The sequence below is a fragment of the Pipistrellus kuhlii genome, unplaced genomic scaffold (assembly GCF_014108245.1).
Source record: "Pipistrellus kuhlii isolate mPipKuh1 unplaced genomic scaffold, mPipKuh1.p scaffold_m20_p_2, whole genome shotgun sequence".
NCBI classification, from domain to species: Eukaryota; Metazoa; Chordata; class Mammalia; order Chiroptera; family Vespertilionidae; genus Pipistrellus; species Pipistrellus kuhlii.
Genome location: NW_023425515.1, coordinates 39,858,234 through 39,930,322, shown reverse-complemented (window position 1 = coordinate 39,930,322; position 72,089 = coordinate 39,858,234). Strand labels below are relative to the sequence as shown.

Here is a 72,089-nt window from a genome sequence, read left to right as displayed (position 1 = left end):
ATAAAGGTAAGATGTTAACATATCTTTGTGAAATATATATTTGAATCCTTTGTACTATTTTTGCAACTCTTCTGTAAGTTTGAAATGACTTCAGAATAAAATGTTTTTTTTACAAAATGCCACATCCTTTGTAATTACATCCTTTCATCCAGCCAGGTTCATAATGAGACAGGCATACTTCTATGAACAGGAAGGAAAGGTCTCTGTCCTTGTAGAGCTTACATCCTAGCAGGCAGAGACAAATATTTATCAACACAGGAAATGCGAATTGCATCTGTTGTATTAGAATGTGTTATGAAAGTCTTATGGGGGAAAATGTAGAGCAGAATAAAAGAGAACAAAAGTCCCAGATTTGGGATGCTGGGGACTTGCTGGTTGAGGTAACAATGGTCAAGGTGGCTTTGATTAAGAAGGTGAGAGGTGAGCAGACTTAAAGGAGAGGAGGGAGTTAACCAGAAAGATATCTGCAGGAAAGCATGCCAGGGAAGAACAAAGGCCAACCCAGAAGCATATTCTAAGCAGGAGCATGGGTGGGGCAGCATGATGGGATGGAGCCTGGATGGTCATAGGAGATCAGGTTAGAGGAGCTCTGTGGAATCAGGTACTCCAGGGCTTTGAAAGCTATTTGAGGACTTTGGATTTCTCTGAGAGAAATGGACAACAAGGCAGGGATTCTAGCAGAGTATTGAAACAAGCCAATGGCATTTTGAGAGGGTCATTTTGACTTCTGAGTTGAGAATATACTAAAGTAGAAGTCAAGAAACCAAATAGAAGGTGGCAGCAACAATCAGGAAAGGATAGTGCAAAGTGATTAGATTCTGGATGTATATTTTAGAGGTGGAGTCAACACAATTTTCTTGACCCAAATTCAATCTCTAAGGCTTCTTCTAGTCCTAAACCTCTTTGACACTCTACAATCTCATCATTACATCCACAAACTCCCCTGCCTAAGTGTGCTATTTTTAAAAATAGATCCAAATTCCCTCAAGAGTCCTGCTTGACATGAATATGAAGCCCACATGGAAGCTGTAAGTCCCATTCCACAGTCCAAGGTTCCTAGAATGATGTTTACTTAATCTTATTCCATGCCCAAGTCTAAATACAGCATGAAAGAAAAGCCTCTCTTTCCCTCAGTCAGAGGAACTGCCAAGCCCAAAGGACACCACAGAGGCAACAGAGAGACTGGATGTGTCAACACAAGAAGATCAAGTCTAATGTTATACCCTGTGATAATGCAGGATAGAGGAAGTTCTGAGTACTGAAGGGATATGGACTAGGAAAGCCTAGGCAAACTTAGGTCTGGGCTGAATCTTGAAGTGAAAGAGTTTTCCAAGTGAAGAATGGAGTAAAAAAGGGGCAAATTTTATTGAGAGAACGTAGGAATCCAAAAAATGTTTCAGATATAAATCCCTTTGTATGAAAACCTGGATAGAAGAAAGCATGTAGTGAGGATTTATGAAATAATGAGATAGTATATGTAAAAAAATGTATCACATAGTAGGTGCTCAGGAAATGTCACTTGTCCCGCACTGTTGTTGTTGTGTGTGTGTGTGTGTGTGTGTGTGTGTGTGTGTTTTAACTCATATCCTATAGATTTTATTTTCTCAAATCTTAGACCAGATATGTAGGCATAATATTGAAAAGTATAGCTCTAAATTTACTGAAGTCCATGTTCTCATTTATTATCTTCTAAACAAGGCATAGTTATTTATTGGGAAGGCATGAATTTAATTTTTCAAATATATGGAAAAAATTATTATAAATATATTTATGTGCATGCGTTTTTTTTTAATTTTCTTGAACAAAACATGATCTTTTGTCTACAAGAAGAATTTATTACTTTCTAACTTCAGATTTTAGTGAATACAAATGTCAGTGTTTATTCTATAACTTCTAATTATCTCCACACACCTTTTACTCTTTGGTTGTTGTAGGCTTTTCACATCAGAATTTTTGGTTCACCTGGAAACTAGACTTCAGAAGCTTTAATAAGCAGCAGTTGCAGGAAACTTGCTTAGGTTATTCTGTTAAAAACAAGAATGAGAGCAACAACCTCCAATGCATGTGCTTTTATTTTTCTTGGAGTTTTCAAAATTATACATGTACCAACAACAACCAAAAAAATCCCTTCTTTTTTTAAGCCATGGTGGCTTATACAGTCTATTGCATATCTTAACTAATTCATTGTCTGGTAACAGGATACTGGTGTAAACAAAGATAAGAGGGTGTAGAAAATTTTAAAAAATGTAATTGTTATTTAATATTTTTTCAAGACATACATGTCTGCACTAAATACATTCCTCCTTTCTTTCCTTTCTTGAAATATAACATCTTCCTGATAATAACTTTGATTTGTCCAATATTTTGCCAGTTAAAATGGCCATCCTTATTTTTTCTTCACAGCATACTATAAGGACAGTAGTTCTTATTTTTATCATCATTTTCATTTTGCAGTGACACAGACTCATCCAAGGTTGTGACACAGACTCATCCAAGGTTGTATAGGTTGTGAGTGACTAACTAAATCAATACTCCATTCTGGCTTTAATTTGTCACTCCATGTTCCCTTTCCCATTATCTTCACCCCCACATGTGTCAAACACAAGGCCCGCGGGCCAAATCCGTCCCACCAGGCCTTGCAATGTGGCCTGCACCGCGCTGTCATCACTGCACTCCGCTGCGTTTCCATCACAATGACAGTTTATGACTGTTCAGTAAACCATTCGGCCCGCGATTTAGGCTGGATTTTAGATTTTGGCCCCTTCTCTGATTGAGTTCGACACCCCTAGCGCAGTCTCTAAGGTATGAGGAGACAGAAAGCCCCTTTGTTCAGCATTCTATCCCCATGATCATGCTCATGTCTGCAAAGTCCAAGGTGCTTGGTTTTTGTTGTTTTTCATTTTCAATAACATGGATGAGTCTTGAGAGTATTATGTTAAGTGAAATAAATCAGATGGAAAATGACAAAAACATGACATTTATCACTCATGTATGTATAAAACAAAAAACAACAAACAAATAAATAAAACAAATTCATAGATACAAACTACAGATTGGTGGTTACCAAGGGGGAAGGAAGTAGGGAAAGATGAACTGGGTAAAGGGGGTCAAATATACTTGGAAGAAGACTAGGACTCAGGTGGTTTTGGGACCTTGTTTATTATTAAATTGAAGTTTATGTCATAAATTTCTTTTATAGCCTCAGTGTGTGCTGAAGTGATTACTTATTGAGTGGTACTAAGCAAGTGCTACATTATGAGACCCAAGGATATACTATGATGTATAGCTGTGCCACTGCCACAAATAGCACTCATGATAGGGAGCAGATTATATCACATGCAAATGTCACCATTGCTGGTGTTGGGAGTAGAGGGAAGAAGGCAAGTGGGATATCCCCTAACTTCCATTTGTGTATCTTCCTTTTCCTAAAAGCATCACTACCGGATGCTGGAACTCTGAAGGTTTCCTATAATTTGGTCTGAAAAATTCACTGGGTTTTTCCAATCTGTTAGTACTTCCTCTTTTAAGCTTAGTTTCTCAAATTGGTAAGCATTTAATTTCAAAATTACTTATTGGTATGACATATTAAACTGATAATTTACCAATGAACAGCCAGTTATAATTTGCACAACATTTTCACAAGACAACAACAACTATTTTTATAGAGGAGGAAGGAAGATCAAGATAGCTAAGTGTTTTGCCTTAGATCACATAGCTAATAATGTAGAAAGTTAAATTCAGGCCTTCTAACTCAAGATGTTCAAATCATTCCATTATGACACTTCCAATGTAACACAGATACTATTTACTAAACAATGAATTAGAAAATCCTCTCTAATAAAAGAGTAATATACAAATTGACTATACCTTTGCTACATCCACAAGTCATGCCCACCAGCCAATCAAGAGCAAGTATACAAATTAACCCAATAAAGATGGCTGTGGCCACAAGGAGAGCAGGAGACTTGGGTTTCCCCGGCAATGAAGGAAGTTTCCCTTTAGACTCCACTAAAGACTACAAAGTTTCAATTATAGAAGATAAATCCCAACAAAAATGGCTGTAGCCACGGAGTTGGAGAGAGCAGAAGGCTTTAGTTTCCCCCAACAATGGAGGAAGCCAAGCTTTCTGCCCAACCTAGGCCTGCGCTCAAGGCTACAAAGTTTCAATTATAGAAGATAGACAAATCCCAGATACCAGAGCCTCCAAGTGGGTCACCGGGGGGCTTGGAGGCCAATAAACCACAGGCTCCTCACCCAGGCCACCCCGAGCCCCAAAGGAACCCCCACCCTGATTGGGGACAACTTTCAGGGCAAATCAGCCGGCCCCCACCTGTGCACTAGGCCTCTATCCTATCTAATAAAAAAAATAATATACAAATTGACCATCACTCCAAGACACAATGTGGTCAAAGATGACTGCCCCCATGTGAACACAAGATGGCCACCACAAGATGGCCAGCAGGGGAGGGCAGCTTGGAGGGACCAGGTCTGCAAGGGAAGGCTGCTGTGGGAGATTAGGCCAGCAGGGGAAGGCAGTTGGTAGGGACTAGGCCTGCAAGAGAAGGCAGTTGGAGGTAATCAAGCCTGCAGGGAGGGCAGTTAGGGGTGACTAGGCCTGCAGGGAAGGGCAGTTAGGGGTGACCAGGCAGGCAGGGGAGCAGTTAGGCATCAGGAAGGCAGGGGAGTGGTTAGAGGGTGATCAGGGTAGCAGGCCAAAGTGGTTAGGGACAATTAGGAAGGCAGATAGATGAGCAGTTGGGAGTCAGCAGTCCTGGATTGTGAGAGGGATGTCCAAGATTGGAGAGGGTACAGGCTGGGCTGAGGAACACACACTCTTGTGCACAAATTTTGTGCAGTGGGCCTCTAGTGGGTTATAAAAAAAGCAGGGAAGCCTATTTGCTCCTACTCAAAATCCTTCCTTTATTCATGATGAATTTCATCAACATGACCCACCTTTTCCCTTTGTGCTTTCAGGAATCCTCCTTTCTAAGTCTGCAGTAGCCAGTGGTGGTTGTAGCAATATCTGTAATTCTCAGGGTGGAGTCAGAAGACCTCTCTTTTGAGAATTTTGCTTCTTGTCATCTTCATGAGAATGTTCTCTAGACATGTACCCTCAGTACATAAAAAATTCAGCTCATGGTATTCTCCTTAAACTTTTCTTTTTCTATGTCAGCTCTGTTTTGTCATGCTCATCCACTTAGATGCCTACATTAGTAATCCAGGCATCCTAAGCTTCTTTCTCTACTTTCTTTTTTCACCATGCATTCCCTAAGATTGTTGATTTTCTTTTCCCTCTGAAGTCTTTCTTCAGTCTGCATCTACTTTATGACCCACTTTTAAGACCACATCATATCCCATTTGAGTGTCTGCAATGATCTAACTGGTCTCCCACTGTTACCTCTATAAAGTGAAAAGTTTAATGTTTGACTCTGATCCACAGAGAGTGGAAGGAACAGGCCAAGGCCTATGTAAAATGCTCTACCACCCTTTCAAGAACCAGCAAGTAGACAATGCCAGTGTGTCTATTTGTTCTCACTTGCCAACTTCCTCCCCACCCTGCTCTGTTCACATTTTTCTTCAGAGAAACCACACTGCTGAACAACAGATGAACATTACAAACTAGGACTCTGTGCCTAATCAATAGGTAATGGCATTCTGGCCTAGACCAGAGGAAAGATCACAGAAGGCAGCACCTAACAGGAAGTTGACATGACCTTAAAACACACATTGCACCCCCCTGATCAGCAGAGGCTGGGACTCTCCCTGGGCAGTTCTCAGAAGATATGCCAAAAACATTTGCCTGCAGCTCTCTTAGGGAGCTCACAGTCTGTTCTGATTCTTTGCTTTTCTTGCTCTGTTCACAGTCTCCTGCTTTTTGGGAGCCAGTACATAGCAGATACAAGGCAACAGCCAGAAGACTCCTGATTACCATGGCTAACTGTGTTCGCTTCTTGTTTTCCCACCTGTTAAATGAGGATGGTGACCCACACCAAACTTACCTTTTGGGTCACAGTGAGAAATGAGAATCCCACAACATACTGAGGTTGATACTTGAGAAGGCTAAGGACATTGGTTTTGGAGTCAGAAAAATAGGGGTTAGATCCAAGCTGAGCTACTCGCTGCCTAATCCAAGCTCAGCCAGTAAGTGTCTCTGAACATTAGTATCTTCATCTTGGCTCACGCAGGCAGGACAAACTCTATGAATTATAAAGCACAATGTATATATAGTATGATAATATTTTATAGTGTATATGGAGCACTTTCTGGAGTTCTATGACACTCCAGGGATCCCTCCTTGTCTATTCAGGAATACTCACTGGAGTCTGCTATTTGGGACTCATCACACTGAGTCGTTTGACCCTACCTGCTAGGGAAGAGCTTGTGCCTGGGATGTATTTTATGCAGGGATGAAAACTCCCAGTGAAAGGATCCTGGCTTGTGTGGAGATGGTCTCTTGCAATAGGTAGTCTGATCCAAATAACAGTTAAGTATAAATCATGCAGGGATCACAAGATAAAACAGATCCTTCTGGGGTAGAATCACTTATAGTATACCTGGGATTGCCTGTTTTCATGTGAGTATCCTCACATGTATGTTTCAGTGAATGTGTGTGTATGTGTGTGTGTTTCAGGGTGTGTGTGTGTGTGTGTGTGTGTGTGTGTGTGTGTGTGTTTGAAGAGCAGAAGGTAATGACCTACCTTTGAGACATTTAGGCTCTTCAGCCAAGTCAACTGTGTCTTCAATGTAGGCAGGGGTGAGCAGAAAGAATACTGTGCTGCCATCATAAGTTCTGTGCTTCATCCTGACCCTACTAGTCTGGGCCCAGTCACATCACTTATTTTTCTGAGCCTCATTTTCCCCTTCTGGAGAGCTCAACCCACCTCACAGAAGTCTGCATGGGTCATAATGGGTGTTAAGGAACAGATAGACCCTCTGTAAAAATGGGAGAGTTCCCTCTTGCTACACAGATGCTGCAGCACAAGGAAGACAGTCTTCCCAAAAACCAGGATCAATTTCTACTTGTGGTACCCCTGGCAGCATCTACTATGGGAAAGATATGCTTCCACAACTTTCAGCAAGTGTGCCACACAGAGGCTCACTGAATATAGGAAGTAGTATGGCTAAGACTCTTGAGTGTTTATGGATCAAAACTAAAGACACGTTTAAGAAAACTGTGGTTTAAAATTGTTGATATTGTAACAAACAAAAACAAACAAACAAAAAGACAAAAATGAATGCCAAGGAGTCAAGCTTTACCTAGTCATGAGGATAAACCAGAAGAAAGATTGCTAGACCTGGACTTAGAAACCTGTGATCTCTCCCACTCTCCCCAGTTTGGCTTGTAAACTCCCTGAGAACCAGGTCATGTTTTGCTCATAATTGTATCTCAGTGTGCCTGGCACATACAAGGGTGCTGTTTGAAGTATGCGCTTGTTGGCGTATTGGCATAATAACATCTTCACAATATATCATATTGGGTTACAAAAACATTATGAACAATATGTATATATTTCCATGGTAAAAAGGTTGGAAAGATATTAGTATTATTATATTAATAGCTTTATCTTTGCATATATTGCATTGTACTTTAATTTTCTTTTTTAAAAATTTTATTCATATATATGTGTATATATTAGTTGTATACTAAAAAAGCTTATAATGTATATATAAATAAATATATAACTATATTTTAAATATCTCTAGTTTTACAGCAAACTATAAAATAGAGATTTGAGGTTTGAGAAAAAAATAAAGTGTTAATTCATATAAAAATAAAAATGATTACAAAAATTGCATCCAGAAGCAATAATGGTGGCTCTTTTTGTTCCCAGTAGTGCACAAAGCTCAGTTCAGTGTGAGATACTAACACACAGCAGGAACTAGGAAAGCCTTCATACTTTCTACCTGTTCATTGCAATCAAATTGAAAACAACTCAAATTCTTGAAAATAGAGACCTGGATCACCAAACCACAGGATATCTTCACTTTGAATCATTAAAGTGCTTTAAAGATATTTTGTAGTTTTAAAAGTTCAAGTATGCACATTATGGCATTTTATAGAAATATTTATGTAAAAGAATGCTAACTTGCCTGTAAATATTTATAATTCTGAGAAAACTCATGTTTATTAAGACTAAAATCCAGACAATGTAAAATAGAACTGTCAGTCCCTTATTTTTTTGTAGTTTTATAATTTTTATAAATACAAAGTAGAAAATAACGAATACCTACACAACATTAATTAAAATGATTTCTAAAGGTCTTTGGAATTCCAGAAAATTATAAGCAAGGTGTAATAGATTAACAAGTGCCCATACACTACCCTGTGGCTAGGAGTGTAAATAGACCTAAGTTTTCTGAAGCATGACTTGAAAATATATGTCAAATTTTAAAAGTGCTGTTTCCTTAGTTCTACCAGTTCCATTTTAAGAATTTCATCCAGTAATAATCAGAGACCCAGAAACATTCATCTTACTATTATTTGTGTTTGGGGGGTGGGGGGTTAACAAAATGTCCAACAGTAACAATTGGGTTGAATGGATATACCAATGAATGTAATAATTAGGGAGACATTATAAACATCCCATGGAAGAGTATTTAGTATTACCAAAAAAGTTTATTAGAACATGCAATTATGAGATTACCAAATAGAACATGCCATATAATAACATTTTTAAAAAGACAGTGAAAAACATAAACTAAAACATTGACAAAGATTGCTTCTGTGGCACATTTACTCTGGGTCTCTTTTCAAGTTGGCTAGTATCAGGGGAGAATTGGAGGATGTATTTTCTCAGTACCTCACTTTCCTCATCTGTAAAATGAAAAGTTGGACTAGATCAATTCAGAGGTCCTCTCTAAATCTGGTCCTGAATGTAAGCCCTGAATTCAAATATTATAAACGTGTCTTGTGGTTTGGTTCATGCAGAACATGTACATTATATCAATATGGAAATTCATGATGCATTGGATGTCATGAGATTTTTTCCCTCTTGTGTGGGTAGTGGAACTCTTCAAGTTGCACAGATTATAGACCTTTACCTCCCTCCTTCCCATGTCCTAGAAGAGCAATAAAGGCAATTGAACTGTGTAGCAATTAATTTTTGTTTCTTTGCATTTTTCTACATATTTTAATTTCTTTTTCAAATTTTCTTTATTTTGTGTGTGTGTGTGTGTGTGTGTGTGTGTGTGTGTGTGTGTGTGTGTGATACCCAAGATAGAAGCCATAAATTCCCCTATATCCTTCTGGATAGGGAAATAATAAACACCCAACTTCATATTGAAAAAGACTCTACTGCCCAAGATACTCTGGTTGGATATCCAAATCTGAATTTTATTCTAGTTTGATATCTAAAAATTGGCAACCAAATTAAAAATTAAATGAGTTCAAGTTTATATTTATGACACATAAAAGGAAAGTTTTGAGATCGCATTTCATTGTTACATATAAAAAGTGAAATGTTAAACACTAATTGCATGCCTGGCACCTTTGTGAGAATTCAGCCCTCCAGCCAGGCTCAACTTCTCCACTCAGAGAGACTCATGGGATAGAGAGGACTCCACCCAGGGTGGGGTGTCGACTGGGCTAGGGAGAAAAGCAGGCTCATCCTGTGGTGTGCTGAATCATAGTGTTTACTAGTATTACTCTCAGAGAGGATGCTGATGGCTTTCAGGTATGCATACTTGGTGAGCAAGCAAGTCTCTTGTCCACTGTCAAGACCTTAACTATGGACTATTTATAATTTACCTTGCAGTCCTGGAAGGATGGCATGCAAGGGACAATAGGATCCTAGGTACCAAAGCTTCATCAACCCTTCATCAACTTTGTAGAAAACTCATTTTCTTCTCAGATGAAACAGATGAATCATTCATTCATTCATTCATTCATTCTAGTGCCAGGATTTGGTCACAGATGAGACCTGCTCTTTGGAGAGCTCACTGCAGCGAGGATCAGAGTCTGGCTCTGGACCAGGCTGCCTGGTTTTGAATCCTGGTCTTTCCCTTCCTAGTTGTGAAAGCATGGACAAAACCAGTTAACCTTTATGGTCCCCAGTTGCCTTGTTTATAAAATGGAAATAATGACAACACAAATGAGCACTGCTGGCCCAAAGTAAGCATGCACATTAATCATTAAAATATAGCACAGGTGTGTTGCATGCTTTAATAGAACTGTTTTACCACAATTGACTAATGCTGGGGATTTACAAAGGATTCCTGATCAGTTAGGTTTCCATCAAAGAAGCAGCACTACTACATAGGATATAAAATCAGAGATTCATCATTGGTGGCTCAGTCCTCACAGGCATTAGCTAATTAGTCTATGTGAAACTATTGCCTCAGCGTTTGGTGCTAGACTTGGAGTCAGAGGGACAGGGAATTGGGAAGGAAATAGGCATGAAGCAGTGCCTGGACCCTACAAGGCCAAACTGAAGCCCATTTCTGATGCTCACTGCTCCCAAGTGAGAGTATTAGTGACCTGCAGGCATTCCCCCTGGGAACTCTAGGTGCTGGTCAAGGATTCAGAGGAAACACAAGGGGAGATCTGATAGAAACTAGAGGAGCCAAGGGCTCTAAAACAGGTAAGCCAGCAGATCAGGAACAACAAAGATAAGACAGCACAGCACACTATGTGCCACACTAATCTCTAAATCTTAAAACATAGTGGCTTTATTTCCATATTCCAAATATTGTGCAAAATATCTCTTGTGGCCAACACTACTGCAGGGAAGGGGAGTCTGGGAAACATAGTTTCAGCTTACCTAAACTGACCTGGAACAAATCCACTATAGTTCTACAGAGGAAATGATGCAATTGGTTCTGAAAGAGTATTTGCCATGAGAAGAAAGAGAAAGAATATTCCAGACCCAGTGAATATAATATGCAGAAAATAAGGTGTTTTCATTACAAAGCTACAGAATCAGTTCAATATAATTCTGAGCCACTGTAGTTTGAAGAAGTACAGATCTGTCTACTTATTGGAATTTTTCACTTTAGAAAAAAGAGACTTCTTTTTCTAATGTTTTTACCACTATCTAGGCAATTAGACAACAGCATTGAAAGGAAGTGAACCTGGGTTTTGTCTCAGCCTTGCCCCACACTCTATGAGTGACCTTGGACAATCCTTTCACCCTCTAACCTCAGTAACCTCATCTCTGGGGATTTGAACTGAAGTGATAGCCAAGTCTCTAGAGTCACTTTAAACTTTAACGTTTTCTGGTGTGTTTTTGTTTTGTTTTGCTTTGTTTGGTTTTTTGGCAATTACTGGAAACTAAAAGGGCACAGCAATTTTCACTGTGGTTAAAGTCCGACCAGAAAATGTAGGGCCCTTTGCCATATCACTTGACTTTTAGCTCTAGGTTCTGGAGGCAGGCAGCCTCTTGTGATTGTTCCCGGGGTCAAAACCTGGCCCTATGTTGTGTGACCAAGACCACTTCAAGGCTAAATTACATTTTTCTTAGTAGCACTAGACTTGCAGTGTGCTGGAAGCATCTAAAGCTATCAACTATGAACTTGTGGTACCAGGTCCCAAATGATCCATAGGTTTGAGGACAATGTATGCACCACCTTGAGGAGACCCTCTACAAACTTTTATGTTAAGGGAGACTCTGAATTAGAAACAGGTTCTTCACATTCACTGTAATCTTGCCCTGTGTCCCTGGGAGGATTACAGGATTGAATAACTATGGAGGGAGCGAGGACAAAAGCCGGGTACATGTTTAAAATAACATGAATTCTAAACAAAGAAACAGCCAGCTTTCCTTTACACCTGTGTATGTATTAATAAAACGCTGTTGTTGGAGCTGAAACTGGTTTGGCTCAGTAGATAGAGTGTTGGCCTGTGAACTGAAAGGTCCCAGGTTCGATTTCAGTCAAGGGCATGCACATCCCTAGTAGGAGTTGTGTGCATGAGGCAGCTGATCAGTGTTTCTCTCTCATCGATGTTTCTAACTCTCTATCCCTCTCTCTCCCTTCCTCTCTGTAAAAAAATCAATAAAATATATAGTTTTTAAAAGCTCTGATTGGAATATTTCTAGATGTAGGTATACCATCTCTCAAAATTATTGGGGAAAGTCAGATATTGCCTCACATTCTTTGCCTGTTTTCAGAAATGTTCAAATGATGCCCAAGGAAAACACAGTGCTGTTCTTTGTGGAGCCAAATAAAATGCTGATATATTTCATTTCCCTCCCTTACAGAAAAACAATGTTGCTAAAATACAGTAGGTCTGTATTCTATGGATGCAACTTGAAACTGTGGAAAATGTGGACTTTGGATCCAGGAAAGCTAGCTTCAAATCTGGGCATTCCTGCTTAACAGTTGCATGTACTAAGCAAATGATTTCATCTCTGAGCCTCAATGCTTTATTCTGATGAAAGGGAATGAAGATACTAATTTATTAAAGATCTCAAGTAAAAATAATATATATAACCAGTGGTGAGTGTTCAATAAATATTTATTTTCCTTATATACTTCATCAAGTAAAAATATCTTATTTTTTAGTTTTCCTAATGCTATTTGTCTGTTATTAGTTTGTTTGTTGGGTTACATGCTTGTCCTTGCAAACAGACAAGTGATAACAGACACAATTGCTTAACAGAAACTATGGAAAAAAATAAAACTGAATATATATATATTGCACAGCAGTCAATTTCTGGCTTTATACAATCACATTCTATGCAGAAAAGAGATCTGAGCCTTGTTTTATAGACCCACAGGTCATGAAAGCTGAAAGGTTCTTAGAGGTTGGAAAAACCATTTCATGGATAGGGAAACTGAGACTCAGAAAGGGAAGTGAATTGCCCAAGATCTCCTTCATGGCTAGAGATAGTATGAGAAAGAGAATTGAAGTCTTCTGATTCCTCATCCAGTAATAGCATATTGCCTCAGAGTCTTCTCTGATTCATCACTGGAATCTTGGAAAATTTCCTATTCTCTGTTTACCAGTCTTTCCAGAAAACAAAAGATGGCAAAGATACCTCACAGTCCATACCTCACAGAGAAGTCTGAGGATTAGTCAGGCCCAGGCTGCAATGCGTTCAATTTCCTAGAGTTGGGCACGACCATTAATTATTCATAAAAGACACCTAAATACTACAAAGGAGACTGCTTTGTAGTTGTCAGATGGAAGGACCCTTTTTCCATGTTGGTGGGATAATTGATGCTTGAATTCACTGATGTGTTGAATAACCTGGAATAAATCACTTACCCTCTTTCAGCTCCATCACACATAAACTAAGGAATATGGTCTGAAGTCTAACTAAAATTCTTTCTAACCCTACTAGTCTAACTTTCTATCAGTTACTTCCTATAAAGATCCAATCATAGGATGACTAACTTATACTTCCCAATGCAGGGACCTAGAGAAACTTAGAATCACCACTAGAAAATCAAAAAAGCTAAGAAGAATTAAATTAGAAGTAGGAAACGAATATACATTTCTTTTTAAGCACTGTTTACCTTTTTTTTTTTTTTTTAATCCTAATCATGCAAGGGCATACTAAGACCTCTTAACCTTAAATAAGATTTCTAAGTAATGTATCAGAAGTATTTCTTCTTTCTCTGGGCAAACATGGACTTAATCTAAAGACATATCTTGATAGACAGTGATAAAATTAAAAATAAAAACCAAAAACAGGATAAGTGGATTCAGACAAGGACTTGGGACCAGGTTTTTACTTTATTTAATTCCCTCTCACAGTAGGAAAGAATGGGGGGAGCCACCAGCCCTGTTCAAGAAATTTGGTGTGGGGTGGGTGGGTTGTCACTGCCAACTAAGTAAGCCTTGGCCTTGCTTATTCCACTCTGAGCCTTGGTTTCCTTCTGTGTAAGAAAAGGGGGTTGAGAAAGATGCTCTCTAAACTTCACTAAACTAAAATATTTGGCTGGCCTGGGTTTTCAGGGCAGCATTGCCAAATTAGGCATCTCTTTGTTTTACAGCCCAAAGATCCAATTTCTTCTCCCTAAAGGCCCTAGTATAGGGATTCTGTTTAATTCATTTACAACTGAAATCTGTTTCCTTAAAGTTAGTATGTGTATTTTTATAGTTTTATAAAAACTTTCAATCCATAATGCCAAAGGTATTCCTCAAGGAGCTGCAATTAAAGAAACAATAATGGTAGGGATTGGTGATGAAAAGGAAGTTGGGGGAAGAGGACTGGGGTTTCCCCTGAAATCCTACCAAGCACAAGCAGCCTTGGCTCTGGTACCTTGAAACTGCTGAGTTGACAATGCCTTAAGGACACCTGCTCTTTCTAGCCTCAGTTTAATATGAAGTCAGGCATAAATTGATATATCAATATAGACTTCTTTTAAATATAAGTCTAATGAGTTCACTCTCATTTTAGAAGGCTTGGGAAGTAATCTGCTTGAGCTGTGTATCAGGCAAACCTCCCCTGAACGTTTGAGGAGTGAACATGCAGACAGAGATGGGCAAAGTTCTTCAGGTTCAAAGGCTTGTTTGGGAAAAGAACCCAAAAAATTCAGATGCTTTTGCTGAAGCTTATCTGACTTATTTGGGCTGGAGGTGAGAGAAGGCAGAGACATTCATGGAGACCACTGAACATGATATATGTTCTCACTTCACCGTTATTGCCTTTGCTTTAATGCTTATGTGTTATTTGAAGGGAAAAGTAATCCACATATTTTGAATCCTTTGCACTTGAACCTATGGAAGTGCTGCTCGGTGAGAGTGGTCCAGATGGCCATGTGGTTTCTAAAGAGTTGTAAATCCTCGAAGCAGAATTTCATCAAAGCATGGAGATCAGTCCTCTCCCCCAAGTGCAGGCAGAGAATGAGACAAAAAAAAAAAAAAAAAAAAAAAAAGAGGGTATCAGGGAGGCAAGCAAAATTACCTGGCGAAATATGGTCTATGACCCCTATAGAGGTTGGAGGACTATACAGGAAACCCTGAAGTTGGGATTAGAAAACTAGGGCTTGAATTTCTTTAGCAACCATAGTTTCCTCCCTTATAAAGTGGACATGTTGATCAACAATTCTCACTCACTTGTAGTTATGAAGATTAAATGAAACAATGCTTATGAAAATTCATGTTCTGCCTTTGGCACAAAATAGGCGCTGGATAAATATTTTATTATTGCTTTTAATGTTTAAGGTTTACCCTGTCTCCCACCCACAAACCCTGGTGTCACCCTGAAAGCGGCAAGAATTGCGCTCTCTCTCTGGAAAACAATATAAATTGGCTCACATATATATATTTTTTTTCACACAAAACAGCATGATTTCAAAACACTTGAAAAAATCAGAGCCAAAGCAAATTCCTTCTCCACGCCAACCCCACACAAACTTTTTAAACCTTGGAAATCAGACAAGAGAGAGAGAGCAAAGAGAAAAAAAAGCCCAGCCTTCCATTGCTTCACATCATATAGATCGAATTCATTTCACAAACACAAGGTGCACAGTCAGAAATGCCGTGGGCAAAGTTTGTACCTTCTTAAATTCTGACTTTTGTTTACCAAGGTAATAAACCAGTCCTTTGCTGCCCCAGGTGTAAAGCTATTATGAAAAGGCATATTTGTATTTCACCCCGCCTCACAGGTACGGTATGTGGGACATCCTGCACTGTAAGAGCAGCTGGGTTTTAATATTTACAGAGAGAGGCACCCGAGCACGGAGGGCAGTGTCCTCAAGCTGGGAAAGGCTGAGCCTCAGCAGACCTGGCCATGTCACCTTCCTCTTCCTCTTCATCTACCTGCCCCTTAAACACCAGCACTCACCCTCTTTGCCTTGGCAAATAGCCCAGCCTGCAGGCGACCCTCTGGGCGGACTTTCCTGCTTCTATTTAGACAAGTTACATTGCCTTCTCTGGCTTTTTGTCCCAAGTTTTCCTACCAACCCAATTCTGATACACTTTGTACAGCCAGAATAGAGAGGATAAATACTGCAGCTGCAGAAACTCTTGCTCCAGTCCCGGGTCTGGAAATCTTCATGGCCTTTCTTCCCCCTCCTTCACGCGGGCTGTCATACCCGGATGGGTTATCTGAGGCCTGGGATGGGTGGGAGGAAACTTTCACCCAAATTTCTGACTGAGCTAAATGGCCTGGAACCCACTCTGAATCATCTACTGACATCTTGGCATGGGAAGGAGGAAAGAATGTATGGAAAAGGGCAGAAGGAGAACGCCAGGGTCGTTAGCCTGAGCCAGTGAGAGAACTGCTGGGGGTGATTATGCTGTTGCTGCCTCCCGGACAAGTCTGGCAGACCACCCAGAAACTTGCACTAAGTCACAGGCAATTCTTTCAGTCATCAGACCTTGGCTAGAACTGGCACCTCCCTTTTATTTTCTGGAAGGCGATTCTAGTTTCTGCAGAACTTTGGGTTCTCATATTTCCTGAGCCCTACTACGTGCAGCAGCTTGAGCCACTGGCTAAGGCAGCATAGGCATTCCATAGATACTTTTGAACAATCAATTAATTCCAGCTTTGTTGCTTGACAAAATAAGATCTTGAGCAAAATAATTAACCTCTATGAGCTCAGATTCATCATCTGTAAAATGGGAATCAATAGTAATTTCCTTTCAGAGTTTTTATAAGGATCAGGCAAAGAACCCTGTGTAAACTCTAAATTGTTGCACAAACATTGATACTTATAGCAATGTCGAACTCCTCCTTAGACTTACACTTCTAGACCATGCTTTGTCAATCATTGTGTCCCTCATGCTGCCTGCAAACTCAGTGTGAAACACACCGATTGAATCTACAAAGGTTTAAGGTCAATGGAAGACAATGAGAGCACAGAAATTAATATAACACTTCCCTTTCCTTCGGGAGCTTCGTAGGAGGAGAATGAGGATAAGAAACAAGTATCCCATCACTGAATGCATAATTACTGAGAGTTTAATATTTAATTATTCAATAACTATTGAGAACCAATCATGGACAAGACATTGGGAATTGTTTTAGTTAGGGTAGGCCAGTGGTCAGCAAACAGTAGCTCCTGAGCCACATGTGGTTCTTTGGCCCCTTGAGTGTGGTTCAGTGTTAGAATCACTTCTTCAAAATAAACTCGCCCAGGCCGAAAACCAACTTCTACGCATGGGCCACTAAGTTTCAATCACATGTGGACGCCCGCACATGGTATTTTGTGGAAGAACCACACTCAAGGGGCCAAAGAGCCACATGTGGCTCTTGGACCACGGTTTGCCAATCACTGGGGTAGGCTAATGTTATGACTCATCACAAAACATATTTATTTCTCATTCACATAACAGTCCAAGATATGTATGTAGGTTGCTGGGGCAACTCTCCTTCACGTAGTCATTGAAGAGCCCAGGTTCCTTTTGTCTTGTGCCTCTATCATCCCCAAGGGCCTTGTCATTATCTGGCAAGAAAGAAAAAGAATGTAGCAATGTATATGGGAGGTGTTCACAGTCAGACCTGGAAGCAACACTAGATATTTCCACTCATGTGCCATTATGCGAAGCTCTGTCACACCCAACTACAAAGGAATATGGAATGAGCCTTATTGTATTTCCAAGAAAAAGAAACATATTTTGGTGGACATCTAGCCAACTTTATAATAATATAACAACTAACAAGACAGGATTTCTACCTTCAAGGCACTTATAGTTCCAGAAAGGTTATGATAAACAAACATACAATGAAGGTAATTTCAGATAATAGCAGGTTCTCTGAAGAAAATAAAACAAGGGAATGTGATAGTGGTTCTGGATGAGAAGGTCTGTTTTAAATGGGGGATGGGGTTATCTATGCGAATGATAGTTGAGCTGAGACTGGAATGAAAAAGAAAAAAAAAAAGTGACTAGTGAGGGGAGAGGCAAGGGATGGGAGTCCAGTAGCGTATACAAAATACAAGTGCCCCAAGATGAAACTTGCCTGTCAAGCTGAGATCAGAGCAAAGGCCAGAGTGGTGGGGGTGCTGTGAATAATGAGGAACACTCTATGAAAAAGGGTAGAAAAGTTGGGAAAGGGCTTCAAAGCCCTGGTAAAAAAAAAACAATTGGGTAATCAAGTTTCAAGATTCATGGTGATCGGTGCAAAAAGGAGGGATCTGCTGATCTTTGGCTTATACTTCCTCAAATCCGCTCACTGCTTTTTCCCAGCTCTGTTCTGTACTGTAGGAGGGCTGACACTGTGTATCCCAAGATCCTATGCCAGCTGCCTTTCATCTGGGAACAGGCATTGGGAGGCACTGGCAGAAGATTAAAGGTAGAAGAAATGGAGAAGCAGCGTATCTCTCTCTCTTTCCCTTTCTTCCTCAGGCATCTTCTATAGCAGGGCTCTGTCCCCTCATGGCTCTAGCTCCTGCTAGACAGGCCCTTCATGGTCCAGGTTTCACTTGGTGACCTTCTCTCTTTGTCCCTCTAGTGCAGCCTGGTAGCAACTCTTGTTATTGCTAATGGTTGGACTGGCTTCCCAACTTTAATCACCTGTGTAGCCAATAACCTGAATTAGATTTCCTGTGTTTAGACAGAGTGGCTTCCATTTCCCTGGTTGGACCCTGATGATGATGGATAGGTATAAGAAGGTACAAATTACATGCCATGGAAATGTTCCCTCAGTACCTGGTACCAGGCCTGGCATATGGCAAGTCCACAGTGTCTGTCTTGTTTTTGTTTTTAGAGAGAGAGTGGAAGGCAAAGGGAGAGATAGAGAGAGAAACAGGAACAGAGAAACATTGATGTTAGAGAGACACATCGATTGGTTGCCTCCTGCACACACCCTGACCAGGGTTTGGGATTGAGCCTGCAATCAAGGTTCATGCCCTTGATTGGAATCAAACCTGGAACCCTTCAGTCCACAGGTTGATGCTCCATCTGCTGAGCCAAACCAGCTAGTTATGGAGGTCAGAGTTCAAATGACTCCTACTGGCCTAAAACCAAGGAATCTCTAGGGCAGAATCTGTTTTCATGCCTTTTCCAAATTGTAGAGACTGCCCACGTTCCTTGGTTCATGCCCTCTTCCTCTATCTTCAAAGCCAACAATGGCAGATTGAGTTTCTCAGGATACCACCACTCTGGTTATGACTCTTCTGCTTCTCTTTTCCCTATTTAAGACATTTGTGACTACACTGGGGCCACAGGGTAACCTTGATAGCTAATCTATTTTTTTAAGGTCAGCTGATTAGCCAGCTTAATTCCATCTGCAATCTTAACACCCCCTCCCCATAGGATATAATTTACTCACAGGTTCTGAGGATTAGCATGTGGACATCTTTGGGGAGTCATTATTCTGCCTGCAGCAGCTACTAACAGAGCACATAAGTCAAAATGGGGAGAGTGAAGTTATAGAGACTTGCTACAGGAGACAATAGCTTGGGGCACACAGTAAGAACTCAATGCCTGTGAACTGAGATGACCACAGAGGCTATCATACTCTGAGGAGAACTTTTCCTCTGGTTCAAAGAGTCTTTCCACAGAAGCTTGAAGCACAATTTGTTGTTGGAAACCCCTCTCAGTGTGCTCTTGATGCCATGCGTGGATGCGATGCTGGGACACAGTTCCTGTTAGTCTCTCACCCAGGATGGCACGTAGGTTTCTTGTTTTCTCAGAGAATGGTTCATTTCAGAGAGGGGAGTGGGTGAAAGCAAATTGTTGGCTGCAACACGTGAGGCCCATCAGTTCCAATTCAGAGACAACTGGAGTTGATGCAGGAGTGCCATCCAAATATAATCAAACGCCTCCTGTTGCCAGATGACATGCTATTCAGTGGGGGGCTGGTGAGGGTGTTGTGAATCTGAGATGCCTTCTGTAACTATATATCAGATGGGTACTGGGATGAAAGAGAGAGAAATTCACTTCACTGTATATAAACTTCCAAACTGTAGCAGATTCTTTAAAAACTCTTGAAACTGTGGGAGAGGAAGGGAATGGGGGCACAGTGCATGCTCAGAATGGCAGGATTTGTGACAGTGTAAGCCAATGGGCAGCACACAGCACCAAATCTCAAGGAAAATATTGGGATCCACTCCCCCACTTGTATGGGTGTGGAGCCCACTTGTATGTGTATGGAGGGGATGGGGTAGAGAAGTGAGTCTGAAGAGGATAGAGTTTAGGTAAGTAGAGAATAGCTTTCTCTCTCTTTTTATTTTTAATAAATCTTTATTGTTCAGATTATTACAGTTGTTCCTCCCCCCCCCCATAGCACCCTTACACTGGTTCCCACCTCATCCCCCTGCCCTTACCCCCCACTTTCCTCGTCCATAGGTGTATGATTTTTGTCCAGACTCTTCCAGCACCCCCAAACCCCCTTCTCCCCAAGAATTGTCACTCCACTCCCTTTCTATGCCCCTGATTCTATTATATTCATCAGTTTATCTGTTCATCAGATTTTTTTATTCATTTGATTTTTAGTTTCACTTGTTGATAAATATGTATTTGATGTCATTTTGTTGATCATAATTTTTATCTTTACTTTTTTCTTCTTCTTCTTCTCTTCTTAAAGAATACCCTTCAGCATTTCATTTAATACGGTTTGGTGATGAACTCCTTTAGCTTTTTCTTATCTGTGAAGCTCTTTCTCTGACCTTCAATTCTGAATGATAGCTTTGCTATGTAAGGTAATCTTAGATGTAGGTTCTTGCTATTCATCACTTTGAATATTTCTTGCCACTCTCTTCTGGCCTCCGTAGTTTCTGTTAAGAAATCAGCTGCAGTCATATGGGTATTCCCTTGTAGGTAACTAACTGTTTTTCTCTTGCTGCTTTTAATATTCTCTCTTTGTCTTTTGCTCTTGGCATTTTAATTATGATGTGTCTTGGTGTGGTCCTCTTTGAATTCCTTTTGTTTGGGGTTCTCTGTACTTCCTGGACTTATAAGTCTATTTCTTTCACCAGGTAGGGAAAGTATTATGTCATTATTTCTTCAAGTAGGTTTTCAGTATCTTGCTCTCTCTTCTGGCATCCCTATAATTTGGATGTTGGTATGTTGTCCCAGAGGCTCCTTACACTATCTTTATATTTTTGGATTTTTTTTTTCTTTTTTCTTTTCCATTTGGATGTTTTTTGCTTCTTCATATTTCAAATCTTTAACTTGATTCTTGGGATCCTCTGGTCTGCTGTTAGATCTCTGTATATTATTCTTTATGTCAGTCAGTGTATGCTTAATTTCTAATTGTCCTTTTTCATATCTTTGAGGGTTTCACTATATTTCTCTGAGGTTTCTAGAAGATTCTTGAGTAACCTTATAACCATGGTTTTGAACTCTATATCCAGTAGTTTGCTTTTCTCCATTTCTTTCATTTGGGACCTGTTTCTTTGTCTCTATATTTTGGTTGCTTCCTTTTGTTGATAGAGTGGCTTTGTGTGCTAGGCATCCTATAGGGCCAGTAGCTCAGCCTCCCTAATTACCTGAGGTTGACTTTCTTAGTGCACCCCTTTGTGAGCTGTGTGCACAGTCTTGTAATAGTTAAGCCTTGATTGCTGTTGGTATCTCTGGGAGGAATTTACCTCCAGGCCAATTGGCTGTGAGGATTAGTTGTATCTACAATGGGAGAACTTCTGTGCTGGAAACACCCTTATGGAGCAGGACTTGCTTCAGTAGGGCTTTGGTGCTCACTAAGTTTGCCCCCTGAGTATGTCTCTCATGGATGTAAAGAGTTGTAATCTGGATGGTCTCACTTTGACCACTGACTCTTGCATCTTCAAGGAAGTGCAAAGTCAGCCACTGCCTGAAGCCACCCAGCAGGAGCTACAGATATCTACAGATTCCTCCTCTTTGTTGGGGTTTGGAGGTGCCCAGATGAGGCCCACTGTGAAGCAATGCAAGATGCTGTGGAGCCTTGGGCCTTCTTTTGGTGGCTCTGGAGCTCTCTGACCTAGCTTCAGTTTTTTAGGTTCCCATTGCAAAAGGCCAGGCTATTCATATTCAAAAGCCTCTGTGCACAGCTTGGGTGGGGTTGTAAATTGGATGGGGCGGGATCTCAGGGAATCACCAGGGTGGAGCAAACAACAATGGCTGCCAATCAGTCCTGCTCCAAAGAGGCCCCTGAGTCTCTGTGCCCCAGGTACCATACTGGAACAATGATTGCTGGAAGTACCTCTGAGCGAATGCTGCCCTGCGTTTTAGCCCAATGCCAGACAGTCTAGTTTCTCTCCATATGAGTTCGGGTCTCCAGAGTCTTACCTGGAACTGGAGTTCAGAGCAGTTGGGAGCTTGTCTCTCCTACATGATTGAAAAAGAGAACAGTGTACTCCTTTCACATGCCTCCGTACCTCCACACTTCACTTCCACACCTCCTATTGGACTCAATACACTTTCTTCTTTCCTTCTAGTTGTAGAATTTTCACTCAGCCAGCCTTTCAGTGGTTCTAGATGATATTCATTTTGACTTTTAGTTGTAGTTTTGATATGGTTGTGCTCAGTAGCAAGTTTAGGTGTTTACCTATGCCGCCATCTTGGTTGTTCAGCTTTCTCTCTTTTAACTACATTTTATGGAAATTACATTCTTTAAACTGCTTCATTGGAACTGGAATTCCACCACCCACTCTTCCCACGTCCTAGACCAGCACCCAAGGGCAGAATAAGGTGAGGAAAACTGCCAGACCTAATCTGGGAAGAAGGAGGGACCTACCTTTAGGGACATTGGTCTGGGGTTAATGTCTTAGTCCCTATAAGCCAGAGGCATACAGACTCTGATTTCAAGTTCTGAGCTTCTTGCACCACTGTGGGATACTGAGAATATCTCAGGGAAATTTTTTGGACAATGACCTGTTAAGGGATTGCATCTTAGTTGAGTCCCTCCAATTACCTTTGTCATTTGTGAATGCTGTGTCATTATGGTTATGTAACTGAGATAAAGGTAGTATAATTGTATATTCTATCAGCACAGAGATGTTATATTAGGGACATGTTTCATTCTTGTAGATAACTTTTGGTTCCTGAGAACCTTGAAGGATTAATGGCTATTAACTCACTCAAAAAATGTTCAGTGGTAGAAACAGGACTCCTCTTCAAGGATATATGGGAGGCAAGAGCTGGAGAGAAACTGACTTTGATGCTTCCAAACTTTGTACTTTATGTATCTGTTATTTATTAATAAAATGAATATATTATAAAATATATAGAATCATTATGATCTCAACTGCAAAAATCACAGGTAGAAGAAAGGAACTATAATGAAATTTAATAGCACTCAACTTGCTCAGATGAGATTGTTTGCCTTGCCTATGATACCTTTGCATGAGTAATATAAAAGACTAGAGGCCCAGTGCATGAAATTCATGCATGGTAAGGGGGGAGGGGGGGGGCGGGTGTCCCTCAGCCTAATCAGCACCCTCTCCAATCTGGGATCCCTCTCACAATCCAGGACTGCCAGTCTACCTGCCTGCCTGATTGCCCCTCATTACTTCTGCCTGCCAGTCTAATCACCCCCTAACCAAGCCCCTGCCTGTCTGATCAATGCCTAACTGCTCCCCAAGTGGTCTAAGTACCCCTAACTGCCCTCCCTTGCAGGCCTGGTCACCCCCAACTGTCCTTCCCTACTGGCCCAGTCACCCCTAACTGCTCTCCCTTGCCATCCTGGTTGCTCCTAACTGCCCTACCCTGCTGGCCTAATCACCTATAACTGCCATCCCCTGCTGGTCATCTTGTGACAGCCATTTTGTGTCCACATGGGGGCAGCCATCTTTGACCACATGGGGGCAGCCATCTTGTGTGTTAGAGTGATGGTCAATTTGCATATTACCTTTTTATTATATAGGGCATTTTTCTGGGAGCGTGTCCATGCAACATCCACTTACTCCACTGCCATCTTATTACTTAAAGATATTTTCAATGATTTAAAAAGTTGCATTTTTTAAATAGTCAGAGGAAGCAGTATTTCTTCTGCCACTAATCTGTAGATCAGGCTCAAGCTGTTAAGATAGTCCCCACCCCTATGCTTTTTCCAGTTTCTTTTCAGTTTGCCAGTGAGTGGGCTGCATCTCTAGGTCTGATTTGTGGATCTCCTGTTGCTCACTCAGTCATAGTGAAACGTTGTGTGTATATCACCCTTCGTGACTGCTTGGTTTTGTTCAGTTAACTTCCCTGTTATCACTGTCATCTCCACCGTCATTCAGCACTGTCTCATACTGTCAGCCAGCAAGCTTTTCTCAGTTCAGTGCCATGCGAGTTTTTAAGTACTTGCAACCTTTGGCCATGTGCTGTGGAGGGTGTGGAGGTGAATCCAAACTGTCCTGCCACCTGTGATACTCTCTGAAGGGAGAGTGCATATATGGAGTTAGCTTTGACTAGAGCTAGAAAGCTGTGAGGGTTGTAAAAGCTATCATGACATATTATGACTGTCAGAATGGAGAAACAGGGAATGAATGCTTCAAGGAGGAAAACTTCCTTCCTTCGATCCTCCTGAGTTCTTCGCCTCTGCTTCCTTTCTGGTCTTTATCACAGTCTGCAGTGTGTCATGTCCTTATCTCGGTCTTTTTTATTGCATACTGTTGCCCGGGTGAGTGCCATAGTGCAACAGAGATACCAACAAAATGCTACAGAGCTTGGAGGAAGCTGAGATTAATTTCATTCTGGAAGCAGAATTTGTAGAGGAGCTAACCTTTGATCAGACTTAAGGGATTGATGACATTTAGATAGCAGAGATAGAAGACAGAATGATTTAGAGGAAGAGCAGGGCAACAGGGAAGAGGTTGCTGTGTAGGGATGCACTTATCTAAACTTTAGAGGCCTCATCTGTAATGTGAAAAGAACTCTGAGGCTCAGAGAGGTTAAGCAGTATGATGAAGGTCACACAGCTTGTCAGAGGTTGCTGCCAGCATTAAGTAGCACATGGAATAGTAGAGCTAATGTTTATATAGCACCCACTGGATGCCAACACTCACAGAGCTATTAAGGAGCAGTGCCCGGGTACATGCTCAGAGCTCAGAAGTGAAGGCCATAGCCACTATTCCATATCACCCTCAAAGGATAAAAAAATAAAAATTAAAAAATGTCTCTTATACCAAAGCATTCACATGTGTAAATTCTATTATTCCTTATAACTTGAACCTGTTCCTTGAACCCCAAACGTTGCTGATCTTAAATTCTAGGTTGTTTCTGAGCTAATTAAGCTTCCCAGATAATCACCAGTCAGTTGACCTGGTACCTAGATTGCTTGCTAAGATGTTACTCTAAGGGTAAACTTTCCCACAACTGGAGAGTTTAGTTCAAACTCTGGATCCAGCTTGATTTGGCTTAGCCTGAGGCATTGGGAGACCTGCCTACTCTAGGCCTGACTAGGGCTGTAAGCAGAGCTCCCTGATGGTACCTATTCTTGCTAAGATGTTACTCTAGAGGTGAACTTTCCCACAGCTGGAGAGTTTAGTTCAAACCCTAGACCCAGCTTGATTTGGCTTGGCCTGAGGCATTGGGAGACCTGCCTACTCTAGTGGCTATAAGCAGAGCTCTTTGATTCCAAGCAGCATTCAAAAGCCTCTCTTGGTTCTGAAGTTCTCCTATGGGTAAGACATGAGCCACATAGGTATCTTCCAGGTTGATAACCTTGTTGAAGAAAGAATCAGCACAGGGAAAAGTTACTGCCATATGTGAACAGCCAAATGGGACATTCTTGCCATTTCTCAATACCATGATACTTTTTTTTTTTCCAGGAGACCTTTAATCTTTGCTGGAAAAATGCTAACTCATGGCCTAATAGAAATCAAGTCTTAGAACTGGCACTGTGGCAGTGTTCTCTAAGAATGGTCTCTATTATTTGTTTTCATTACTGCCATGGTGGTACCTTCAATGTCACTATTACTGCTATTGACAAAAAAAATGATCTAGGAATAAAGTCCCTTTCTATGTTCTCTCAGGGGGGAAAAACAAACAAACACTTTAGAGTGATAACACGCTATTTGTCTTGTGTGTGCTTTAGCTCACAGTGCTTTCATATATTGCACTTTCAGTCTTCCTAACAAACTTTTCGTTGTGTGTGTGGAGGTGGGAGGATGGGAGGAAGGTTCATAGGGGAGAAGTATTACTTTCTTTGGATTCATGGGGACTCTGAGGCTCAGAGAATTTAAGCAGTATGATAAACTTCACCCAGCTTGTCGGTGATAATATAGGGATACAGATACCAGTTTTCTGCCTCCAGAGCCTATGCATGTCCACATTTCTGAACTCCCAGAAACATGGTCCTTAGAATTGGATGGAAGCCTCTTAGCCTGATTTCCACACTCTCCCAAGTTCACCCTTAGCTACATTATTCTAAGCAAATATGTCAAACTCATGGCCCACAGGCAGCATGTGGCCCACAATGAGTATTTTTGCAGCCCAGCCAACATAACAGTGTGTGTGAAATATTTAATTAACAAAAAATTTTGTAACTTAATTTTTATAATATCCTGTTATACATAATCCTATATATTAAAGAGGCAATATACAAATTGACTGTCACATCCACACAAATGGTGCCTACGACCAAGCCGACAGGGGGGTTAGTAAGGGATGACCAAACAACTGAACAAGCAGGCTACATGGGGCGACCAGGCCAGTGGGGGGGCATTTGAGAGTGACCAGGCTGGTAGAGCAGGCAGCAGTTGGAGGTGACCAGGCTGGCTGGCAGGGGGGGCTGTTGGGAGTGATTAGTCTGGCAGGGGGGCAGTCAGGAATGACCAAGCTGGCGGGGAGGCAGCTGGGAGTGGCCAGGCTGGCAGAGGAGGGCAGTTTGGGGGGACCAGGTTGACAGGAGGGGCAGTTGGGGAGGACCACACCAGTGAGGGGTGGGGGTGGGGAGGGACAGTAGGGTGACCAGGCCAGCCGGGGGGGAGGAGGGGGAAGTTAGGAGAGAACAGGCTTGCAAGGAGGGGGAAGTTGGTGGCGATCTGACCAGCAGGGGGGAGCAGTTAGGGGCAGTCAGGCCAACACTCATAAGCTGGCAGAGGGGGATGGGAGCAGTTAGAGGCTACCAGGCAGGCAGGCAAGTGAGTGATTAGGAGCCAGTGGTCCAAGATGGTGAGAGGGATGTTCCACTGCAGGAATAGGGTCTAAACTGACAGTCGGATATACCCCAATGGGTCCCAGATTGGAGAGGGTACAGGCTGGGCTGAGGGAACCTCCCCCCATGCACGAATTTCATGCACCAGGCCTCTAGTTATTAATAACATATTATAATGTTTGCTAATGACTGATTACTATAATCATGTTGCATTCATTTCCCTTAAGGCCTTACACATAGGCACAACATTTCTCTTCACTAATACAAGCAGCGAATATTTTAGCAGTCAATTGCCACATCATTAGTCTTAGACTGACTTGTTTGGTGTGCGCAACAGGAAATATTTTGCTTTCAGAGAAGAAAAATAGGTTTATTTGTGTTACACTTATACTTTGTGCAGTTATTCAGCCTCTGGTAAATTAAAGTTCAAGAAAGAATGCTAATTTTTATTAAAATGTTCTATAATTTTATGTTTTAATGATTACTCATTTATTTCAACCCTTGTATTCAGCATGTCTCTATCAAAATAAACCTATGTCTCTATGAAAATTGAAACTTTTGTGTGGTTTTTTTGTAGCCCACATAAACTTAAAACTTTGTTTATTTGGCCCCTTTTAGCCTTTGAGTTTGACATGGTTATTCTAAAAAATTTGTCAGTTTCTGTTGGGAATGTAACTCAGGGCTCAGGGCTCCACAGGGGGTAGATTTTGTTCCCAGAGAACAAACAATTAGCACTGTCTGGAGACATTTTAGTTTGTTACAGCTAGGGAGAGGGAAGTGGATGGTACCTGCATCTAGTCTGTAGAAATCAGAGATGGTGGAAAACATCCTATAATGCACAAGAGAGCCCACAATAACCAAGAATTATCCAGCCTGAAACATTAACTATGCCGAGGGTGGGAAGCCCTGGATTTGATTAAAGGAGGAAACAACAAAACCCTTCAATTCCCAGATTCCCATGAACCTAGAGGGTTTTCCACAAATGTCTTCTTTTTTTAAAAACAATTATAGACAAACTGTGTGCATTTTCCTCCTCCGACCATAATAATAATCTGCCAAATATGTCAGAACTCAAAGGAGAAAATGAGGACCAAAAAATAATCTCACGATCACCCAGCTCCTGCCCCACATTGAAAGCATTTTCTACTTCATCATGCTACGTTCCCCTGCTCACTAGCTCTGCTTTGAGCCATTTTCTGACTCACTGACTTAATAAATGTTGTGATCTGATTATGCTCACTGACACAGACATGCTTAGTGCTTATTCTAATCCAGAATGAGGAGGCCTGAAACAATCTAACGGATCTAAGAAGAATCTCCTTGATTCTGCCTCATTTCCCTTTCAGTCCTCAGGGTCCTCAGACCCAGGCACTTAGCACAGATGCAGGGTAGAGAGGCTTTTCTTCTCTGTTTAGGGGACAGAAGCTCAAAGATCTCTCCTGGAAATGAAACTGATAACACCTATGCCCTCAGATTTCCTTGCAGGAGATATATTACTGAAAATACCTAAGTTTCTTGGAACTGATAGATGTTTTTTTCTTTTGATTTTTCATAGCTGGTTCTGTTGGTTTAATGTTTGTTTTTTACTCAGCCAGTCAGTGAAACTGGGTTGGTCAGTGAAACTTTCTAAGGACTGTAGGTTTCACTTTCAGGGTTTGAAAGTTTAGGTTTGGGCTTTCAAAGCCTTCACAAAGACAATTAAATGTTCAGCATTCTAGGCCAAGAGTGAATTTAAAACTACAGGAACACACAAAAGGCTTAGCTTTTATTGAGTAGATTGACTTATACAAAATGTTTATTTAACACATGCTTTGTATTAGATTCTGAAAGCGCAATAGAGACACAGCCCTGAGCAAGAACAAGATGTTTCCTTCCCTCAGTTCCCTGGCTAGGGAAGTTAGTCAGTAAATAGCTTCCTTCTCACCCCTCTCCCACTACTCACCCCATCCGCAAAAAAAAAAACAAAACAAAACAAACAAACAAAAACCTCAGCCTTTATTTATTCTTTTATGAAAATTCAGTTGTTGTTTTTTTGTCAAATTTATTTTCAGTCTCTAAGGGTAAGACCAAATGCCAATTCATTCAGAAAAACTTCTAGAAATCTCCCTAGGTAATCAGGAAATGTTCGTTAAGTATATCTTCAACCTCTTCTCCAAATGGCTACAAAACCATCAGCATTTATTGTGACTTGTAGGGAAGCAATGTAGTCTGGTTGTTAAGAGATACCTGTGTTCAAATTAAATTGTATTAAGTACTTGCTGGTGCCCTGGGCAGATTACTTAGCCTCTCTCTGAGCCCGGTTTCCTGTCTGCCATGAGGACATCATAAAGCCTCCACAGTTTCTGTCATGTGGCAAGTGCCTCAGTATGGGTGAGCCTAAGTGCCAGACACTAAGCTCTGTAAGAGGGAGGATCCAAAAACCCAAGTGACATGGGCACTTTTTCCCAGGAGGTCATAATATAAGGAGTAGACAGGAAGATCACAAAATGTTACAAAAGAGAGTTCACACATTTACTATAAGAAGTTTTTGAGAGCAGGCAAAAATTAATTCTGAATAAGTGAATCTTTATTCTCTGCAAAGTTCTTGGAATGCACAGAATTTAAAATAGACTTTGAAGAGAGGACAGGGTCCTCCAGGCTAATCCTGGCAGACAGGGGAGAAGGGGAAAATGTGTATTGGGTGTGCTCAAAAGAGGACATGGCTTACTCAAAAGCAGTGAGTGTGAGAGTACTGGGTGTGGTCAGGCCTAAAAACGGGGTTCTGGAGGTTGAGGGATAAGAGGAAGAAGGCTTGCAATTGAAATGAGATAGAATATAGGATGATTAGCAGAGTTAATTGGAAAAATAGAGCCAAATTCTTAAAGGCTTTATATGCCCAATATAAAGATTTGGACTTCCCCTTGAGGGCAAAAGGCTCCCAAGGTTTCTTTCCTACTTAGAGGGATGGTGCAAGCCAATCAGATTCCTGCCATCAATAAGCTCACATCTAGTCAAGGAGAGACAAGTGGAGAATAATTGCTAAAAAGATGTAATGAATGAGATGCATGAAAAAAATAGTGCTATGAGGTTCAGAAGAAAACCTCTAAGGAGGAAACCTTTGTTAGAAGAAAGGAAGACATTTAACACTGAGTGTTCCCCTACCATTATAGTCCCACACTGTATTATACTTAACCTTTAGTTTTGTATCTCTTCCTCTTTGGACTGTTAGTTCCGAAAGATCCAGATACAGTGAGTGTCTACATTCAACAAACCTTCAAAAATGTTGGTTAAAATGAAATGTTGGCAATAACTCTGGGCATAGCATGTACAGTGGATTGGGAAAGAAGACTATTGAGGTTAGAAAACCACTTGGGGAGTATCTACATTAGCTAAACTGAGTTGGTGAGGCTGGAAAAAGAGCAGTGGAGTGGGCATGGAAGGGGTGAGATGGACCAGAGACAGACACGGAGAAAAAATAAACTGGTTGCAAGATATCAGGGACTGGTTGAAGATAAAGTGGATGAGAGAGGAGGTGGGGTCAGAATGTATATAAGAAATGGAATCAAGATTCTCAGAAGAATAATGATGCCATCAACCTATCAATCTGAAGCAGAAGGGTTCAAATCACAAGGACACAACACAAGGAGTAATTCAATGAATACTTGTGGAAAGAATGGATGGATGGATGGATGGATGGATGGATGGATGGATAGATGGGTGGATGGATCTTCAACATTAATCCGGGAATCATGGACTTGTTTGTTATTAAAGCTGAAGGGGAGTTTATTTATCATCAATCTTCTCATTCTATATATGAGTGAAATAAGGTAAGATGGGAGAACCAAGTGCTTTTGATCCCACAGCTCCTAAGTGATAAATTTAGGGCATGAAATTAAATCTCTGGATGCCTAGGCTAGTGTTCTTTCCAGTATGTTATATTTTCTTCAATTCTTAAAAAGAATTTTAGAGGAAATGGTATGCATGAATATCATATCCCACTTGTAATTTTTTAAAACTAAAAGCTACATTGGAATTTCATTTCAGTTTCACTGATTAAAATAGGAATTCCGAAAGTCATGAATATTGATCGAGGAGTTCTTGTCTTTGGGGCCAAATTCTTTCAGTGGCTGTTACCCTCTATAACCCCATCTCCCCAGATATTCCTCTCTGGCCCACCCAGATCCACAACTTGCAGCTGAAAAATATGGGGTGTTCCCTGGTGAACATGTGCGGTAAAAAGGCTAGCACCATTCTGAAGGCACTTCCAAGAGTATGTTTATCACTTTGTAAATGTGATAATAACTTTTAGATAGCTCCCTGATAATTTAATCAATCCATATCTATGAGGCACAACTCTAAAACAAAGCTACAGGTTTCCTTAAAACACAACAACAAATCCTATTTGTTTTCTCCATTTTTTATGTATTGAGTGCCTCTGATGTGCTCCTCAACACACTAATTGTCATGATGGAAGAGATGATAAAATAAGTTTAAGATATGATCTCTTTTTTAACAAGTGTGTGTTCTAAATGAGGATAGGTGACTCATATGGAAGGAAAAAATCACAATAATTTATGCTGTAATAACTGTCTCTTTGATAACTTTCAGTCATTAAACAACTAATAGAGAGAGAATTTCAAACTCAAAAGCTCAACACTTCATATTTCTTTAGGGAATTTAAGGATGATTACAGCATCCTAGCCTATATAGGTATTCAGTTTCTGATTTCAGAGACTACCTTACACTTTCTTATCTCTAAGGGACAGTATTATGGTGGATTAATGAATCAACTAATTAAATGTAATGTTGTGAAGTTGAGTGCTAAGAGAAGGGACATTACACCTAGCTTGGGAAGGGCTACCCAGAGCCTCTTTACCTCTGTTCTCTCTTCTCTCCAATTCCTCTCCCACACTGAACCAGTTATTCAAAGCTACACTCACATTGTACCAGGCATTGTCCTTAATATTTTCTGTGTGTTACCTCATTCTCTAGTGACAAGAGATTTGGAATCTTGGTGCTAGCATTGCCAACATTGAGGTGTGTGTTACTAGACAACTGAGCATTCTCTCTATGCCCTTTCTTCATCTCTGCAAACGATGGGGCAGTTCCAGAGGGAGAACAAGTATGGAAGAGTCACTCCTATGTCAATGGCCTGATACAATGTGAATTAACCTTTATAAAAGAAGTAATGTATCCCTATCCAGGTTTGCTCAGTGGGTAAAGCATCGGCCTGGGAGCTGAAAGATCCCAGGTTCGATTCTGGTCAAGGGCACATGCCAGGTTTCAGGCTTAATCCCTAGAAGAGGCCATTCTGGGGGCTGCCAATCAATGATTCTCTCTCATCATTGATATCTCTATCTTCCTCTCCCTCTCCCTTCCTCTCTAAAATCAATAAAAATATTTTTTAAAAGAAGTTATGTAATTCCCAGGAAGATTTAGAATGTGTATATCTTTGATTTAACAACCTAACTTCTAGGAAGCTAGTTTATAGAAATAATAACTAGAGTACAGAACGATGCATGTGCAAGGATGTCTGTGACAGCATCATTTGTAAAAGCACACAGATTAAATAATCATAAATGGATATCAACAGAAAAATAGTTAGAAACTTATGTTATATCTGGTCTATGGACTAGAATGCATATGAGGTATGAATTTGGAAGTTTTTTCACAATATATTTTAAAATAAAAAACAAATCAGTATCTAAGGCATACTTTCTTTTCCATAAATATGTGTGTAAGTGTACAATTTATATCTATGTAGAGAGATATATATTTGATTTAACTTGGGAAACTAAGTTGACTGATAAATGCTAACAGACTGAATGAATAAAATGTATCTTCATTGTGTAATTTTTAAAAAACTTCATAAGGGCAATTTTTACCTTTTTGTTCTTTTAGAACTTTTTAAATACAAACTCACATCTGCCTTCTAAGAATGAGGATTTGGGTAAACAGGAGGTCCTTTTCTTCTTGGATTGCTTACCATCACCAAGAGGAGACCTAACAACAAATCTACTGTGCCTGGGGCAGTCAGTCTGGAGGGATGGATGAAGATGGGAGGAAAGACACAGAAAACCCACTGAGAAGGTAGGAGGCTTGGGCCACCACAGCTGGTAAATCAGTCAGTGAAACTATCCTAGTAGGTCTCTTAAGAGAAAAGCTCTAACATATTTAGTTCAAAATTACTGGAGTTGCTGTCATGTCCTTTCCTCTGTATCCAACCCCAGGCATCCTCCAACAAAGTCTACTTCATACACATACACTCACATGCAAAATTTAAAAACATAAAATAATGATAAAGATGGCTTTTATAATCTCTAAGTTCCCTTCTGACTAAAATGTTAGTGACTTTGTACCCTTATAAGTGCCTGTCCTCACCTGGCTCTCATTTCTCCCAGGCTGCCTGTCCCACCATTCCTCCTCCAGATGACCCCTGCATTCCTACACCTTCCAGCTCTTTGTGCCTCTCTTGGTTTAGGATCCCTCCGCTTTCTCTGCCTCAAGGACTCTACACAACCATTAAGGTTGTGCTCAGATGTGCCCTTCCTAAAATTTTGCTTGTCCCCAAAGCTGAATCACTTACATTCTCCCCTGAGCTCCTTCTGTTACACTGGTTAGAGGAAATAGTGTTGCCATCACTCTCCTCCCATGGCCAAAATGTGTTTGCTTATCTCTGTGTCCTCAGCCTCTAACACAGTGCCCCACACATTGTGGATGCTCAAAAATTATCGGTAAATACTAAATGATGAATGAATGAATCCAGATTTTGTCTAGCTTTGATTTCAAAGTCCTTCCTGGTGCTGAAGCTGAAATCTTTCTTCCTATAAAGTGGATTCAGTGGTCCAAGATCTATGGGAACATTCTGCTCTAGATGCCCTTGCTCTACCCACAAACATGTCTCAGGGTCATTCCATCAGTTATATATATCAGGCTGCGCTGGCCCCTGGAGTGTTCTGGAAGCCTGTTCAGATTTCCAAGGTCCAGTTTCCCCAGGCTGAGGGGTGCCATCTAACTGATTTGGGCCAAGGCCTGCCAGAGAAGTAATATCTGGGCCAGGGGAGGTAATGCTGGCATAGAAAAAGGGTTTTTCTCTGGGTAAAAGGCTGATTTTTCCCTGCTGCTAATGGCCCTTTAATACCATAAGGATCTTGTGAAAGTCCTTGGCCTGGCCTGGCTGGGCACTGAGAACTGGCAGTGCCAGTCCTGGCATAGAAAAGCCCCACCCAGGTTAATTGATCTGTTTCTATCCTCCGACAGACCCTGGGCAGGAGTCAGCACATTTCCTCTGTGTACAGATTTTCCCTGTGCCAGGTTCACAAAGACAGTTATCTGAGCTGAGCAGTTCAGGTGAACTTTGAGTTTTTCAGGTCTTGTGTGTGTACATACACGTCTTCATTGCTGCCCCACTTCTCTTTTTTCTCTCCAAATGTTTCTTGTATTTTCTCTCTAGTTCTGATTATCTTTCTTGATGTCTGTGCCTTTCTCTCTGTATCATTGCAACTTTCTTACCTCCTTCTCTCCCCTTCTTCCTCTTTTCCTCTCTCCCTCCCTTCCTTCCTTCTTTCCTCTCTTGCTTCCTATGTTTATTTCTTCTCAGTCTTTCTTAAACTCTGTCTCTCATTCTTACACCTTGAGTTCAGACTCTTACTCATTGTCCTGTCCACAAGGACTTCCTCTCCCTCCACATCCTCATGTCATCTCCCCTTCACCACAAAGCCTCCCCTTTGCTCTCCTGCCTGCACTGTTGGACAGAAGTCAGATGACTTTTTGTATTATCTCCCCCTCCTTTTGAGCAAAGAGGCCCTACAATCTCCTATTCTATTAAAAAATTGTTTCATGTACCACCCCTTGTGCCTGACTCTTACCAGGATTCTCTCCCAAAGGTCAGGTTGACCAATACTGATACACAAAGAACAAACCCGGGCCTCTGGCTAAGACAAAGGAGGGATGGCTCTAGGATGCCCTCAAGCTGAGAGCAGCAACCCAAAGAGCACTTCTTGCTCTTTCCCCCATTTTCTCTGTTTGAGAAAGGTATCTCTGGGTACTCTAGCCACCTCTGGGAGATCATGAATAAGTGCTATGAATTTATGGCCATGAAGATGTAAGTAAGGAGATCTGCCCATTCTATGACCTTTCCTGATTCATCATAAAAGTTTAAATGAAGGCCATTACTAAGCTTATCATCACTCTGAGGGGCTTCTAGGACATGGTGTCTAGACAGATAAAGTGTCTCTTTCTTCCATTAATTTATTCAATTAACATAATTGAGCAGAAGCATCTCTGGGTTTGGAAACTGAGATACAAAATATTTCCAGTTTTCAAAGACATTATTACTTAACAGAAGACGTGGATCAGTACACAGGCAAACTAGAAAAGCTTTGGTAATTGCTAAGCACAGTATGAATAAGGTGTTGGAATATAAACAGACTAGCATATGTGAAGATACAGAATAAGACATTTGAGTCCTTAATTTTTGCATAAAACAACAACAAAAGAACATTTGTGTACAGCCTCCCCCCTTATCTGTAGGAGTTACATTCCAAAACCCCCAATGACAGAACTGAACCAATATATACCATGGTTTTCCATATATATATATATATATATATATATATATATATATATATATATGTAAAGTTTAATTTATAAATTAAAGTAGATGGATTTGTTCTTACAATAAATTTTGGACATCACATTTTTTTTCTTTCTTTATTAACTTGAGAACTTCACCTTTTCATTGAAAGGAAGCACTTTACATCTTTGGCATATCTGACTTGCCAGCATCATTACTATATTGCTTTGGGGCCATTATTAAGTAAAATAGGGGTTACCTAAACACAAGCACTGGGATACCACAAGAGTCGATCTGATAACTACCAAGTGACTAGCGGATGGGCAGTATCTGCATCATGGAAACACTGGACAAGGGAATGATTCACACCCCAAATAAGACTGAGCAGGACAGAGGGAAATTTTATCATGCTATTCAGAACAACATGTGATTTAAACTTTATGAATTGTTTACTTGTGAAATTTTCCACTTAATATTTTTGGATTGAAGTTGACCACAGGTAACTGAAATTATGGAAAGCAAAATTGTGAATAAAGGGGGACTGACTACTGTATATGCAAAATGCTCAGGAGAACTGGTACTAATTATAATGGAGGTAAAGTATGAAAAAAAAAAAAGTGAAGTCTAAACAAAAACTAATAGTCAAAGATTTGATTTTTTCTTCTACCTCCACAAAACTCTACTGATATTTTTATTTGAAGTTGACTTATGTCCATCAATCCTTAAGCCACAATTCCCCTTAAGCCCCAATTCCAGATCAGACATACTGAAGACAGAAGAAGAAAGACATGGTAGAAAGAGGATTTAGAACCAAGAGGTTGAATCATAGTTGTCTTTAACATGCCACTTTTAACAAATCCCTTCTCTGTTAGCCTTTTATTATTATTCCAAGGTTCCATCAACATTAAAAGTGATGTTGTTTTCTAGACTGATAACAATTGGTGGGTTCTGTCATGACCCTGCAACTGAATCTTCTGTGTCCTCCTTTATCAGTCCCGTTTTCCTAAAGCAACCATCTTTTGGGGGGAGAAAGTGTGGGGTATATTTTCACACATTTTATAAATGAGGAATAGAAAAATATTTGAGTCCTACACCTCACCCCAAACCTACCATTCACCATATCTTTCCAGTCAAGTAGATGGAAAGAGGCAGATAAAAGACTTGAGTTATGTCTTAAAAACAAACAAAAAACTGTATGGAATGAAGCCAGTTCTGCTCCTAATTTTAAGATTGGGGAAAATTAGGCCCAGAAAGAACAATGGCTTAGCCAAGTTCACATAGCAAGTTAGTGATACAGCTAAAACTCAGAGCCCAGTTGAGCCAGCTGCCAGTGCTCTGTATTACACCCAATGTGTCCACATCACTGCCTCAGTTCCCCAGGTGCCTGTCCCATGGCCAGTTTCTCTCCCCATTCTGATACCTGATGCCTGCAGTGGGGCTCCATTCTTCACTGAGATATCCCATGTCCTATAGAGCACAACAGGGCCACTTCAAAGTGTGTCTTGGTGAGTTCATGAGATCTTTCACCCTTCTTCCAGGTGGGTCATTGGCAAAGGCCAGCACTGCTTCATGGAAGTGGGTTTCCACTGACAGTCTTGAGCCATGGCAAATTCTCTTCTTGCCTATACAGAGGATGGGTAAGGTACAATATAGAGGTAGGGTAGAGGAGATGTAGACCTACTTATTTATTTGCTAGAAGACATACCCACTTCCAATTTCAACCAGGACAATATGCATAGAATCACAATCCTCCCTCCTAATCCTCTGGAAAGAAAACTGTTTACCCATGGAAATAATATGACTGACATCAGGAAGGGTGAGAGGAAGTCATCTTTGTGGGCATTGATGTAAATAGTAATTTCCCATTGGGAGCTGTGAACTCTCCTTGTCTTTTCTATTTTTAAATGTTAATTGCTCCTGATTTTGTTTACGTAGTTGGAGCTAATAAGAATGTAACCATTGAACTTAACGTTTCTGTTTTTGGACACTTGTGATTTATTTTTGCACACATGCTCCAAATTAATGCTAATTATTTTAAAGGATCAGGGTTTCTATTACAAAAGGGATGACGACAGAATGTCAGTTTGCAGTCTCTGAGCATAATGTCCCCATTATCAATGCATTTCAGACCAGAATGGACTTGGCACCTTCTGGAAGGGATTTGGCTGCACTTTTATCAGCAAGTCCTGGACGTAGTTTTATTAAAACTTGCTTTCTAGTAACTGCTTAGTATGCCTATACGTTCCTTTGTCTTGAGGGCCCTTTAGTGCCATATCAGAATTCCAAATACCCACCTTTCCATATCCAGGTACAATACTTCTCTCTTAAAGCCTTCCTTGATCTTTTTGGTGGAAGATAAATGTTACTTCTATGAAATTCCTAGAGAGTGTTGCTAATTCCTTCCTCAAAGCACTTTCTACATTGTATTGGAATTATTTATTCACCTCTTATCTCCTTTGTGCTTATAAGCCTCTTCGTGACTTTATCTGAGTTATCTTTGTCCCCACTGCATGTTAAACTTCTCCTATGCCCTGTGTATATTATTAAGTGCTTTGTGCATTTATTTAATTGAGGATTTTTATCCCTAATATTCTACCTGTTCCAAAAATATTTTAAGATAGGTTTAAATAAATGTATATGAAACAAAAGAATAAATACATCTACACACAAAAAATGACCAAAGTTTAAAATAAATTATATAAATAATTTGACTTACCTGAATAAGCCAAAATTTTACTATCATACCTAGAAAAACAAACAAACAAAAGTCTGTGCTGTGAAGGATGGTTGGACAAAGGATTTAAAACTTGACCACTTCCACCAAAGGAACCAAAACTTCACATAGGATATTTGCTTAACATAAATGTTAAGATGGGCACAGAAGATGAAAACCATCCTAGTGGGGGAGTGGGGTCACTGACTACATAGAATGAATATGAAGCATGTAGTGGTCAAGAAGATATGACCACAGAAGAAAAACAATAAACAGGTCCATCATAATTTGTATACCATTCATTTATTCACCAACAAACTTTTATTGAGAAGCCTGATATCAAGCATTATGGATACAAATGTGAAAATAAACATACTACTTTAACTCTCTAGAACAGAGGTCAGCAAACTAACCCAATGGGTCAAATCTGGTTCACCATCAGTTTTTATGAATGAAGTCTTATTATAACACAGTCATGCCCATTCATTATGTATTAACTATGGTTGTTTTTGTTGTTATTTTTTTCCCCTCCACAAAAGTGGTTCTCAACCTTTCTAATACTGCGACCCTTTAATACAGTTCCTCATGTTGTGGTGACCCCCAATGATAAAATTATTTTCATTGCTACTGTTATGAATTGTAATGTAAATATCTGTGTTTGCTGATGGTCTTAGGTGACCCTGCTAGTGGTTCTCAACCTGTTGGCAACGACCCACAAGTTGAGAACCACTGCTGTAGTTCATGGAATACTATGCTGCTATAAAAAAGAAGGAACTTTTACCATTTGCAACAGCATGGATGGAACTGGAGAGCATTGTGCTAAGTTAAATAAGCCAGTCAGAGAAAGATAAATATCACATGATCTCACTCATATGTGAGATATGATGATCAACATAATGTAATGCATAAGAATAGATCCAGAGAGAAATGGCAGAGGGGGGGGGGTTACAGTGCAAGCAAAGGATTTGTATGCATGTGTATTAGCATAACCAATGGGCATAGACACTAGGGCGGTAGTGACTTGCCTGGAATGGGAATGGCTGGGGGGGGGGGGGGGGGGGGGGCGCACAGGGAAGGGTGTCAAGTGGGGAAAAAAGAGACATGTGTAAAACTGTAGACAATAAATTTAAAAAACACAAAAGAAAATAGAGATGGGAAATACATAAGGAGTAAAAGGTTAAGAAGAAAAATATTTGCTCAATTTGGGGCATGCTGAATTTAAGGTCCATATGTGAGACTGTACAAGGAAGTTTAATATGTGGGTTTTAATCTTGGGTGGATAATCCAGTCTAAAGATCTGATATTGGGAGTCATTAGAATCCAGAGAGTAATTAAAGCCACTAGATTAAGTAAAATTTCTGAGGGAACGTATGTAAAGGGAGAAAAGAAAAGGGTCAAATGAAAAAAAGTAAAAAGCCTGATGAATGCCAATACTTAATAAAGGAACAGAGCTTAAAAGAGACTGAGAAAGAACATCCAGGAAGATAGGAAGAAAACCAGCGCAGTTCAATGTCACAGAGCCAAGGGATATGATCTAGCAAGGGCAAGAATTTCAAATAATTAGGAAATGTCTATTTGAATAAAGATTAAAGCAGAGATATAGCTAGGGCAAATTTACTGTTGATTTCATGACAGCAGCTCCAGTAGAATGGTGAGAGCAGAAACAAGACTGCAGTGAGCTAAACCTGAAATGAGAGGTGAGGAAGTAGAGACCTACAGAGTGTATGTGAAAAAATTTGGATAGGTAGGATAGCTGCTGAGAGTCAGTAAAGGGAAGTTTCTTTTCCATCTTTGTCATTATTTTATTTTATTTTTTTAAAGAGGAGAGATTTGATCATGCTTCAGTGTTAGTTGGGAGGAAACAAGGATCTCATTTTAATAAGTCACCAGGAAAACTTGGTTTCTGGAGATGACTTCACAAGTTTTGTCCCCTTAGAAAGAGAAAATCCAGTAACCCAGTGAGTTCTTTTTTTATATTTAGTTTCCAAGAAGCTTAGAATCAAATTCAGTTCCCCTTAGATGTCTGGTAGTATTTACAGCCACTTCCTTCATCTGCTTTCTGTTCTGTTTTATATCTCAATCTTATTTTTTAAGGAATAATTATCATGAGCAGTTTATAAGGCACTTCCATACTTGAGAACTCACAGCATCTATCCTCCATTCAGTACAATTTAATGAGTGCCTACTGAGACCATACACTTTGCACCATGCAACAGACACAATGATGGGTAAGACAACACAGTTGCTACTTTTACTAATACAATCTAGTTCTGGAGCTTAACGTTAATGGAATTATTATACTAATAATTACAACTATGATAAGTGGAGCAAAATAAATTACTGGAGCCCCCAAGAATCTGAGGGGTCAGAAAAAGTATCCTTGAGACTGAAGGATGGAAAGAACCTCAGAAAAGGCTAGGGTAACATCCAGTCAGAATAAAATCTGCTCTGTGAAAACCCTGTAAGTCAAACATGTCAAACTTGCAACACACAGGCTGCATGTAGCCCACAAAGAATATTTTTGCAGCACTGTCAATATAACATTATGTAAGAAACATTTTAATTAAAAAAATTTAACTTAATTTTTAATAATATCCTATTATACATAATTATTAATAATGAACTACAGCATTCGCTAAAGACTAATTACTATAATCATGTTCTATTCATTTCTCTTAAGCACCTGTGTGCAGGCCCACCATTACTCTCCACTAACACTAGCAGCGAATATTTTAGATTGCCACGTCATTAGTCTTGGACTGACTTGTTTGATATGCTCAACAGGAAATATTTCGCTTTCTGAGAAAAAGAAAATAGTTTTTTTGCATTATACTTATTAATTTGTGCAGTTATCCAATGTCTGGTAAGTTAATGTTCAAGAAAAAATATTAATTTGTATTAAAATGTTCAATTATTTTATGTTATGATTACTCATTTCAGCCCTTTGTATTCAATATTTCTCTATCAAAATACATTTCTATGAAAATTGAAGGTTTTGTTTTTTTGCAGCCTATATAAACTTAAACCTTGTTTATTTGGCCTGTATTAGCCTTTGAGTTTGACATGCTTGCTGTAAGTGATCATTCAGTTCCTGCCTGGACACTTGCAAAGATAGGAACCAGTGCTGCATCTTTTAACAGTGATAAAAGTCAAAATAGAGCAGAATTTGGCTCATATAGCTTCTGCCCAGAGTTCTGTACCTTGGGTCCACAGAGATAAGCTTAATTCTCTCTAGCATGGCTTTTCACAGCTGGAAGATAGCAGCCATAAGCTCCCCATACACATGTTTATAGATAGATCTGTTCTCTTACAGTTAAAAACAGGTTTTCCAATATTTTTTTTGTTGTCTAATGATGTTACTTTTAAAGAGACTTCTACTTATTTGCAAATACCCATTCTTAGCTTCTTGTATAGAAATACAACTCCTTGCTCTCTTGTACAGAATTGTTAGCTAGATACCTGGCTGTCCAGAAAGGAAAACATACACACACACACACACACTTTCATTTTTCAGCTTTTATTACAGCTAGGTGCAGCAGATTACAATGTTTAACAATAAGCTCTCATGAAAGAGGTGGTGGGGGAAGCTCTGATTTGTAAAATTTGCTTGTGGTGTTAATTCTCCCATGACTGATTTCAAGCTAACCAACATGATTCACTGAAAGTGGAGTTGGGAGGCAAGGTACACAATGGGCTCTCACATCCCTTAGGAGTGGGCTCCAGCATGCCACTGGCAAGGGGGGACCATAAGATTAAGTTTTCAATGGGAGGTGAGTGGAAGCAATGTGTATAACTGCCTGGTTGTGCATTAAGTGGAAGTGGGGACTTCTACTTTCCCTTTTCTTCCTTCCAATGGTCTAGAATACAGGCCTGATGGAAAATCCATTTTATATCATATAGATAGGGCATAATTCAGGGATGGCGGAGCAACAATATAGAATGAGCCTTGCTTCCAAATATTTTAGATATACCATACTAGCCCTAGTTTCCTTGTGGGTGGTATTTTTTTAATGTAAACAAGAAATAAATTTCTAACTTGTTTAATTTTTATTTTTTATTATTTTTAATTATTTAATTTAACAAATCTTTATTGCTCAGATTATTACAATAGTTTCTTCTTTTTCCCCCATAACTCCTCTCCACCAAATTCCCACCCCACCCTCTGCCCTTACCTCCCCCCCACCACTGTCCTCATTCATAGGTGTACAATTTTTGTCCAGTCTCTTCCTGCATCCCCCATACCCTTTTCCCACTGAGACTTTATCAGTCCACTCCCTTTCTATGCCCCTGATTCTATTATATTCACCAGTTTATTCTGTTCCTCAGATTTTTAACTCACTTGATTTTGGGGTTTACTTGTTGATAGATATGTATTATTGTTCATAATTTTTATCTTTACTTTTTTTTCTTTGTCTTTTTAACAAATATCTTTCAGCATTTCATATAATACTGGTTTGGTGGTGATGAACTCCTTTAGCTTTTTCTTATTTGTGAAGCTCTTTCTCTGCACTTCCATTCTGAATGATAACTTTGCTGGGTAAAGTAATCTTAGTTGTAGGTTCTTGCTATTCATCACTTTGAATATTTCTTGCCACTCTCTTCTGTCCTGCAACAGTTTCTGTTGAGAAGTCAGTTTCAGCTGTCAATTGTATGGGTGCTCCCTTATAGGTAATTAACTGTTATTCTCTTGCTGCTTTTAATATTTTCTCTCTGTCTTTGGCTCTTGGCATTTAATTATGATGTGTCTTGGTGTAGTCCTCTTTGGATTCTTTTTGTTTGGGATTCTTACATAATTGCAAAAGCCTCTGTGCTCAGCTTGGATGGGTCAGAGTCTCAGGGATGAGCAGACTGTCTTGGCTTCTTGTCAGCCCTCCTCTTATGCATGCACCTCCAGACCTCTGCCTTCCACAGCTCCCCTGAGTTTCCACCTGACAGTCCAGATTCCCCCAAGCTCACCTGGAACTGGGGTTCAGTGCAGTCGGAACTGGGGATCAGTGTAGTCAGGAGCTTCTGACTCCCTTCCATTAGGAAGAGCTAGTGTCAACCTCAGTAGTCAGTCTTCTCTACATGCACTCATGCCTGTGCCTCCAGACCCCTGCCCACTGTGGCTTCCCTGAGTCTCTGAGTCTCCATGTGCTTTTCTCTCTACCTGACAGACCAGACTCCCCCCATATGACACAGATATAAAATATAACAGGGTGAAAAACATTATACAGAAGACTACATTAGAAGAAGGAGTATAAAGAGCAATAGAGGCAGAAGGTTATTATTTAGTATAAATGAGATTTGAGCCAAGGTCTGAAAGAAGGAAGGCATGGTGTTGCCATTTGGAGGAAGAGTGCTCCAGGTGGGGGAAGCATCATTTGAATAGGTCTTGCTGTGGGAGATTCTTGGGTATGCTGGGAAGAGCAAGGAAGTCCAGTGACTGGAGCAGAGTTCATGAGGGGAAAGAGTGGAAGATGAGGTCTTCAAGGATGCAGAGGAGACTGTTGAATCCTACAGGGACTAAATGGAACCATGGCTCTGACTCTGGGTGACTAAAAGTCACTGGAACTTTTTTTCTGAGCAGAGTTGTGTCACATGATCTGACTTAGGTTTTGAAAGGATCACCAGGACTGTGAGGTGGTAATAGACTTGGTGGGTGTGCAGAGAGAAGGGGTGAAGGTGAAAAGGTGAAGGGAAATGGATTAATAGGCTATTCCAAGAGTTTAAGCCTAAAATGATTGTGGTTTGGACCATAATTGCCTGCACTGTTTGCTCCAAATAAAGAGAATTCTCTGGGCCAAATTCAAGGATAACTTATCTTTAAAGACTTGAATTATGGGAGAGTTCAGGAAAATGTAAATTCAATGCAAAGTTAGGTGACTGTTTCTACCTCTCTAGAATAATGCAAGTAATTATTATCTTTGATAAGTTTATAGAAAAATTTCCCTTCCGAATGTTAAAAATAAAGTAGTATTCCATATTACTTTACTTGGTTTGTATATGACTTGAATCATTAAATAGGTTGAGAGCTGGATAATTTTGCCAATTGTTAAGAATAGAAGCAAAAGAAAATATGGGTCTAGTAATAATTAATCTCGTTTTTAAACATTCGTTTAAAATCTTGCTTGGCATTGACTTGTATTGACATAACCTTCAAACACGTGGTATCTACAGAACGTGTGAAGTGCAATTAACAAGTTTTGCTTGAAAAAGTTTGTGTTTGGTTTGGTTTTTGTTGCAAAACTAGGGCTAAGAAGATGGCGGATGAAGAGAATATTCGGCACTGCATGCTTTATGAGTTCCAATTAGGAAGAAAAGCAAGTGAGGCTGCAAAAAACATCTGTAGTGCTCTTGGTCAAGATGCAGTTAGCGCCAGAAAATGCCAGTGTTGGTTTGAGAAATTTCGCGAGGGAAATTTTTTGTTAGATGACAAGAGTGGTCGAGGCTGTGTGTCCAATTTTGATCAAGAAGCTCTTCAAGCTCTTTTGGTGCAAAATCCTCAAATTACCCAACAAGAGCTTGCGACAACTTTAAATTGTTCACAAAAAACAATTTCCAATCAATTGCGTGCACTTGGCAAAGTCCAAAAGTTTGGAAAATGGGTTCCTCATGAGTTGACCGACAACAACCGTAATCAAAGAGTCACAATTTTCAGTTCACTCCTCTCTTGTCAAAACCGTTTGCCGTTTTTAGAGCAAATTGTTACCGGAGATGAACAATGGGTGCTGTATGTTAATTTGAAAAGGCGGCCTCAATGGTTCGACAAAAATGAGGCTCCACAGCCCACGCCAAAACCTGACTTGCATGCGAAAAAAGTGATGTTGTGTGTTTGGTGGAACTTTAAAGGAATTCTTCATTATGAACTTTTACCATCTACCCAAACCATTACAAGTGCAGTGTATAGTGCCCAATTGGAAAGGTTAGCCCAAGCTTTAAGAGAAAAAGAACCCGCGCTGATTAATCGGAAGGGCATAATTCTTCACCACGATAACGCACCACCGCATACTGCAAGAATCACTGCTGAAAAACTGCGCCAGTTGGAATGGGAAGTTCTCCCTCAACCTGCATATTCTCCTGATATTGCCCCTTCCGATTACCATTTATTTCGTTCTTTGCAAAACTTTCTTCTTGGAAAAAAATTTAATAATGAAGAATGCCTCAAAAATGCATTGACCAAATTTTTTGCATCAAAATCACAAGAATTTTACAACAGAGAGATTAAAATGCTTCCTGAGCATTGGGCACAAGTAGTAGAAAACAACGGAAACTATATTGTTGATTAAATTTTGTTGTATTGTTTAAATAAATTCGATTTAAAAAAGTATTAGAAAACGACATTAATTATTACTAGACCTAATAATTCTGAAGGCTCTATAGTATTTAATGGTAAAGTAGAATGTAGTTCAATAAAAAAGGTTGAAATTCTCTCAGAATGAATATTGTTATTTTTACATATGAAAGCAGCACAGGTTGCTAGACATGGAAGAGATCCCCCTTTGTTGATGTAGAAATGGATACTCAGAAGGGAGATAAAATATCAAAATTATAAAAAGTTATTAACCTTGGATCTGCATAAGTCTCAGGCCTGCCTCCTCCATAATAAATTTTCCTTATAAATATATTTTGATGCTGATATGTTAGAGGGACTCAAGTATATCATTGTGACTGCTCCCATAAGGAACCTCACCCAGTCTTTTCTCAGCAGCTAAGAACAGGCTGCCCTCCACATTGCCTGACTCTACCATCTTGGTTCCTTGATCCCCTTTCTCTGTCTCACATTCTAGCATCACACAGCCCCTTGGGAATTCTAGTTCTTCTGTTCTGATTGTTTTTTCTATAGGAATCTGACTCCCTGGCTTGTGTCCTCTAACGCTAAAAAGAGAGATAAGCTAAGCAGATAACACCTGGATGTTCTGATGGGTTAGGAGAACCCCCAACCTTTCATGTTTTTGTTCCTTTACAAAAAGAAGTTACATTTTCAAGCGTTGGAATTTCAGTATGAGACTTTCTTCCTATTTATGTGTATGTATGCATTAATTTTCTGAGGAAGAGACACAGTGTGAAGTTCAATGTCAAAAAATGTATAGTACAATATTCTTTAGATTATGTTTATGATAATGCAACTTTGAAAAAAAATTGGAAACAAGGATGAACTAGCTTAGTAAGGCACTAGAAAACTAGACCCAATTCCAGGAGTCAAGGCTATTTTTCTATAGGACCTCTGTTTTCTAATCTGTGAAATGAAGGGAAGAGGAGAATGGGGCTTTGCTATTAGGATCTGCTGGCTCATTCCTAAGTCTTTACTGTGCACATGGAAGACATTTTCTTTACATCTCTAGGCCATTTAAGCAGTCCCTTCCTCACCTCACTTTCCAAACATCCTCCTCCATTGTCTCAAATTCTGTGACTTCCATTCAGACTGATAAATATTCACTGAGAGCTTCTCTTGTGCTTACTGCTATACAGGGCAGTGTGAAGTAATAAAAAGAAAACACAAAACTTCATTCCTTTCCTTAATTAAAATTAATGGGAAGAAAGGTTTGTTTGTATTAATAAAAAGTTTGAATCACAGATTTTTTTTTAAAGAAATGAAGTTTTAGTGTCTTTATGCACCTTTAGTAATTAAAAACAAAACAAAACCCAGAAAGTACTGCTTGGAAAGCACTTAGAGGAATGCTTTAATCCACCAAAAGCTTTGAAATGAGCAAATCAAGGGCTTCTTTGTAAATGGGGGATCAGAGATTAAGAAAACAGTTGATTCTCTCTTAAATATTTAAAACATTTTTGTCATAGTTTTACAATATTAATTTGTTCTATTAAAGAAGATAAATAGCAGTGTAGAGATTTTCTGCAGGATCACATTTTCAGAATGATTGGAATAAAAAATCTGAATGAAAAGTACAATCACTCTTCCTGAAAAGCTCTGTTGCTCATTTTTACCTGTTAAAAGTCTAATCATCTTTGAAGTTTGAGTTCAAATATTGTCTCCTCCTCATCCTCCTTTGCTTTCTATGTCATCATTGTCATCATCATTATCATCATCATCATCCCCTCCTTTAAATCTGTGTAGTTGACCATCTGCACTCATGACCTCTTACCTTGCCCGATTGCAAATTGATTACATGCCAGCTTTGGTCTGAGCTAGAATCTCTTACAGGCGTCCTCAAACTTTTTAAAGTGGGGGCCATATCACTGTCCCTCAGAGAGCTGGAGGGCCAGACTATATAAACTACTAATTCCTACTGTAACACCTCGGCTGCGCTCACTGCCCAAAAAAACCTGGCGGGCCGGATCAGACTCCTCTGCGGGCCGCATGTGGCCCGCGGGCCGTAGTTTGAAGACCCCTGTGTCTAGAACATGGAGGGTATCTAGTTTATCTATTCACACTGTGGCTTGTAAGTGGCAGCATTTTGCATGATGTTAGAGCAGTGATCTGTGTCTTTCTTGACTTTTTCTTCCCAATAGACTATAAGTTCATTGGGTTCAAAGATTTTTTTTGTTGTTGTATTCATTCATTCTTATAACTGTAGTGTTTAGAATGGAGGTGGCATACAGTAGGCATTCAGTAAATACTTATTAAATGAATATTCATAATGAGCTACTTTTTAATATGTTGAGTACTTTGTTTTATTGAGCAACATGTACTCCCTCAAAAAGAACAATTTAAATTAAGTAAAAATTATTTTTCTAATATATAAAAACAAAAAATACCTAAGTCCCTCTGAGATAATTACCAATAATGGCAAATTTCAGTGTATTATGGAAAGATAGAGTGAGCAGTCAACTTAAAAAAGTTCAGGAGACTTGAAGACCCAGAACTTCTAATCTGTCATATATTATGGGGCCATTTCTACCAAGTTGTGGACCATGTAAAAATAACCAATGTTTTTCTTATGTCTTGGGAAACTTTACTTTATAGGTACCATGTAACTATGTCCTCCATGACAATGAATATACTGATGTGAAGATATTTCTGTCGATTGTATATACATCATATCTCAATTCTATGTGTATTAACCTGATCAAATGGTTTGAGCTCAGGCAAGCAGTATTCCTGGTAAACAGGCTGATCCATCAGGAAGTACCAGAGATACACACAGAGAAAGAGCGCCTGAAACAGGGCCCAGATCCTCCCTAGAAGATTTCAAATCTGAGTTCAACCACTCCACACTGGGTGGATTAACAAAAGCCAGTTAACTTCCCCAGACCATAGTCTTTTCTTCTGCAAAATATTAACCACAAACAATTCTTATTTTACCATCTCATGACATGAAATAACCGATGTGAGAATTTCTCAAAGTATATAAGACTCTATGCAAACAACTGCTCAATGGATGACTAAATGCCATTAGTTGGGGCCTCTGGCTGATTCCTGGAAAGATGGTTTGGCATGTCTAGGTAAACAATTGCATCTTAGACCTGCCTATCATCAAGATACTGAAACTAGTGAAGGAAGAAATACAGTTTTATGGTATCTGATTTTAGGTGCTATTCTTAGGGATTTGTTCATTCATCCAACAACACATCTATTGAACACCTACTCTGATGTAAGATATTGAACCTCAGAATTTGTAGGATAATAGACTTGAATGTAATCCAGCTCTTGTCCTTAAGGAGCTCACACAGAATAGTGAAGAAGACCACACACACATACCCAAAAAACCTCTAATGGACATAGAAAGGAATTTGTCAAAAGAAAGACCTTGAATTAAATTCATTCACATGGCCTTTGGCAGTCATTCCAGTTCTCTGGGCTTTAGTTTCCTTCTCTGCAAAGTATAATAATCACAGGGTAATTGTCAGAATCAAGATGGGCTATTATTTTATGTAGGTGCTTTGTAAACTGAATTGCCATCCAAGAGTCGTTCCTTCTTTTCTGTCTCCTTCTTATTTCCTTCTCTCCCTCCTCTTTCTTTATTAAAATCATGCATGCACATTTATTCTAATACTGCCAGCAACAGGTCATCCAGAAAAATCTGGTCTGCAGCCCCCCATAACCAGGTGCTTATATAGGTTATATCAAGGATTACATGGGGTATTAGGGAATACAGGCACAAGGAAGTAGGAGGATGGGATTCAGTTGTTTGGGCAGCAAGGATGTTAATCTTTCCATGATAATAGGCAGGTCTTAAATGCAAATGGTTCCAAAGTTGACTCCCAGGTCCTAGAAGTATGCAACTCCTGGTCAAGAAAGACAATTCCTAGCCAGGTCAGAATATCCTTTCTTTAACCAACACAAGACAGTTATGGTTAACAGAGCATGATTAATATTTCCCATAATCATAAACAGTCCCCAATAATCTATTTTGCCCCAACATTTCCCCACTGCTATTTCTATTATCTCATATTTGTGAAATTAGTTTAAGATGAAAAGTCTCATCCTGCTGGACTGCATCTGCTTCTGCCTTGAAAGCAGTTCCCAGGGATGGGATATACCAAATTCAGGTTTATGGATATATATTCTATCAACTGAGAATTGTCAGAAACATTAAAACAGCACATTCCTTTAAATTCCTCACAACCATGGTTATGCTGCAACAGCAAATAATCTATTACTGCCCAATTTTCTAGAACTGCCTCCTTGACCTGTCTCAGCTCTTTAGTTTCCCCAAATATAGCCCTGGAGGTGGCATTCAGGGCTTTTACTATGCTACAAGCCAGCCAGGTCACTTCTACATTAAGGGAGCCTTCCATTACCAGCATTAAAAAAATAGTCAAAGCAATATATTCAGCAGGTGGAGATCATTATTGCAATCTGGTGCCACAGCCTTGAGAAAGTCTTTTTTGGTTTAGACCCTGTGATGTTTCTGAGGCATAAAGACAGTCAGTCATCATAAAGAGCAGGTATCCACACTGTTACCCCCCATATCAAAAGCCAACCAGCCACCAGCTTAGTATGTCCATTACTATAAGGGAAGGTGAAATTATCAGAATAATTCATATTGTAGTTAATAGATGCTGAAAGACAATAACTAGAACACTCAGTAAAAGACATTTGCCGCAAGGAACTACTGCAGTAACCTTTAGAGGAAACATCCCTGTATTCTTTTCCCAGATAGTGGGTCCCAACATATAAAGGTCTCTGTATATGACTTCCCAAAATAAATGGAATAATTCTATACATTATCAATAGGTGTCCCAACTCCTACTCAGCAAAATGGAAAGGTCAGTTTTATCCAGGTTCCTCCATGGCCAGCTTCAGAGCAGTTGGAGTGGTGGGAAGCATGTCTCAGCACCCCGTCCATTTTTCCTCCAGTTGGCTCATCATCCTTGCTCTGATAAGGTCTGTCTAACTGCCTACCACATCCCCCCAAGGATCTTGGTTCTGAATTCTTTCAGGAAAAAAAAAGGGGGGGTGGAGGGAGAGCTGGTCAGAGTCTCTTCTATAACTTCTTCATGCTGAGGAGGAACAAAGTTTTTCCTTCAGAGCCAAGAGATCCTACTCTGTCATAGGGATGATGAAACCTAGTCATGGAAGAAGGGGGCAATGGTTTCTAGAGGTGGTATTCCCTGAGTGCAAGTAGGGCTTGTAACCTGGTGGAGACAAATTGTTATACAATTTATTATTATTGAGCAAAATTTAGAACAGCAAAAATTGCCAAGACCGGTTTGGTTCAGTGGATAGAGCATCTGCCTGCAGACTGAAAGGTCCCGGGTTTGATTCTGGTCAGGGGCATGTACATGGTTGCAGGCACATCCCCAGTGGGGGGTGTGCAGGAGGCAGCTTGTCGATGATTCTCCCTCATCGACATTTCTAGCTCTCTATCTCTCTCCCTTCCTCTCTGTAAAAAATCAATAAAATATATTTTTTTAAAAAGAACAGTAAAAATTATGATAAATGGCTGGTGAAAGAAAAAGACATTTCAGTTCTAATAATTTCCTATTGAAACACAATTTTTCTCCCCCAAATCACCCTCAATTTTTTAAGGACAATTTTGCCTGATTTTTTACATGAACACAATAGAATAACAGTTGATCACATAGGCTATTTTTAAAAAATATGCTTTACTGGAATCTCATTAACAAGCTTTAATTAGCCTTGTAGGGCAAAGAAACTGAGCCACCTAGTTGCCATCAGGTTTGCCTACAAAACCTATAGATGGATGAATCCTTCAGGTTGAAGTCCCCAATGATGTCTTGAGGTTCCTACCTTGCCATCTCTCAGGAAAGCAACCTTTGTTCCTTAGTTGGAAAGACTGCCAGGATCCATGTGACCAAGCAAGGTGCCAGACTAACTCCAAGGCACTCATATTGGCTCCAAAATCAGCTTTCATTCCCTGGTGACATCCAGCATCTGATCATGGTTAATATAGACACAATTGGTTAATTGTGACAGTCTTGGTTAATATAGACACAATTGGAAATAAGTCTTATTGAATTCATGCAAAGAAACATATTGCCATTTATTAAGAATTGTCAAAAAAAAGAATAAAAGAATTGTCAAATTCTGGAGGGACAGGTAGAAAGAAAAATAATAATTTACTAAAGTGCTTTAAAAATGCTTCCTTATATCTGAAAAACAAAATGTTGAAGATTCATCAATACTTTCAACAAAAGTTACAACTATATAATTATTTTTCATTCATTCAGCCCCATAATCAAATTTTTGTTTCTCCTGATTTTTCCTGCCAGTCCTTCTATAAATCCAGATACTTTATTAGAGTAATGAAAAAGACATGGAATCTTGTCCTTTCTATCAAGGCTTACAGGAACCTTAGAGAGCAGATTATTTGATGACCTTTTTTTGTTTCTTTGTTTCTCAAATGGTGAATTGAGGCTCAGCAAGGAGAGAAATCTTTCCAAAGTCATACTATTTAATTAGCAACAAAAGAATCTAGAACTCAGATTTTCTGGTTTTCATTCCATTCCCTCCCCCCATCACCCACCCACTTTGGGCCAGCCTAAAGGTCCAATGGGATGTGTAGCTACAGGCTCTTTCTCTTTCTATAAGTTCTCCTCTTTCCTCTTTACCTTGGTTTTAACATCCTCATTCTTCCTTCTCACCTACCCCACAAAAACTTTCTTTCTGCACTTCTGACAACCAAGACTCTTAAGTCTTCAAAGTCACAAAGCCAAAGCAGGATTCATGAATAGCAGGGCATCATTTTCCCTGTGTGGAGCATGAATGCTTATGTCCCTTCAGCAAGCACTGTCTCATTTAATCTTTACAAAAAAATCAAAGAGGTGTCATTATTTCTTCCAGACTAGCCAACTGAAGCCTCAAATCACTGTTTAACTTACCTCCAAGTTACAGCTTGAAAGCAGTAAGGCCAGGATTTACATCTGATCCAGTGTCAGAGAAGCTGATATTGCTTTATTGCCCCTGACCTTGGAAAAGAGAACCCTGTGATTTAACTGGATACCCAAAAGGCAATTGCCCCCTACCTCTTCAACTGGTGGAAAAGGCACTGTAATCCTGGACTGTGGAACATTTCTGAATCCTTAACCACATACTATGCAGTGAGAACTAGGGCAAGTAACTTTACTCCCACTCAGGAAGGATAAGTAATAATGCCTCCCTAAGAAGTGTTGCAAAAAATAAGGATCAAAATAGATAATGTCTGAGAAAGCACCAGGTACAGTCTGTTAAAAACAAAACAAACAAACAAAAAAACAACACAATATAATTATTTGGTTTTGATACAATAAATTACTTATGTTTTTCTTAATCCAAATGTTAATAATGATACTGTTTACACTATTATAAGCCTTTTCAAAAAATTGATTAAATAGGTAAGATATAGATAAGTGCATACATACCATAAGTAAAGTATTTTTTAAACATCTGACCTCTTCCCAAAATCTAGGGAATTGACTTATAGTTTATAAATGCATATATATCATTGTGCCAATATTTTCACCAAGACAAAATATGATTTATCTCAATTTTATAGATGAGGAAACTAAACCTTAAAGCATCTAAGTAACTTTACTGAGGTCACACAACTGTTAAGTAAAAAAGGCAAGTTTTTATAAGTGTACATGGTGTATCTGATATTACTTTATATAACATCTGTCAAAATAAAACTTTTAAAAACTCTAGAGTGGTCTGCAATCAAAGTATCCAGTACAGTAGAACACAGGCAACATGCTAAAAGCTCACCAGTGAGTGAGTGAGTGAGGGAGTGAGTGAGTGAGTGGGAAATAGGCAGAAAAGCATAAGAAAAATTAAGCTAAAGAAATCCACTGTAATTGACCATAAAAGGCAGCTCTGTACTACCTTACATAGAGAGACTTATCGGTTTACCAGATAATTCACTGACCAACAAATAATTGAGCAATTACTGTGTGCAAGAACAATTGTTCAAGCCTAGAGAATACAGAAAACATAGTCACAGAGCCTCCTTCATTGACCTCACAAACTCCTGGATAAATTATTAGATAAATGCACTTAAAATTAGTGTGTGTGTGGTGGGGGAGGGGGGAGACTCAAAATTACCCTTTTATACAACTGCTTAAGGAAATAAGAGTGTATAACTTCATGAAATATGAGAATAGGATATGGAGAAAAAGAGGTGAGTTATTTAAATTGGTCAAGACATTGGAAAATAAGGTACTTTTATCTTTAGTGGAACTTAGATCTCTTTGGAAAAAAAAAATTCTTTTAATCCAATGTCCTAAAAGCTAAATATGCCGAACCGGTTTGGCTCAGTGGTAGAGCGTCGGTCTGCGGACTGAAAGGTCTCAGGGCATGTACCTTGGCTGCGGGCACATCCCCGGTTGGGGATGTGCAGGAGGCGGCTGGTAGATGTTTCTCTCTCATCCATGTTTCTGGCTCTCTATCTCTCTCCCTTCCTCTCTGTAAAAAATCAGTAAAATATATTTTTTTTTAAAAAGCTAAATAAAGCAAACTGGGCCTTTAATTCCCCAAGTTTCAGATTGAGAGCCCAACTCTTCCATGGAGGACAAGAGGAATGAGAGACTGGATTTCCATTATAAATAACCCCAGAGTTCAGTCAATAACAATTTCTTTTGAAACCCTTTAAGAAACCTGGGATGAGGCCAGAAGAAAGGTACCCACTAGGCCAGACCAGAAGAGCAGAAAAAAATCTATAGCTGATTTTATTTTACAGAACACTTATTGCGGTAAGTCATAGCAAAAGAAAGTGGCCAGTGGGGGCAAAAGTAACCCCTGACTTGAGGCCCCTGTATTCAAAATTTCTCTTCCCTGCCACTCAGCATGGCCTTGACTTCCCTTTTGCATATTTGCATTCTTCTGCCTCAGAGACCAGAAAGTCTTTTAATTAGAAGCTATGCTATTCATATCCCAGTCCATCCAATTAACAGCTCTTGCCACTGGGAGGTTATCTTATGTCCATCCGAGTTTCCTCATCTCCTCATGTGGCCTACTTCACAGAGCTACTCAGATGACATGACGGATGTTAAAGTATATGGGAAGGTAATCTAATTTCTCAGACATGAAGGAATAAATAACTTAAAATCTCAAAGGTATGAATATAGGTCCCTATACTCATCCACTGTTAAAAACAAAAATGACACCAGTGAATGATGCACATACATCCACAAATAACCACCTGTCTACATAAGATAGAATCCAAACTCTTTGATTTTCAAGGTCCTCCCCAAGATATTTCCAACTTTTTCTTTAGGATAGAGAGACTCTGCCCTTCTTATGTATTTCATAGTTTTGATTAATTAATTGTCCAGTGACTCATTATGTAGGCTTGTTCTTTAATACCTCCATTTATTTGTTGGGCTATTTCCACCTCCTGGAGAGCCTCTCCCCTACATGACTATATGTCCAAACCTCCTTAATGCAGCTTCTCCAGGAAGGATGCCATCTCTGACTTTTCCTGTTTTAAGTCATCTCTACCAAATCTGAGCACCCCTAGCATTTTTATTTGTACCTCATATTTAAATAACTTATATTCTTATGAGTTTATTGGTTCCTTGAGAAAAGTGATTATGTCTAATTCCTTTTTGTTTCACTTACCATGGAAATAATAATAGTTAGTTGTTGAGATTTATTGAGCACGTAATATATATGATCTTCTTGAATCCTCATAGCTAAGGATATTAATACAGATACTTTTTCTCATTTTGCAGATTAAGAAACAGGGGTCCAGTGATATTTAGAAAGTTGCTCAAGCTATTAAGCGGTGAAGTCAATTTAGAAACCAGAGATTTCCAATTTAAATCTATGATTTTTAATATCCATGCCTCCACTTATTATATGTTCTTAGCATAGGAATAAAAGCTTTTGACTGAATGAACAAATTCATGAATGAAGAAAGTGTAAGTCTTCAAGCATAAATATTTCCCATCCCATCCCATTCCTTGCAGGTACTAGCCAATCAATGAATATTTGCTGAGTTAATGACTAGAGGGATTAGTACTAGAACAGATGTCTCAAAGATTGCTGAGTCTAGAACGCTCTCAAAGGAGAGCCATTCACTCATTCTTTCAACATTTACTCATCATTCATTCATTTATTCTTTCAAAACATATTAAAAGGCTGCTATGTACTGAACAGATGGTATAGAAATAAAGAATTAACCAGACATGATTCCTAGTCTTTTGGAGCTTACATTTTGGTAAGAGGAAAATTGGTGTTTTTTAAGTCTAAGGAAGAGCAAACATTGGCAGAGTGAAGATAATTCAATCTCAGGGAATGGCCAACAAAACATTCAGAGGTGAGCAGTAAGGTAACCCTGATGCTGAACATAAAGAAGGCTCTCCTTAAAGAGGAAATTAACTCAGCAAGAATAACTGGATGACTCACCCATCAAAATAGGAAGCTCTGTCTGGTATGGAAGGTGGTGGCATTGAGGTGGCAGAAACCACGGAGATCCTGCTCAAACACTTACCACAGTAGACTTCACCTTGCTGCTTGGGTTAGTGTCTGTGTGGGGGTAGGGAGGAGAGAACCTGCTCACTGGCCATTGCTCAATAGAAACAGTGCAACATTGCAGGGGAAGATCCCTTGCTCTTAGAGTCACTGCCTCATTCTGAGCAAAGGCTCCCTCACACAGTAGCTTTGGCAAACTTGGGTGCATATAAATGTGAATAACAATTTCTCTCAACTGAGTTTTGAAGATCAAAGTATTAATACCTGTAAGTTATTGTGCTTCTACATTGACTCTAATTGTTTATTTGAACTGAAGAATCCCCAGTGAATTTTAGAAGAAATGGAGAATGCTTACATTTCTCTTGGGTAAGAAATCCTAGTATATAAAAAGCCAGGGGCCATCACAACCTAAATGACCAGACAGCAGGGGGGTTAGTTAAGGATGATCAAACAACTGAACAGCAGGCTGTGTGAGGCGACCAGGCTGGCAGGAAAGGGGGAGGGCAGTTGGGTGTGACCAGGCCAGCAGGGGAGGGACAGTTGGGGACAATCAGGCCAGTGATCAGGCTAGCAAGGGGAGGGGGGGTGGAAGGGGTGATCAGGATGGCAGGCAGAGGTAGTTAGGGATGATTGAGCTGGCAGGGGGCACAGTTAGAGATGATCAGGCAGGCAGGCAGGTGAGCAGTTAGGAGCCAGTTGTCCTGGACTGTGAGAAGGATGTCCAACTGCCTGTTTAGGCCTGATCCGTAGGATGGTTTTCAGGCCTAAACAGGCAGTTGGACATCTCCAAAGGGGTCCCAAATTGGAAAGGGTGCAGGTTGGGCTGAGGGAGACTCCCTTCCCATGCAGGAATTTCGAATTTCATGCACTGGGCCTCTAGTATGTGTATAAATCATACATATTGTGTCTGATAACAACTTTACTTATGAGATGACAGTTCTTCCATCAACTTGGGGACTGATTCTTTAAATTGCCATATAATTGTCCTCTGTAGCAGAACTGCCAAGTGGATCATGATGTTTATGGACTTTCACCCAAGACTTGGAGCAGCAATAAAATGATTCTGCTAAAATCACAGTCACATTTTCTTTCACTTTAGCAGACCATTGCAACTAAAAATAATCCATGATCTATTATGAGTATATGTATGCTACTGTAACCTAGAATATAAATATTTCCTTAGTATGGCAAATACTGTTTTAATCAATCTATTTATTTTCTACTTAAAACATAAAACTGTACATCTTTAAAATAAATAAATTAGGGAAGAATTTATTTATGCAAGAAATTATAACCCAATGCTGGATCTACCTCTATTGCAAAAAAAGTTCTGATTTTTAATTTTGCGGATAGTTTTTTAACATAAATATGTTTTTATACAAATAACAGTTTTAAAAGTTATGTCTGGTGAATAAATATTCTAAAAATGTTATATTTATTTACCTATTTATTTATTTATGTTTACATATCAAATATTGCAAGTTATCACAAGATGCTAGGGTCTTACTTTGCCTTGTTTTCTGTAAAATGCATTAAATATGAAGAACATACCAATAAGTGGGGGAGAAACTTCCCCAAGTTACTGATAACTAAACTGAATAGTCAAGGAATTTCAAAAGAAATTTCAAGTTTAGCATATACCAGCATCAATTTTTCTAAAATGTTTAGAGCTTGATGGGCAGGACATGGAATGAGTTTGAGATCATCTAGAGAAGGTTGTGACTATAAGGAAAATAACATAAGCTTTGGAGCCAGAAGATTGTGTTCCACACTGACTATGTATCTTCTGAGCCTCATTTTATTGCCCTAAAAAACAATCATAATAACACTAACCTCATAGAGTTGTTGGAAGGATTAGCAATAATAAGTTATGTAAATTGCCTGGAACATAGTAGATATTCAATAACTTTCAGTTCTTATGATAGGGATAATTTAGATATATTTTCATGCAGATATAATTAGATGGTGTTTGTCATGTATTTATTTGTTGTGTATTGATATTTTAAAAGGCATGTTAACAATTCTCACTAGCAACATCATAGGTTGCTGCATGAGGAGGCGGGAGAGACTGGTTCATTCCTCTATTCCATAAAACTTTCTATAGCTCCTTTATAGAGCATCACTCTCTTCCATAATCATCATATCATCATTAATAATGAAGAGTATCACTCTACTAGTAGTAGGGAGACCTATGATTTAGTCCTGACTCCATCTCAAAAGGGCTCTGTGACCTTGGATCAGTTGTTCCTTCTCTCTGCACTTCAGTTTTTTACTTTTAAGATGAGAAAATCAGAAAATAGTTCCTCTGGAAATCTTTCAGTTTTAAAATTATATTAGGTACACAAATTTATAATTTTTTGACTTAGAGCATAGGTTTAAAAAAAAAAGAAAACTTGTAGAAATTATTAAAATGATGGGAGAGATTAACTGCCCATCTTGTGTCTGATAAGGAGTGATAGTGACCTGATTTTCACATGTTCTCTTAAAAGCTAAAATCAAAGTAAATCAGATAAAGTTCCTTTTCCTGTGACAAAGCCTCATCATCACCACATAGCCTCATCCTCAATATTTAAGATTGTTGTTTGTAAATATTTCTCTAGTCCTGATAATAGATGTACACTATGTGCAGCATACAATTTTTTTTTGTTTGTTTGCTCTACTGACGAAGGACTTACATATGAGTTGAGATTTAGTGCATAGTCTGTGGTTATGGGCCCTGTTTGCATTCATTGAGGTCACCAACCACACATAGTCCCAAATATTTTTGGTAAGTGCTATTTTGCCATAAAATATCCCTTCCTATCTTTGAATCAATAAATAAGTTCAAGTTTTGATCATCCAACTTCTAAATCTGAGCAACCATCGAATGGGCCATTGGGAGGCAGAGAGTTCCTACCCTTGGAAATATCTAAAAAGAAGTTTGATGGACATCTTTTAGTGATGGTATGTCAGAGGTTCCAATATGGAGTAATCTCTAAAGTCCTTCTGAACCCAATACTTTTATAATTTTCTGGTTTTATCTATTTTTACAAGGACAACTCTGAAAATGTGGGTGATCAGTTTTATCTTTTAAAAATAAGTTGTTTGCCGGAGAAAATCCAAGATGGTGGCATAGGTAACACCTAACTGCAGCCTCGCACAACAATTTCAATAAAATACAACTAAAATACAAAATGGACATTACCCAGAACTACAGGAAAGTCAACTGACTGGAAATTCTACAACGAGAAGGAAAGGGAAAACCAGAAGGAAAATCAGAGAAGCTGTAAAAGCCTAAGGTATGGAGACATACCGCGTGTGCGGAGAGGATGGAGCTGGAGAGGAGGGGGAGGCTGAGTGCCTGGCTGGCGGTCCCTAGCGGGAAGGAGATAAAAGCTCAGGACTGTGCTAAACCCCAGATCCGACAGCACTGAACCCCAGTTCTAGGCCAGACCCTGGGGACCCAGGCTCATACAGAGGGAGCCTGGGCTATTAGGCAGAATCTCAGGGGAGTGGCGAAAGGCAGGGCCCCCGGAGGCATGCACATTATGCTCAGAGGATGGACCCTTGACTCTGCACTAGATTGCCCTAGCTGGAAAGAGATAAAAGCTCCGGACTGTGCTGAGCCCCAGTTCCGACTGCACTGAACTCCAGTTCTAGGCCAGACCCCAGGGACCCAGACTCAGACGGAGGGAGCCTGTGCTGTAAGGTGGAAACCCGGGGGAGCGGCGAAAGGAGGTCCCGGAGGCACGCACATTGCGCTCACAGAATGGGCAGTTGACTGTGCCACTGGATTAACTTAGCGGGAAGGTGACAAAAGCTCCAGACTGCTCTGAATCTCACTTCCAACTGAACTGAACCCCAGTTCCGGGCTCATTGGGGGAGAGCCTAGACTGTTTGGTAGCAGGCGAAACTCGAGGGCACCTTTCTCTCAGAGGTGCTTGCAACGAGTACTTAAGGACCCTGAGGAATACTGAGACTCAGGAGCCTCATAAGGCATGGCTGACGGAAGCCAAGGCTGTAGGCTCCATCCTGAAACTCCGCCCCATCCAAGCTGAACACAGAGACTTTTAAGGCTACCAACTCAGGGAAGCTGCGAAAATGCCAAGACAAGGAAACAGATCACAAATGAAAGAAATGGAGAACAAAAAGCGACTGGATATAGAGTTAGAAACCACGCTTATAAGGTTTTTCAAGAATTTCCTAGAAAAGGTCGATAAGACCTATGAGGATATGAAAAGGGATCAACTAGAAATAGTAAGGGATCAACAAGAAATAAAGAATATATTGTCTGAAATAAAAAATTCTATAGAGTCCTAAAAACAGAATGAAAGATCGCAAGAATCAAGTCAAAGATTTGTAACATAAAGAGCAAGAAGATACTCCTCTGCAGATGCAAGAAGGCAAGAGAATCCAGAAAGTTGAAGATAATGTAAGAAACCTCTAGGACAACTTGAAGAGAACCAACATCAGAATTATGGGGGTCCCAGAAGAAGTGAGAGAGCAAGATACCGAAAACATACTGAAAGAAATAGTGACAGAAAACTCCCCCCACCTGGTGAAAGAATTAGACCTACAAGTCCAGGAAGCACACAGAACCCCAAACAAAAGGAATCCAAAGAGACACCAAGACACATCATAATTAAAATTCCAAGAGCAAAAGACAAAGAGAGAATATTAAAAGCAGCAAGAGAGAAATGGATAGTTACCTATAAAGGAGCACCTATACGATTGTCAGCTGATTTCTCAATAGGAACCATTCAGGCCAGATAGGAATGGCAAGAAATATTCAAGGTGATGAATAGCAAGAACCTACAGCCAGAAATAATCTACCCAGCAAAGCTATCACTCAGAATCAAAGGCCAGATAAAGAGCTTCACTAATAAAAAAAATAAAAATAAAAAGCTAAAGGAGTTCATTATCGCCAAACCAGAATTATATGAATTGTTGAAGGAGATTCTTTTGGAAGAGAAAGAAAATAGAGATAAAAATTATGAACAACAAATACATAACTATCAACAAGTGAATCTAAAAACCAAGGGAATTAAAAAAAAACACCTGATGACCAATATTAACTGTTGAATATAATAGAATCAGAGGTATGGAAGGGGAGTGGACTGATGATTCTCAGGGAAAAGAGGAGTGGGGGGGGTGGGAAAAGACTGAACATAAACTGTGCACCTATGGATGAGGACAATGGGGGGTGGGGAAAGGGCAGAGGGTGGGGTAGGAACCTGGTGGAGGGGAAAAATGAGGAACTTTTGTAATAATATGAACAATAAAGGTTTATTTAAAAAATAATAAAAATAAGTTGTTTGCCAACAGGAGGGGACAAGATGAAGTTTCTGGTATGTGCTGTTAGTACTTGAAAATTCTTTTCCTGCCTTACTTCTCTTTGGATCCTTCTAGAATCCCTGGACGTGGCTTGATTTATGCCCAGTTTTGTGCCCATAGTTCAAAGGATTGTCTGAAGTTTCATGTAGTTTTTTCTTGGCATGCTGCCTGTCAGCCTGTTCCAACTCAGAAGTTAAAAGTTTGCACTTCCTTAAAATGTAGTATTTCCCAACTGAACCTGCATCAATCAACCGAATAGTGTAATTACTCATGCACTACTCAAAGCTCAACACTGGCTAATGATCGCTAACTTTGTCCTATACCAGGCTTATTGATCCTAATCAATCTGAGAATTGACCACTTGAAAGAAGGTACATGGGAAGACCTAAAATGCAACAGGGAGACTGCTGTGTCAAATTGCCATAATCATGCAAGAGACAGCGTTTGCAGAATCTGTCCAGATCTGGTAAGGTGGTTGAATCTTGGTTTGAACTATGGGGTGTGGAGGGTAACTTGGGAGTTAAAGAATGGCATAGCAAAGGAACTATTAAAGAGGATTCCTGCCCTAACACTCTTCTTGGGCTCTTTAAAAGGCTTATTTACCCCCACTCCACCCTATCCCCTGCCTCAGTTTTCTGATTCCCACTATTCATCTTGGCATTGTCTTGATTTGCTGATGGGATTAAGAAAAACTCTATCCAATGCTGGTAGGCATGACTGCTTGCTCTGTGGGTCAAGAAGGGTTTGGAAACTACAGTAGTCATCCTGCCTTCAGGTGGAAACCTAGACTAAGGAAAGAGGCCCATCCCTAGAAGGATTGTACTTGAAGGATCAGGTCCATGCTTGTTAATGTAAGGTAAGGTCTCCAGGCATGTCTCCCTCACTCTAGGGTGTCTTTTAGGAACCATAAATGGGTGCTAGCACCACTAGTTGGAGTACAAGACTCATGTTTCTGTTCCTCCATACTCTCTATCAGAAGGTCTGTAACCTTCTGTATTTAAAGAAAATTGTTGAAAATTATATAAAATGTAAGTCTCATTAACCATCCTCTATCCAAAGAATACAATAACATTTCTCTCTTCATGCCCTTTCTTCTCTTCTTTCCCTGCTTTTTCTTTTTTGATTGTTTAGGTTAGAACACATGTTCAAGCAGAGAATTTAAGGGTTTTGAATGTGACAGTGAAAAAAGGGAATTGATACTGGTCATTGGTGAATGGCAACATCAAAGAGAAGCCCATGTTCTATTCCCTGTAGTGTGGCTGGGATTTTTTACTCCACGAAGAGATTAAACAACAGAGCTTTCCAGGAAAATATTGACCTTTGTTGATTTTTTTGTTGTTTTGCTCTATCTTCCTTCCCAATCCATTCAGAAATATATGTAGTTGATATCTGGAAACCAATTTCATTTTGTGGAGAGGAATAATACTATTGAGAACAAATTATAAAATTATAATTCATAAAAATAATAATATACAAATGTTTTTATACCCTTGGTGTTGATCCTCTGAACAATACAGCAGGGGCTGAAAGTTCAAGTATAAACATTATCCCAGTTTTTACATGGAGTAAACAAAGACCAGAAAGTGAAATGCTTTACCCAGGGTCATAGACTGGATAGACAGAAGCATCAAAACATAGCGACTTTTCTGACTGTAGGCCTACTCTATGTTTTTTAATACCTAGCTGCCTCTTGCCACACAATAATCTCTTAAGATTGAACTACAGTTTGGTTCATGGAGTTACTAAGGGGACTAAGAAAAATGGATTTAAAATTGTCATATTCTGATGTTTCTCTGTGTAATCTCTGAGTATCAAAGAAAATAATTCCTTTTTAAAAATAATTTTTAAAATAATATTAAAATTCCTTTGAAAATTTACTAGCCCATTATTACTTGATCAATGCCAGCCAGACACAAAAAAAAAATCCTGATATTAAAACCCACTTTTTTTTTTTTTCTTGGTTCATTACTTGTCTTCGCTGGGTGGCCAACTATGTGAAAGTTTACTGGTAGGGTTTTCTGGGGGCAATGACCGGTGATGTGGGTTCTGTTGAGCAACCCTAGAAAGGTACCTGTCTGTTATCACTGACAAGGATGAAATATAGAGCGCAGGTCAGACTGGTCAGAACTGTCCAAGAGATTTGTGTAGCTGAGTCTTGACTGCTTATCACCACCTGTATCACAGGACTAGTGGAAAGAGAAGTAATGATTGTTTATCAGAAGCGGTGTCTGCTGCCATGGGAAGTCCAGGGACTTGAAAATTACTAACCAATTTTGTGTGCCTACCTGTGAGAAACATTTTCCAGTTCCTAATAAATGAGGATACAATTAAAGGGCCCATTCTTCCCTTCTCTTTTCTGATCTCAATCACCAGCTTCATGAAATCAGCCATGGGAGGGAACTTGGAGAGATGTGGTCTGGTGGTGACCTCACTCAGCCAGGATGTGAAATCTCTGTTTCTCTCCAGGCTTTGTGTGGTCTTAGACCAGCCATTTGACTTTGTGGGTTTTAGTGTCCCTGTTTATCAAATGTGGAGTTGGACTACATGGCTTTTGAGATTCCCAGGCCTGGCATTCTTTGAGTCTATCTAGAATATCAGATTCCAGTCTGACTGTGCTTAACCGAGAATGTCAAATGATGCCCAGCCTTCTTGTCTCTAGGTTGACTTTCTCACCAAGGTTGCCATGATGACAGTGGGCAAAAGCATGGGATTAGAGGCCTCACTGTGATCACCTAGCATATCCCCACGCCACCTACCTCAATTCTTCCCTCTGCCATTGACCCGAGGCTCTGACAAATAAAACACATAGACACAATAGGAAACCCCGTATTGGAAGGGTTCTCACTTTAGAGAGAAGACAAAGGAGACACCGGGAGTGTGGGACCCATTCACTTCTGAGATGGGTCTGGATGCCAGCTCAGGCATCCTAATAGCCTAGTTGAGTGCCTATTCTCAATCAGCATTAGATTGGATGTTTCTTTCTTTAAGCTCTCACATGGATAAGATAGCATTTTCTGTTCATAACTTTCAGAATTCAGAAAATTAAATCTCCCAATGTTAATAAAGTGACTATCTATACTGAACTATAATACTATTCTAACAGCTTCTACCTTGTCTCTGCCCTATAATTGGCTTTATAACTATATAAGTGCTTTCAATACATTATCTTAAGTTTTTATAGAGAAAAAAGGGGTTAGGTGAAGAAATAAGACCAAAACTTAACAAGAAGTAATAACAATGAAATAATTTCTAATTTGATACCTGTTTGGGGAACAAAATTAGAAAGCCAGTAAATGAAAGTAAAAATAAAACCTGTCATTATCCCATCATTCAGAAATGTCCACTGTGAACATTTTGGTGAGTTTCTTTCCAACATATATATATTATATATGCATATTTACTATTAGTGCTTTTTCACTGGTATTTCAAAGGAGTTTTGAGGACTCATCACTGCACATCTTTGGTCTTTGATCAGTTGTGTATATCTATTGAATATTTCATATTATCTCATATAACTTAAGTGATTTTCTTCCTAGTTGAATCCTGATTGATAGAGAGCATGTTGCTGAAACTCCTAAAGACATGTCAGTTCTGTATTTTGGTATCGGGTTTCCCTCCTGGAAATATTCCAGAAAAGACTTTTGAAGCATTGGACAATATGTTCTAAAACAGCTCTTGGGTTTTAAAAAAAATTAGCCATTGACTATTATATTTTAACATTTATTGAACATACGCTACGCATGTCAGACACTGTGCTAGTGTTTGCACATGTATTTTATTACTTAATCCTAACTCCCTGGGGTAAGCATGTCACTGCTCCCATAATACAGATGGGGAAAAGTTGGGCTTTAGAGAAGTTACATGGCCCAAAGTTGCATAGCTAATAAGTGGTCCAGTCATGATTCAAACCCAGGCAGTTTGGTTTCAGAGTCCACAACTTGGATTCAAAGTTGTCACTTGCTAACACAACACGCTGGAGAGGCCTCACTTCTTGGTAGGAGGGCAGGGCCTTAGGACAGTCACTTGTACTATGGAAATAAGTAACCCTGTGGGATGAGTCCTGCTGAAAAAGACAGCAGGTGTGCTGGAATGAGCACTGGTCTCAGAGTCAAACAGACAGGCTCCAGCCCTCCTGTGCTGGCATGCTAGCCATGTGAGCCTAGACATTCACTTCAGTCTGAGCATTATGTTCTCATCAATGAAAAGGGAATAGTAGCATCAGTCTTAAAGGTCATGGTGAGGATGAAGAATGAAAACATGTAAATGCACCTGGCATATTTCCAAGCTTCTAGTAGATGCTAATGATAGAGTTAAGTTGAATCTGAACCTGAGTGGAAAGTTTGAAATTGAAACCTGGTTTTGAATCTTGGATCGACCAGTTGGCATGTGATTTTGAACAAGATACTGGGACCTTTCTAGGCCCAAGTTCTTCATCTTTCCTGGAGGTGGTTGGGCTAGAATCTGGGCCTTCAGCTTGTCTCGAGAGGAAGGAATATGGCAGGTGCTAGCTTCTCCTCTCAAATCAGTATGAAAAATGGTCAAAATTTTCAGAATTCTGTGTTTTGCTTTCTCTCCTCTGCCCCGGGGAGGTTCTTAACTAGGTACAAGCACTGGAGCCTTCTGAAACGTCTGAGGTGTGATGATGAAAATCACAAGTATTTCTTAGAAAAAAGTGGTGAGGCTTTTCACTGGCAGGTGCTGTTGCTTTTATTAGCTCTTCTAGGAAAGGAGGGACCACAGCTACATAGGTTTCCCAACAATGAGAGAACATAAGTCCTTGATTTGCTCCAGGGAAGGCACAAAGCCAGGTGATTTCTTGGGTCCCTCATGCTCACTTACATTGTGATTCAGCTGTAAGACACCTGTTGTGTTTTAACTGAAGGGCTCCTGGATGCTAAGCCCTGTCTGGAGTGAAGAGTGACTTGATTCTCACTCTCAAGGTGCCTCTAGTCTGCCTCCATCAAGGAAACAAAAACCCAGCGTTGAAGGGGATAGACAAGTTTTGTTAGAATTTCACAGAAATGATAATCAAGGTTTTCTTCTTTATCCCTGGCCACTCCTCATTCACCCAGCTGGGACTTCCTCCTCTCCAAACCTCTAACCTAGAGAGGCCCAAGGCTCCACCATTGGACCACTTCTCATCCCATGCTCACTTCCCTGGGGATCTTCTTCAGTTTCAAGTTTCAATAAAATCTTATCACTGACAACTCTTACATTTCTGTCTTCAGTTTAGATTTCTCTCTGCAATGCTAGACCCAGAAACCCAGCTGACTGCTCAGTTGTTGCCCTTTGACTATGCTTCTCTAACTGAACACTTCTAATTTAGAGTTCTTAAGGTGTCCTCAACTCCTTCAAGTCTGCTTAGTCTGGAGCCTTTCCTTTTGGACAAATAACAATACCATGAATTATAGTTGCTCAAGCCTATGAACTTGGAGCCATGCTTGACTCCTATTTTTCCACAACTTACATCTATTAGTAAACTACCAGGCCCTGTCTTAAAAATATAGAGAACTCACCATTTCTGAGTCCAAGCTACCATAATCTCTCTCTAGAATTATTGTAATAGCTTCCTAAATAGTGTCTATGCTCCCACATTACCCATCTCAACAGAGCAGCCAGAGGAATTCTTTGAAAATAAATTTCCAATCCTGTTCAAACTCTCAATGGATTTTCATCTCATCCAGAGTAATAGCAAGTTCATCCATACAATGTATACAATGCACTCCACTTTCCTCTCTATCCTCTCCCACTGCTCTGCCCTCCTTCACTCCTTGCTAACTACACCAACCTCCTCACTGCTCCTCAAACACACCAGGCATGCTCTGGGTCAGAGTCCTGGTGTGTATAGTTCCCTCTGCCTGGTTCTCCAACCCAGGAAATCCAAATATTTTCTCTCATCCACCTCTTAGTCTGTAATGTAACTTCAGTGACACCTTCCCTGGCATCCTATCTCACATTGCATCCTTTCCCCTCACAGGTGTCCTTGCTGCCCTGTTTTTTCCCTTTTTAGCATTTATTATAATTAAACTACTGTATGCATTTACTTTCCAGTGTATTTTCTGATTTCCTCTGCTAGAAGGAAACTTCAAAGAGCAGGGAAGCACAGGGCCTGGAATTCAGTAAATGTTAGTTGAGGAAATTGGGGAGGGTGACAGGTTTACCCAGGAGCCTGTTGCACCTCCACTCTGAACCAGAGGACCTGAGAGACCAGAGGCAGAGAAAGGAGTGCTCAGGAGAGAGGGCCACTGAGCCAAGGCATAATGGGGTGCAGTGGGGATTGGGAGGGCCAGAACAACTGACTCATGTTCTCCATCCACCATACCTTCCTGTTTTATTTCTTTCAGAATACCCATTGTCTGTCTTTTAGTATGTAGCAAAAATCCCAAGGCTGCTTGGATATTAGAAAGCTCATGGATAGAATTCAAAGTTAAAGACCTGAATCTAGCAGTGTATCCCTGGACTAGCCACTTAACCTCTAACCTCTGCTTGCTCATCTGTCAAAGATGGATAACAATACTGGCTTGTGTTCTTATGGGCTGTGGTGAAGGTCACATGAGTAACAGATGGGAAAGTGCCTCACATTCCAAAAGCTGGGCGATCATAGTGCGGATTAGCGAAGTGCACAAGAGTGGCAATGCAATAATTACTCTGACTCACATATAGGTTACCTACCTCAGTGCCAATGAAAGGGGAAGAGGGTGTTCCAAATTGGTGATTAACTCGGAAATATTTCATCTAGGCTTTTTAGTGTGGGAGGGACACAGGAGGAGAAATTGGAAGATATACTTTCCTGAGGATGTGGCTAGTGTCCAAATAAGGTGCTGTTTATTTCCTGTACACCGGGTTCTGGGGATTACTTCTCCTTTCATCCTTAATGACATTTTTCATTTGGTTAATATTATATCTTTCTTTACAGATAAGAAAACTAAGGCTCAGAGAGATTAAGTAAGTTGCCCAAAGTCACACAGGTATTTGGTGTCAGAGTAAAAAGAAACCAGGTTTGAGTCTATGCTCTTTCCATAGGCTGCCTTTTTAGTGACTTATGCAACTAATTCAGCAGCTGACAGTGAATAATAAACATGTATTCCATCAGAGGCCCAGGCAGATAACAGGCTCTGAACTATTAAACATAATTCAAAAGTGAAATGGAAAGGTGTGTGCCACCTGTGAATCCAAACCCTTTTCTAGACCACTGGGCTATGCTATAAACGGTTTCTCATGTCAGTACACAGCAAAAATTTTGAGCTAAATGTTTCATAAGAGCCTAAGAATAATATAGCTGTAAACAATGCCCATTGATCTTTCTAAGCATCAGGAAAAAAAAAACATTTAAAAGCAGTGGTATAAGAAATGATCTGGATGAGAAACCAAGGTGGCAGCAAAGGTAAACAACATGCTACACATGTCACCTGTTAAAATCTAGACAGGGATTGCTAATCTTCCAAAAGTCAGATTTTTTTTTTTTTTTTTTTTTTTTTTTTAGCATACAGTATTTAATAGTGAAATATCCCCACATTTTGCTCCTGGGTGTTAGGAATAAAAATCAAAGCCATAGTAAAACCCATTTTAGACATTCAACCTCTGTATGAATCCTGAAGGAGGAAGTCCCTGAGCTAATTAATTAAATTCAGAAGGGAATTAAGAAAACTCATTTGTATATGACGATTGCTTCCACCCCATGGTGGGGCAGGGACACTATTCTCTCATAGCATGCTTTATAATTGTTTCTTTATATCTTTCTTTCTTTCTTTCTTTCTTTCTTTCTTTCTTTCTTTCTTTCTTTCTTTCTTTCTTCTTTCTACTATAATATCTTTAACAACACCCTTTTCCTGCCTTTTTAATTTTAATAAATCTTTATTGTTCAGATTATTACAATTGTTTCTGCCTTTCCTAAGAGCCTTAATCAAATCTGGAAGGCACAGGACTGAACAGAGTCTTCCGTACCTGGTTTCCAGACTGGACATGCACAAACAAAGATGATGCTCAAACAAAGCTGATGCCGCTGATGCTTAAGGCCATAGGGTTCCCTATGAATTTTTACTGGCTCTTGCCTGATTATCTTTCTTCCCCATTTGACATACTTGTCACTGGATTCATAGTAGAGTCAACCTCTTTTTCTAGCCACTGATTTATACCCCCCCTAAAGGACCTAGAACTATATCCTACACAGCAGGCACTCACTGAGCTAGATATGGCATCGCCAACCAGTGCAGCCCCTGATTGCATCAAATATTTCAGCAATTACACCAAATTGCTGGGTACCCTTAAAGATTTGGTCAGCCCTATTCCCACTCTTTCTCTCTTATATTCAAAAGCCCAGTTTCAGCAAACTCCTTATAATACAATTAATTTTTTGGAAACTGAAGCCAGGTTTCATATTCAAATGTTGATTTCAACCACATGGGAAAGGTTGGCCAAATGCAAGAATGACTGGAGGATTTTGACAAAGAGATTAATTGGGATTTTCCATCCTCAGAGATGCTGCATGAGCTAATGCACAGGTAATACTCCATCTTTAGGGGTCCCAGGGACCAAAGAGTGAGACAAAGCATGAGACTGAAAACCCACATGTCTCCTAGGGAATCATTAATGTTCTAAAAACAAAACAAAACAAAACAAAAAAACAAGTAGTGGAAGAATTTGTTTCTTTTTTGAAATGCAACACCACCTACCTCTCTAAGTATTGTGCTGATGCAATTGAACATACATAAAAAGGCTAATACAGGGCTTTGTTCAGAATAGAGTAATGAATGTATACAGTTGTTAATACCACAACCTTGGGAAAGGCACTTGTGTGAAGTTAAACAACCAGGTTTTGAACCTCACTTTGCAGTTAAGTAGCCCAGCTGATGCTTTCCTAATCTGGATTCTAATTTTCTATCTTTTGAATTGGAACAATAATCGTGGCATATTTCACAGGGTCACCCACCATGAGAAACATATTAAAGAATGGCTGAGGAAGTTCTTTGCAAGCTTTCTAGACAAAAACAAAGCCTTATTAGGTGTATACCTAATCTCTGTGTCATCGTTTCAGCTCTTGTCTCTATCTGAAATGCCTTCCTTCCCTATGCCCATCTCCTAAACCTGCCTGTTGAAGTTCTACTCTTCATTCATTGTGCAATAGAGCATAATGGCAAGAGCAAAGACTTAAATTGTTAGGGTATAAGTCCCAACTGCTTGTTTGTTAGCTTTTTGACCTTAGATAAGTTACTTTATCTTTCTGTGCTTCAGCTTCCTGTCTGTAAAGTGAGAATAACACCACCCATTTTATAAGATTGTTGTAAGGAATAAATAAGTTCATAGTGTAATGTACTTAGACCTGTACAAACTAAGTACCATATATATGTTAGCTCTTATTTCAAGGCCACATTTATTATTTTGATGTCTGTTTTAAGGCTATATTCATTATTTTACATTATTATATTACTGTGTTCAAACTCCACCCCTCCAAAACTTTCGTAGATGTCTTAGTTTGCAGCAATCATGTTCCCATATGCAATCATATTGGTTGTAGCTCAGTGATACCTTCCCTGGTCATACTTATGTTTGTTTATCTCTCCTGAACTGGTTTGAGGCTTCCTCTTTTACCTCTGTACGCATGGTAGAAGCACATTAAATATGTGTTGAATTGGTAAGCAAACATATACACATGAATAAACCTAAATGTACTAGACAATGGGTAATAATCTCTGTAATAACTGTGTGATAACTATGTTTAAAGACTAAATACAACTGCAACCTTTAGCACCATACCTGACACATAGTATGTGGTCAGTAAATATATTTACTTGGAACGAGGGAAAGATAACTAAAGGTACGTTAAGTTCAATCAAAATTTTTAGTGAATTCAAAACATGTATTATTAGATGAATCATTTACTTATCTTAGGTGCTGGAGCTGGATTAAGATATCAAGAAAAAGAAAAGTAACTCCTGGCCTCAGGCACTCACACTCTCGAGGAGAGATAGTCCAGTTACTAAATAACTACAGAGGGCCATAGGTGCTAAGCTCTCTAGGATGGAGTTGCAGAAGAATGTCCCTTCAGCAACTCGATTGCCACTCTTAAGGTTTTGACCTCAAATTGCTTAGGTGTTTACTTGAGATGCACCTTCTTTTTCTATAAATAGAAAGCCAGGGGAAAAAGTTCCAAATGACCAAGGAAGAGAAGATCAAGTTAATTATGAAGGTGTGGTGGTTTACATACAGCAGGTGAGAATATAAAAGAAGGGAGATGACATCATGAACCACATCTATAGAATTATAATCCATACAGAAGATTTCTCAGTCTCAAACATTGTAAACAAAAAATGTGCTGGTACAAAAAACTTACTAGTCTCCCACCAACTCTACTTCTGACAATGTCTTTACTTCTTTAGCTCCCAATTTTGCTATCTATTGAGAAATTAGTTTGGACAGAAATTAGTATTTCTGAGGACCATTCCACCTTTACTGTTTTTTAAAATTCTATTTCTCCTAGCTTTAAGTACTACCTACAGTTTGAGAAATCTCAAATTTTTATGTCTCTAAGCCAGATTTATCTTGCCAGTTCAGGTCTTAAATATCCAACTGGTTTCATCTATCTCAAACACATCAAGTTCAAAACTGAGTTCTTGCTTTCCAGCAACTGCCCCCTGAAAGTTTTTCCCCCACAGTGTTTCTAATTCTGTAAATAGGACATCCACCTCGTTGCTCAAACCAGAAATGTGGATTTATTCTTAATACCTATTTCCCCTTCACCACCCCCTCCTGCTCATTTCAATATGTCTTTCAATCTTGTTGATTCCATCTCCAAATATGTCTCGAATCTCTCCGTACTTCACC

General features: G+C 39.7%; 1 long non-coding RNA gene across 1 annotated transcript; it reads right to left on the bottom strand.

Moving 5' to 3' along the window:
• Positions 1–19,023: 19,023 nt before the first annotated feature.
• Positions 19,024–56,147, bottom strand: LOC118724932. The gene is made up of 3 exons (XR_006742065.1): positions 55,890–56,147; positions 36,869–37,070; positions 19,024–19,748 (listed from the first exon to the last, which is right to left on the bottom strand). It is a non-coding gene; the product is annotated as an uncharacterized LOC118724932 (long non-coding RNA).
• Between the last annotated feature and the right edge of the window lie 15,942 nt (positions 56,148–72,089).